This window comes from Artibeus jamaicensis, unplaced genomic scaffold, assembly GCF_021234435.1.
Source record: "Artibeus jamaicensis isolate MK-2021 breed Jamaican fruit bat unplaced genomic scaffold, CSHL_Jam_final contig_465, whole genome shotgun sequence".
NCBI lineage: Eukaryota > Metazoa > Chordata > Mammalia > Chiroptera > Phyllostomidae > Artibeus > Artibeus jamaicensis.
In genome coordinates this window covers 3,042-74,047 of record NW_026521843.1, presented here as the reverse complement: position 1 = coordinate 74,047, position 71,006 = coordinate 3,042, and the positions used below count along the sequence as shown (strand labels likewise).

The 71,006-nt window shown below is 46.5% G+C and overlaps 1 protein-coding gene across 1 annotated transcript; it reads right to left on the bottom strand.

Annotated features, from left to right (window-relative positions):
• Positions 1 to 26,947: 26,947 nt before the first annotated feature.
• Positions 26,948 to 40,868, bottom strand: LOC119053921 (histone-lysine N-methyltransferase PRDM9-like). The gene is made up of 10 exons (XM_053666971.1): positions 40,830 to 40,868; positions 40,321 to 40,474; positions 39,255 to 39,362; positions 38,121 to 38,170; positions 35,948 to 36,104; positions 35,226 to 35,327; positions 34,755 to 35,026; positions 34,280 to 34,347; positions 32,977 to 33,170; positions 26,948 to 31,019 (listed from the first exon to the last, which is right to left on the bottom strand). The coding sequence occupies exons 1-10, from the start codon at positions 40,866 to 40,868 to the stop codon at positions 29,395 to 29,397; spliced, it is 2,769 nt and encodes a 922-aa protein (XP_053522946.1). The 3' UTR covers positions 26,948 to 29,394.
• Positions 40,869 to 71,006: the final 30,138 nt, after the last annotated feature.

The following is a 71,006-nucleotide window of genomic DNA, read 5'->3' as shown; positions in this document are numbered from 1 at the left end:
AGCAGTCACCTGCCTGCACAGGGCACCGTCCCCTGGGGCTGCCTGTCTCACTGCGCTCCAGGGACACCCGCAGGCTCCTCCCTCAGCTCCTGCTGCCTCGGGTCTTCCAGCTCGTGCTGGGCCATGGGGAAAGGTTTGTGTTTGAAAGACAAGGTGTGCACTCACCATCAAAGTGAGAAGGTTCGGGCTGGAGGAAAAGACTGAGAGGCGTTTGCTGTCGGCAGAGGCGCCGCGTGAACAGTGAGTCAGAGCACTGGCACCAGGCAGGGGACCTCGAGGGCTCGCTGGCCTAATGCCTGCACTTCCCAGACCGGGACACTGAGAACCAAAGGAGCAACGTAAGGTGCCTGAGGCTGAGCCTCCACAGCTGGCCCTGGTTGGTGGTGGTGAGCTGCGGCTCCGCTCACTGCCCCGTGCAGCGCTCCCGCTAGTGTGCCTGCACCTCGTTGACACACGCGGCCTCCAGCCCACGGGTGGTGGCCCCTTCACGCCACAGTGGCCTGTTCTATATGCTAATTTCCCGTCCCCACCATCCCCCGGGCTCCAATGGAAGCTTCCAGGTGGCTCGGTGGCCACAAACAGAAAGGCCCCTGGTCTTGTCCCCGATGTGAGGGAATCATGAAGGTGCCCCCTGGGCCGGTGAGCGCTGGGCAGAGGCAGGGGCTGCACAGGGAGGGCTGAGCTGGCAACGAGCCTTGTGCCTGGCAGTGTGGTGTGAGGCCCGCTGCCCAGCTGAAGAGAAGTGCATCCCCCAAGTGAAAGGCCCAGAGCCTGGGTGAGATCAGAAGTTGAGCCGAAAAGTCAAAAGGGAAACATCTTAAAATAAATCCAGGCCTGAATGGTGAGTGGCCCAGAGCTGGGGTCTTCCTGGAAGGGCTGCCACTGCGCCCGCCCTTGTCAGCTGTGCCCAGCTGTTCGTGTGAAACCTGCATGGCCGGCAGAGCAGCCTTGTGGCCAGCGGGGTCCGTGCAGAGTGGCCAGAGGACCCTGGCCTGAGTCCAAGACAGCGGGCAGGACGCTCGGGCCCATGAGGGTGCAGACCAGACGCAGCCGCTCGAGCTCAACTGGACAGGAAGAGACACAATCTGCAGAACCGTGAACCCAGGGGGCGGAGAAGTGGAAGGACCGTCCAGCCCTACAGTCCTGGAAAGGTCCCTTTGTCCCTCTGTGAGAACCTCTGTCCCCTGCAAGGACTGTTCCTCAAGGGAAGTAGCAATTCTTCTAACCAATTCCTGAACCTTTGTCGTGTTGCAAACCTCATTCCACAGTCTGGCTTAACTCAAGCAGCAGGAGCACTTCACAGAGGACGGCCAACGCAAGTCCACTGCCAGCAGCAGACCCAGCCTCCCAAGGTCACAGGACGTCTGTGGAAAGCCAAGGAGCCCTGAGAATGAGAGCCACTCACGTCTGCACCGCCGCAGGGAAGCTGCGGCCGCAATCCACCCAAGGGCAGCCCGAGAGGGCCGAGCCCCTCGACAGGCGAGCACCTTCCCAGATCGGCGGGCCTCGCCCTCGCCTGGTCTCAGCTCTCTCGTAGGAGAGGCTACGGTCTTCCTTCTCCACTTTTGTTCTGACAGCTGCTTTCCTGCAAGAAACTGTGCAGTCCTTTGAAAGCGCCTTTTACCCAGAATCGCAGGGAAACACCCCCACATGTTAACTGGCGTCAGCAACGGCGTTGCTCTGAGGGCACGAAAATGTGCACAGCGACTAACCGTTTGCTGTGAGTCTCCTTTGTGCTTTCCATTCCATTTCTTGCACATGCCGCACCCGGGTGCCTCCCACAGGCTCCCGCTTTGCTGCCATGACGTGGAGTGACGTCATGGTAAAAGGACACATCCTGGCTGACAAGACCGTGGTCGCTGCCAAACAGGAGCTGGCACTGCGCGGAAGGGCCTGGACTCTGCAAGTCTGCGAGCAGCCGCAGTTCCGGCGGCCGCCAGCTCGCGGTGGGACAGGGAGGCCGGCTGGGCGGAAGCACCGGCCTTCGCTCGCTCAGCTGTGGCCCCGCAGACCCCGCAGCCCGAGGTGTCCTGTGGGCACTGCCCTGAATCCAAGCAGCAACTGGGGACTGGTTTACCGGGGCCGGCAACACCAGTTTTGAGGCAAAAACAGTGCCGTTTCCAGGAGTGAAGGACACACAAATCCGTGTAATTGGAGGCCAGGGTGTGAACTGGCCTGAGACCCACTGACGGTCTGAACTGGGACTGACAGGCAAGGCCGAAGCCTGCCATAAACTGGTGCGTGGGCACGCATGCATGCCTGCCGGCATGAACATGTATGTGCACGTGTGTGCGTGTGCATGTGTGCACTGAGGGAAAGTGTGCCCTGAACAGAGATGGAGGGAGACACGGCTACAGACTGGGGTGAGCTGAGAAAGAACCTTCCAGAAAGCAGAGTCCAGCTGCTGAATTTGCTGGGTTTCTCCCGATGGGACGTGGCAGGATCACTCGCTGTCTCAGACCGTAAGCTGGTCTCACTGGGGCCTCGCTAGTAGACGGTCAGGGAGCACTGGGTGCGGACCTCACCTTCCTTTGCTCCCTCCGCCTCCCGTCCCACGTCAGGTGAGGAGAGGCCTGGAGAGAGTGCTACTGGGTAGGCAACGCCCCGCGCGGCCCCAGGGCCTCCGTCCTGGTGGAGCTGCTGAGTCAGGGGGAAGCTCCGGCTCCCCCGCCCGGTGCCCTCACCCCGCCGGGAGGGTGCCCGCTGCCTGGTGCCAAGGGTTTCATGTAGCTTCAGCCTTTTCCTCCTCCGCAGTGTCAGAGAGGGATTATCTCCGGTCGGGGGGGCCTGGCGCGGGTTGCCGCAGATCACCCACTTGGGGCAGGGCTGCAACAAGCCCAGACCAGGTCCCAGTCATTGATGGGACACAGGTCACCTCACTAAGGAATAACACACAACCGGCCACGATGCCGTGGGAGCCGCGTGCGGATGTTGCCAGCCAGGAAACAGAGGCCTTTCAGACCTTGAGGCCTTCGAGATTAAAAAGATCTACCGAGCCCCCCTCAAAGTGAATTCCAAAGGAGTTTCATAGTAAAGTGTGTCATTGTGGTATTTAAAAACAGTATGAATGAGTAAAGATCTGAGTATCTTCCACTGAGGCAGAAGCAAAGGGTCTCCTACGAAGAGTGAAGAGTCCGCTCTGGCTGCTGTGGCTCAGTGGATTGAGCGCTGGCCTGCAAACCAAAGGGTCGCCGGTTCAATTCCCAGTCAGGACACATGCCTGGGTTGCTGGCCAGGTCCCCAGTAGGGTGTATATGAGAGCCAACCAAACAGTGATGTTTCTCTACTTCTCTTTCTCCCTCCCTTCCCCTCTGTCTAAAAATAAATAAATGAAACCTTAAAAAATAAAGAGTGAAGAATACAGCACTGCACAGTCTCCGTCTCGACCAGCCCTGGCGAGTGCGGGCCATTCCACAGCTGACCCCACTGTCCTTGCCCCGCAGCTGCCCTGCGTTGGCCTCAGACCCCTTCTCTGCAGACCCCTCTCCCTACACCAGGAACCACATGGACACGCATGCTCTGAGGTCTGTGAAGAGTTAGAGACATTTCCCTAAAATGCTGCAGGCACGTGGAAGGTGAGCAGCTTCATCCAAGGCCAGGACGGCAGGAGGGTCTCTCGTTGCCGGTTGGTGTCAGAGGAAATGGCTCTTCCTTCTGGGCCACTGAGATCCAGGCCTCCACCGGTGGTTGGGCATCCTCACCTCTGCTCAGGACACCTCATGGCTCAGCTCAACCCCCACAGCCCCAAACGCTCTGCTGTGCATCTGAACCCCACGGTGCAGTGTGGAGCTGTCTTTCAGAGTCTGGCTTCTCGTTATTCTCACAAATACAGCCCTCACTTGCTCCACAGCCACCCCCCGAACGCCCAGTGCGCACTGTTCTCTTCTAAACAAGACTCGCATTTTTACCCTCGGGGCGCCCTTCCCACCTGCCCTCCAGATCAGGTTTCCACCCACCTGCAGGTCGGCGATAGCCTGATCGCACTGTGCCAGCAAACAGCCTCTGAGCTCCGTGCCAAGGGCGCTTCTCCTCGGGGTCCTCCCGGGTCGAGTGGGAGGGGCGGGGCCCTGTGCCAGCTGCTGAGTCAGTGAGGCGCGCGGCCTCTCTCCTGTCCAGGAGCCCGGAGCGCCTTGGCTGTCTGGCGCCAAACCACAGCCCCAGCTGAGTGGGAACCGTCCACATTCTGCCCTTTGCTCCAGAATGGAGAAGAGGGAAATGATGAGGCCCATGCTGGCGCTTGGCGATATTTGCTGGAATGGTCCCACGGTCACGTGCCACCTCTTCCCACCTGCAGTGGCCAAAGAGGGTTGCCTGGCCTCACATTTTCCACGTGAGGGTGTGGAGCAGCAGACTCCGACGAGTCCCTGGAAGTGTTCGCAGAACACCGTGCAAGACTCCGAAGACCTCCATGTTGTTCCCGCTGGCACGGGCCCCAGGCCCCAGACAGCTCCCCTTCCTGCACCTGTTTGGGGTTCCCCACGCAGACCAACAGGCCCAGGGCACTGGCCGGCGCGCAGCGCCCATCAGAGGGGCACAGGAGTGGCCCCCGCACTGGCCTTGGAGCAACGCAGATGCGCACTTGGCTCTGGGTGTGGACCCACCGCAGGAGCTGGAAGAGCTTCCTCCAGCGTGCTTGCCTCAGGCAGTGAGAGGAGAGGCAGGGAGGAGGCCTCTGGGTGGCTTGTGGGCTGTGTGTGTTTTCCTTAGTTTGCGGTCCATTATATTTCGGGTTTATTTTTACGAGGACGTCACCCATTTTCTTTAGGTTTCCAGATTGAAGAAATAGGTTTCTCTTATTTACTTTTAATTCTTCTCTCTTTCTAGTTTTTTACAGAATTGTTATAATTAATAAACAGATATTGATACATTATCATGAACTAAAGTCTGTGTTTTACTCAGGTTCCCGCATTCGAGGCTCAGTCCCAGTGCTGGTCCCTCTGTGTGTTAGAGCCCTCGCCATCTCCAACCAGGGAGGCCGATGCGACCTCTGGGGCTCCTGGGGACGGAGTGGGGGGGGGGGGTCTGAAACGAAACCAGGAGAAGGAAGTGCGGCCTGAGAGGGGGTCTCAGCACTGTGCTGATGAGGGAGACCACTCGCTAGGCTGGGGTGGGGGAGGCTGTTGGCAGTTCTCATGTGTGAGAGGGGGTGGGATCAGATCCCTAATTTTGAAAGATCAGGTGGTCACGGTGTGGAGATTGGATTGGATGAGCCGGCGACAGGAAGCAGAGGGACAGTGAAGGGACTGTTTCTGGGTGGTGCCGGTCTGAGCGGAGGCAGGACCCTGAGTTTGCGGAGGAGCAGGGGTGTGAGGACCGGAGAGAGGCTGCGGTCAGTGCTGCCCTGAGCAGGAAGCCAGGCCGGTGCAGGAGTGAGTGGCCTCGGGGAGCTGGGCTGTGTGGGCACCAGTAGGAGAGTGCACTCTGCCGAAACAACACTATTTGCTAAACTCCTGATTTATTCAGCTCATAGAAGGTGAGAAAGGACACAGAAGGGAAGAGGGAGGGAGAGTGAGGCTGAGCACACGTTGGGCAGGAGCTGAATGCCCCACCTCGCTGAAGCCTCCAGGCTGCCCTGAGAGGGGCCGCAGAGACTGTTCATTTGCATGAAGTCACACAGCTGGTGGGTGGTGGAGCCCAGAGTCAGCTCTGCCCCTGTCTGGGACTCAGGCTCTTCCCCAGTAAGATAACTGCCACCCTAGACGCCATCCTGAGCCTCTAGAAGCCCTTGGCTTCAGAGGAAGGGAACGTGGACAGAACAGATTTTAAACAGTTGGGGCACGGGCAGGAAGTAGAAGCGGGGAAGTGGCTGTGACAGGAATCTGGTGCTGGCTGTGCCCCTGCGAGGGGCCAGACCACCTCCTCCTCCCCACCTGCCTGCTCCCCCGCTGTCTGCCCCGGTCCCACCACAAACACCAGTGGGCGAGTGCGTGGCAGGCTGGGCCATCAGGTCATGTGCAGATTTTCCTCAAATAGAACGAACAACCCAGGTTCAACCCAAAGCTGCGAGGACTGTTCGTTCAGGGCATTGTGTGCGCCTGCTCTTCTGGGCCATCTTGGCCCATGTAGGCCTTGGTCTGGACTTTGGGCTGTTAGCATCGGTCTTCAGTTGAAATGCCTGTAAGAGGCAGATGACAAATGTTGCTGCCTCATCTAGCAAATGGGAGCAAACGGCATGGGATGGACTTGAAGTAGGGATTGTATCAAAGTGAGCTTACAAGCAAGTCTGGCTCCTCCCTCCCGTTTTGTATTCTCATTTTAGTGCAGAGAAGGCGGAGCCCTGATGCCAGGAAAATGTGGCCCTTGCTGCCGCCTCGTGAGAATTTTGAGAATAGTACTTCAGTCAGTGTGACTGGGAAAGGCTACCCTCTGCCGCCCTTTTGTGCGCACCTTCAGAATAGCACCTGAATTTGAGGAATCAGAAAACACTTTTTTATTTTTAAAATATATTGTATTGATTATGCTATTACAGCTGCCCCTTTTCCCCTCCTTTATTCCCCTCTGCCCTGCACACCCCTCCCACTCACGTTCCCCCCCTTTAGTTCATGTCCATGGGTCATACAAATAAGTTTTTTGGCTTCTACATTTCCCATACTATTCTTGCTCTCCCCCCTGTCTATTTTCTATCTGCCATTTATGCTACTTGTTTTCTGTACCTTTCCCCCCCTCTCTTCCCCTCCCACTCCCCTGTTGATAACCTTCCATGTGATCTCCATTTCTGTGATTCTGTTCCTTTCTAGTTGTTTGCTTAGTTTGCTTTTGTTCTTGTTTTAGGTGTGGTTTTTAATAACTGTGAGTTTGCTGTCATTTTACTGTTTATATTTTTATCTCCTTTTTCTTAGATAAATCCTTTTAACGTTTCATATTATAAGAGCTAGGTGATGATGAACTTCTTGAACTTGACCTTATCTGGGAAGCACTTTATCTGCTCTTATGTTCTAAATGAAAGCTTTGCTGAATAGAGCAATCTTGGATGTAGATCCTTGCCTTTCATGACTTGGGAAACTTCTTTTCAGTCCCTTCTTGCCTGTAAGGTCTCTTTTGAGAAATCCGCTGACAGTCTGATGGGAACTTCTTTGTAGGTGACTGTCCCCTTATCTCTTGCTGCTTCTAGGAGTCTCTCCTTCATTTTAATCTTGGCTAATGTAATTATGATGTGCCTAGGTTTGTAGGTGTGTTCCTCCTTGGGTCCAACTTCTTTGGGACTCTCTGAGCTTCCTGGACTTCCTGGAAGTCAATTTCCTGTGCCAGATTGGGGAATTTCTCTTTTTATTATTATTATTATTATTATTATTTATTTATTTATCCTTAGAGGAGAAGGGAAGGAGAGAGGGAGAGAAACATCAATGTGTGGTTGCCTCCCTCATGTGTCCCCTCCTGGGGACCTGGCCTGCAACCCAGGCATGTGCCCTGACTGGGAATCAAACCAGCGACCCTTTGCTTCGCAGGCCCGTGCTCAATCCACTGAGCTACACCAGCCAGGGTGAGGAAGTTCTCCTTTATTATTTGTTCAAATAAGTGTTCCACTTGTGGCTGTTCCTCTTCCCCTTCTGGTACCCTTACAGTTCAGATGTTGGAACATTTAAAGATGTCCTGGAGGCTCCTAAGCCTCTCCTCATTTTTTGAATTCTTGTTTCTTCATTCTTTTCTGTTTGGTTGTTTCTTTCTTCCTTCTGCTCCACACTATTGATTTGAGTCCCGGTTTCTTTCCTATCACTATTGGTTCTCTGTACATTTTCCTCCATTTCACTTAGCATAACCTTCATTTCTTCATCTAATTTGCAGCCAAATTCATCCAATCCTGTGAACATCCCGATCACCAGTGTTTTGAACTGTGCATCTGATAGGTTGCCTATCTCTTTGTGGCTTCATTGTATTTTTTCTGGAGCTTTGATCTGTTCTTTCATTTGGGTCATTTTTTGTCTTGGCGCGCCTGTTACGTATGAGGGGCGGAGCCTTAGGCGTTCACCTGGGCGGGGCAACCCGGGTCTCAGCCCGGTGACTCTGTGTGTGGGGGAGGGGTCCGAGAGGAAACCGTGGTGCTTGCTCCGCTCTCTGCCAGATTTCAGTCCCTTCCCCCTCTTCCCACAAGCAAAGTGGGCCCTTCTGATGCTGATTCCCAGGTGGGTGAGCTTGTGTTACATTCTAGAACCCTGTGGGTCTCTCCAGCGAACTCGCCTGTGAGGCTGGGGGTTTCTCCCTAACCCCCACAGGTGTTTTCAGTCAGAGGTCTTGAGGCTCTGTCTCTCCGTGGTGGAGCCCTGGGTTGCTCGGTCTGTCTCGCTCCCCAGTTGTTCCTCCCGGTTTATCTGCACTGAATGTGGGACCTCCACTTCTCTGGCCACCACCTTGCTGAGAGTCCTCTCCACCTGCTGCAGGTCTCTGCCCCTCCTACTGGTCTGGGTGAATGTGTCTTCTTTAACTCCTTAACTGTCGGACTTCCATACAGTTTGATTTTCTGTCAGTTCTGGTGTTTTTTGTCTTTAAATTGTTGTCCTTCTTTTGGTTGTGCAAGGAGGCACAGTGTGTCAACCTATGCCTCCATCTTGGCTGGAAGCCAGGAAATGCTTGTTCTGAGGCTAGCATACACCTTGGGAATAAAAGTGGAAAAGTTCTGCTACTTCCTGTGTATTTTGACAACAAAACTTAAGAGAAAGTTCGCATAAAACGTTTTTCTCTGCTGCCTATAGTGTTTAGTGGGTAACAACTGGATGTGTATCATAAAATAGTACACTCTTCTGCCATCTGGTGTGCATCTTGGGAATAACACCTGTGTAGTTCTGAGTAAAAGCCCTTCTTAACTGCTGTATCCTGTGCAACTGAATGCGGGAATGAACGACCTCTGCAACCCCCGGAGGCCACCTTCGTGGAAAAAATACCTGAGCCACCAGCAAAGCCCCAGAGTAATGTGGCCACCGCTCAGAGTCCTCCGTGCCCAGATGGGGCCACCCGCACCCATGCAGCCTACGGTCAAGGCCGCACCTGCCTGGCATTCAGCTCGGCCTCCCTGTGACCCTGACACAGTCCTGGAGCCCTTCTCAGACCACAGCCTCTCCCTCCTTGGCCCACCTGGCCCTCTCCTCCCTCCCAGCGGCTGCAAGACCGGTTCTGGTGTATGGAATCTGGCATTTGTGATCCGATGGCAGTTCCTGGCCTCTGGTCTTTGACCTTTGGACCTCATGGTCTGGCTCCAGTGTGCACACACGGCTTTGGGTCTGCGGCTTCGGGCCTGGAGTCCTAGTTTTGGTTTGAGTCCACTCCAGGATCCAGGTTTCAGAGTTAAAGGTCTGTGTCCAGGGTCCTGAGTTAAGCTCAGCTATCTGTCAACAGATGATCATCCTGTCAAATTCAATGCCAATATGAGTCCCCAAGTGTATGGAGTTGAGGCAGGTTAGTTAAAAAGGTAGGAAAATTATTTGGCAAGTGGAATGGGAAAAGTGAGTTTGATAGCTAAATAAGGCCTAGCAATTTACAGCCAGTTAACAAATCTGAGGATCTAATCTTCCCTGAGTAAGGACATTGGAGAGCAAATGATTCAGACATTGCAGACCACATAGGGGAAGACCCACCTCAGTCCCAGCCTTTCTCTGGTGACTTTTCTGAAGGAGAAAGATTACTCTGATTACTCTGTGTGCTTGTTTTGTTGCATCAGTACATCAATGACACCCCTGGAAAGCTGAGTATTCTGTGGAGATGACTCTTCTAAGATCTCCTCTAAGTCCTCAATGTTAGAAAACAGGTAAAACCCTAAAGACAAAGGACTCACTACGCACTGTTCATTGCGCACACATGCACCTTCCCTTCTCTTCTTTGCTGTGTATCTTCACTTTGTTTCTCCTTATCTCCAAAGGTCCCCGAGACTTGCAGCCAGGGGAACAGTTGGCAGTTTGTCCTGGCTGACCCCTGACCCTGTCTCCAAGGACTTTTTTTGTGTCTAAATTTCTGTTTCTCAAGAAGCAGCTCCTCCTGTGCTCACTCTTGTTGCTGTGATTGTGCCTCTTCTCTCTGAAGCCCTTTCTTTGTTTCACTGTCCTTAGATTTAATACACAAACTCTCAAAATTCCCTAGCTTTGTGTTGTGAAATTTTGTGTATTTGTTTACCTGTGGATGGACATTTGAATACTTTCTACCTTTCAGTTGTTGTTAACAGTGCTGTTTTGAATAACCATGTATAAGTTTGTTATAACATCTGTTTTTAATTCCTCAGCTATATATATTTTGAGGTAGAGTTATTGAACACAGTAAAATAATTTTTTTCAGGTATATATCAAACTATTTTGTACCAGATCTGCAATATTTTACATTAACAAAAGAAATGGTTAATCATCCTAATTTTTGTTTGTGGTAATAAACATTTCTCAGTTTTGCTTTCTCATTATGGCCTTTGTAGTGTCTGGGAAGGGGTATCGTGCCATGATTTAGCCATTGAACATCTTCTCTGGTATTTTTTTTACCACTTCTATGAATGTCTTCTCATTAGAAGGGACTATTCAAGTTTTTTTTTTTTAATATAGATGTCTGCCTGGGTGGTGTGGTCCAGTGGCTTGAGTACTGGCCTCTAAACCAAAGGGGTCTCTGTTTCAATTCCTAGTCAGGGCACACGCCTGGGTTGCAGGCAAGATCCCCAGTAGTGGGTTTGTGAAAGGCAACCACACATGATGTTTTTCTCCCTTTCTTTTCCCTCCCTCAGCCCTCTACAAATAGATAAATAAATAAATAAAAGGTTTAAAATAATATAGGTATCTCTCACTGATGTGTCATAAAGTTCTTTGTTGTGGGAAAAAGAGTCTATTTGAAAGTATAATGTGCAACCATTTTCTTCAGTTTCATGGGTGGTCTTCTTACTATGTGAATAGCTTCTCCTCCTCCCCAGAACTTTTTAATCAGAAGGACATCAGACTTACTCATTTACTTTAATCAATTTTGCTTTGGAAGAGTATGCCGTGATAGGTCAGCAGCAGTCTCAGGCATGTCATGTCTAGTGTGCATCATCATTGCATCATCTAATTTGCTTGATTTAATATAAGTTGTTTTTTTACAGAAACCTGCTTTATATTTTTAGACATTAAATGTTTATATTTCAAGGGTTTACAGGTTTAGATAGGGCAACAGACTGTTCCCTGGAGTATGATGTCCAGAGCCAGGCATCTGGAGTCAGGGACAGGCTTCGGACAAGTCCAGTGTCTCGTGTGTGGCATGGTTCAAGGTTAGGATTAGGGTTTGGGGTTGCAGTGGATACCATGACTTGTCTTTTTTTCTTTTTTAAAAGATTTTATTTATTTTTAGACAGAGGGGAAGGGAGAAAAAGGGAGAAGAACATCAGTGTGTGGTTGCCTCTCATGCGCCCTGCACTAGGGAACCTGGCCTGCAACCCAGGCATGTGCCCTGACTGGGAATCGAACCAGTGACCCTTTGCTTCTGGTGTTCAGAAGCAAAGTCTGGTGCTCAGTCAACTGAGCTACACCAGCCAGGGCCCATGACTTGTTTTTAACCTCATTTGAAACCCTTTTTTTTTTGGACTTTATTGTGATAGCTGTTGTATCAGTGTGCATTAAAAAAACTGACCAGAATTGGTGAATATTTGTGTCACCATTTTCATATTGAAGATGGATGAACATAGCAACAGTATTGGCACATTAGGCTTTGTCACGTCAAGAAAGGTGAAAACACAACTGAAATGCGAAAAAAGGTTTGTGGTGTGTGACTGACCAAACGTGTCAGAAGCAGATTTTGAAGTTTCATGCTGGAGACTTCTGTGCAGTTGCCCCCTGGGTCCCATAGACCAGTTGCAGTGCAGAGCCACCCAGTCCAGTCGTTAACTGAGAACAGACCACGTTACAGCACATGGGAGCAGGTGACATACTCAAAATATCCTAAACAAGTGTGGAAAATCATTTGCACCATCTCAGTTACGTTAATTGCTTTGATGTTTGGGTTCCACAGAAGTTAGGCAGGGAGGAGGGGGAACCCTTCTTGACCACGTTTCCAAATGCAATTCTCCACTGAAACATAATGAAAACCTTCCAATTCCAAGACCAATTGGGGAGGAAGAATGAAGTGTTGATAGTTGACACTAGTGTGGAACAGGAGAGATTGGGGGCACATGGAGGGAACCACCACCATCCACTCCAAAGGGCGGTCTGCATCCAAAGGAGGGGATTCTGTCTATGTGGTGGGGTCATTAGGGAGTCCTGTGATGGGAGCTCCTCACAGGATGGGAGCTCCAGGCGGTTCCTTCCAGCAGGTACTGCTCCGCCTCAGGCCAATAGAAAGCACCACCTGAGGGAAAGAGTCCTGAATGTGTCAGCAGGAGACACGTTATCTTCAGACAGGATAAGGCAAGAACACACGTTTCCCTGTGGTGATCAGAATAAAAGGGTTGCAGTCTGGGTGTTCTGATTCATCCGCAGCACTCACCCACCCCGCATCTTTGGATTGCCATTTATTTCAGCCTCTCCAAAATTATCTTTTTTTTTTTTTAAATTTATTTATTTATTTTTATTTTATTGATTATGCCATTACATTTGTTCTGTTCCCCCCTCCGTTCCCCTCCACCCTGCACACCCCTCCCCCATCATTTCCCCCCCTTTAGTTCATGACCACGTGTCTCAAGTTCTTTAGATTCTATATATCTCATACTATTCTGCCCTCCCCCCTGTCTATTTTCTACCTACCATCTATGCTACTTATTTTCTGTACCTTCTCCCCCCTTCTCCCACTCCCCTGTTGCTAACCCTCCACGTGATCTTCGTTTCTATGGTTCACTCCTGATCTAATTGTCCTCTTAAGCAAATTAAGAGGACAAAAGCAAATTTTGTTTTAGGTGTGGTTGTTAATAACTGTGACTTTGCTGTCCTTTCACTGTTCATATTTTTTGTCTTCTTTTTCTTAGGTAAGTCCCTTTAAAATTTTATATAATAAGGGCTTAGTGATGATGAACTCCTTGAATTTGGTCTTATCTGAGAAGCACTTTATCTGTCCATCCATTCTAAATGAAAACTTTGCTGGATAGAGCAATCTTGGTTGTAGGTCTTTGGATTTCATGACTTGGAATACTCCTTTCCAGCCCCTTGTTGCCTGTAAGGTCTCTTTTGAGAAATCTGCTGACAGTCTGATGGGGACTCCTTTGTAGGTGACTGTCCCCTTAGCTCTTGCTGCTTCTAGGATTCTCTCCTTCATTTTAATCTTGGCTAATATAATGATAATGTGCCTTTGTGTTTTCCTTCTTGGGTCCAACTTCTTTGGGACTCTCTGAGCTTCCTGAATTTCCTGGAAGTCTATTTCCTTTGCCAGAATGGGGAAATTCTCTTTTATTATTTGTTCAAATAAGGTTTCCACTCATGGCTGTTCCTCTTCCTCTTCTGGTACCCCTAGAATTCGGATGTTGGAACATTTAAAGATGTCCTGGAGGTTCCTAAGCCTCTCCTCATTTTTTTGAATTCTTGATTCTTCATATTTTTCTGTTTGGTCATTTTTTCCTTCCTTCTGGTTCACTCCCTTGATTTGATTCCCAGTTTCCTTTCCATTACTATTGGTTTCCTGTGTATTTCCCTTCATTTCAATTAGTTTAGCCTTCATATGTTCCTCTAATTTGTGACTAAAATCAACCAGTTCTGTGAGCATCCTGATCACCAGTGTTTTTGAATTGTGCATCTGAAAGTTTGGCTATTTCTTCATCGCTTAGATTTATTGGCTCTGGGGCTCTGAGTTGTTCTTGAGCCATGTTTTTATCTGTTTGTGCCTGTTACATATGAGGAGCAGAGCCTTAGTTGTTTACCAGGGTGGGGCCACCCAGGTCACTGGTTTGTGATGCTGTATGTGGGGGCGGGGTCAGAGAGGACGCAATGGCGCTCTTCTCTGCTTGCCCAGTCCACCTCACCTCTTGCCCCCGCCTGTTTATCTGCACATAAATGCGCGACAGACCGCAGACAGCCAGCCGCGCCTCTTCCCTGTGTCCGCCCATAGCTAGCTGGCACCTGGGATCCGCGCCCTCGGCTGCCTGCACATCGCCTGGTCAGGGATCTTTTTTGCCCAACCCGCTCTGCTGCTGGATTCGCCCCTCTCACCGGTTTAGCTGAGTGTTTCGTTGTTTTCAAACTCTGTATTGTCAATTTTCTGTGTGGTTTGATTGAGTTTATTATTGTTAAAACTTTGTTGTTTTTAGATTTGGTTGTGCGAGGATGCAGTGTTTCCACCTACGCCTCCATCTTGGCGGAAGTCTCCACAATTTTCTTAATGGAGAAAAATTTCTATTCTGTGGAATGGCACCTGGGAGATTTCTCTGCTCCAAAATGTAAAATGTGGTGGGAAGATGGAATGGGGAAGTAGCCTGAAAGATGGCAGAGGGCAGTGGAGCAAAGTGATGAATGTACTGTGTAGTCACGTTGTTGGGGAAAATGAAAAATGTGCCCGTCGTTGCATCTCACAGTAAAAACCAAAGGAACCTGGTGGCCAGGCCCATAGTACAGTCTGTGTTCAGAGTGTGCATCTCTGCTGCCGTCTTGTGGTCATATTGGGGAACGACGCCTTAGTGCAGGTCAGCAGGAAAAGTGGTTGATTCCAGTGGAGTATCAGTGAGTTTTGATGGCAGTGGTATGTATTTCCAGGTGCGTTTGAAAATGTCTAAATGTTAAGGACTGTCCTGGTACTTTGTGACTGGTTTCCAGATTAAGAGTGAAGGGAGGAATAAGTGTGTCTAATGTGACATTTGTTGGAAGTGGCTTTGTAGCATAATAAAGTGAGGTTTTTAAAAGTTCCAAGTGTGCTTGAAAATTGTTTGTAATTGGTTTTGTGTGTTGCAACTTCCTTAAACAATGAGAAAAGTAAAATTTATTCAAAGTTTTCCACCCAGAGGTTAAAAAGAAGCACTATTATTTTATGTACGTGCCCCTCCGGACATGTCTGCGGGCTCGTGTCCTCCACTGTGCCTGGACTTTGTTTACCATTTCAGGTTCCTCTTGCAGGTGCAAAACTTGTGCATTTCCACTTCTGTTTCTTACATGTGCATTTAAAGGTGAAGATTTCCTTCTGAAGTTTTGGTATGTAGTGTTTTTAGAGTCACTCAGCTCAAATTATTTTGTAACTCAGATAGTTGCATTTGAGTTATAACTTCCAAAATGAACTATTTTGGAGGTTATTTATGAGTCTATTTCATAAGTTCCAAACGACAGAACTTCCCAGTCACCCACTTTCAGTGAATTCCAGCTTAAGTGCTATGAGACCAAAACACACACTCTACGTGATCTCAGTGCTGTGATGCTGAGTGAAGCCTGCTTTATACCAGGTTGGCCAGATAGTTTGGCCCCCACTAGCCCAGCCTTCCCCCCCCATATCCTCACCCCCATCACATGGCTCTGGTTCACATACTTGTCTTTAACTTCATTGGAAACCATTTTGTTATACTGTATCACGGAAGATCATGGGAGATCATGTGTGCAGTAGCTTTAAAGTAATATAATTACTTGTACATGAGCAATAAAACCTGACCAACTAGCCAGGAAATATTGTCCTATAAGAACACAATCCCTCCAGCCCCTGAGATCAATGTCTGCTCCAAGTCAGCCCGCTCCCATGTTCTGTGGAGTGTACTATCACTTAATGAATCTGCTCTGTCTGTCTGCTATAAACTCTGTGTTCTGTTCAATTATTTGTCTGCAATCACCAAGAAGCTGGTTACCTGAGCCAATCTTTGATGGGTTGTGGACCAGGTCCCCAGTTGGGAGCACATGAGAGGTAAACAATAGATGGTCCAAACAAAACAAATAAATCAATAAATTTAAAAAACTAAACAAAAACCGCACAATTTCTATGTGGATCTGTATGTATTAATGGACCCTGTATTCTTTTCCATCCGTCTATTCATAAGGCATTAATCCACTGTTGTACTTACTGTAGCTTCATAATACAATACACCTTTTAATTCTTCCTTATTTTAACAGGTGCACTTAAATTGAGCTTGTTTTACTTTAAAATTTTTGCTGAGCCCTGGCCAATGTGGCTCAGTTGGTTGGAGCCTTGTCCTGTTAGGTAGGACAGAGAGCAAACCCAGACAGGGAGGAGGAGGGAGACACGGACTCAGCCGTCCTGAGCTTGATCTGATAATAGTGCCAGGTGTTTGGAACATCCCAAGAAACACCATGGCAGTACAGGAGGAGGGAATTCTACATATTGTAATTCTGTGTATTGTTTCCACTGTCTTGGAAAGAAAGCCTTGGAATTAAACTGTGTGTTAATTCCAAGGTCTGGTTGGTAGGTGGGAGGGTGACCACAGTGCCCAAAGGAGAAGCCCACAAGGCAACTTTGGTTACTTGCCTACCTCTGGTCATCGTCTGTTTCACGAGGGAGTTCCTAATGTTTACAGAAAGAGAGTGTAAATAACTTTGGGTGGCTGACTCAGCTTTAACTGGCTCCTGTCATGTTTCTGTTTTACAACAAAAGGAACAAACGGGGTCTGGGGTGAGATAAAGATTCAGGCTAACAGACCCCCACACATACCTGCATTTGGGTAGTCACTTTCCCCATGGAAGCTGGCACCACCTTTACCCACCAGTTAATATGTCGCTTCTTCACCCCAATCCTGCCAACTACCTAATTCCTCAGGACCAAGGACCTGAGGCTCTTGCCACCCTTACCTTGCTTGACAAGGCCCATTCCCTTCCATGAGTATGTATCACTAGTAAACCCTGCTTGCTCACTAATAGACTGGCTGGTCTGTAATTCTTTACTGCATCAGCAAGGAGGATGGAGTTTCTCCTTGCTGATGCAGTAAAGGTTGTAGTTCAAGCTCTAGTCAGGGCACAGGCCTAGGTTGTGGGTTTGGTCCCCAGTGGGGACCAACATGAGAGGCGGCCCTTCAGTGTTTTCCTCTCACATCGATGTTTCTCTCCCTCTCTCTCTCCCTCCCTTCCCTTCTCTCTGAAATCAGTAAGCATGTCCTAAGAACTAGAACGCCCTAGAACGCATTCAGAAATCAGAAGTATCTTCTAAGTGAAATTGTACCCCTTGTAGGTAATCTAAGGAATTTATAATATGGCAAATGTCCACATTTTCAAAAGGGAAATTTTAGATGGTGCATTCTGGGACCTAAAAGACTAAGGTGATCGATTCTAGTCACATTGTAGAACAGCTATTGAAGAGTGATGTCCTGGCAATGAGAAGAAGCAGTGACCGTCAGACGTGTGGTTCCGTCTCCTAAGGTGTCACACCTTTTTGTCTCCTGACTTTATGTGGGTGTCTTCTCAGCCTAGGACACTCGCCAATCTCTGCAAGATGGTGAGCTTTTGTTGTTGTTGTTGTTCTTTAGGTCTCAAGTCTGTATGCTGTCTGTGCAAAGAGAGAGGCATCGTTTCAGATCTAGGGAGCAAAGTGACGTGCAGTTTCCATTCTTCTGGACTCTTCATTGAGTTCCATGCAGAGCAGGGCTCCTTATTCTCAGCACTGCTAAGCAGGACAGACAGCAAACCAAGTCAGGGAGGGGGAGGGGGACACGTCCCACCCAGGAATTCAGCAGTACCGAGCCAGGTCAGGTGAGATTTTCAGAGATCAGAAGAGAGACCAGCAGCTGGAGGGGAGCCTTTGACATTCTGTGTCCTGTTTTCTCCATCTGGGAAGGGAGGCCTTTGAAACTGTATGTGAATCCCAAGGTTGGGAGAAGGGTGAGGAGGGGAAGCCTTTTGTGTTTGCTGCAAACACAAAAGCCCTGAAACCCCAGGAGGCGGGGCACTCAGACTAGCCGGGGGCAAGTGCACAGGTTCCTGTCGAGTGCATTGCACAGATAAACCTACTACCTCACTTTCACTGTGCTTGTTGTCCCTTGTCTGAATCTATTCTGTTGAGCAGGACAAGAACCAAGGAGGGGAATCCCCCAACTCCCCTAACTTGGGTCCTCCTGGTAACAGTACTGAGGGCCTTTTGGGCCAATAATTCTTTCCCCTGGTGTTTTTTTCTGCATTGTAGGCGCTTATTAGCATCCATTACCTCTATTCACTCCTGGCCAGTAACACCCTCCCTCACCTGTGACCTCATGACAATCTGAAATGTGTGCCTGCTTTACCTAATGTCCTCCTGGGGGCAAAATCACTTGTGCTTGAGAACCACTGACCTTGACCGTTTGTGGAACCTGAGTGATCTGGCTTTGGTGCACAGTATTTTTATCATCATTCAGTTTAAATTATTTCTAACTCTAATTGTGATTTGTTTTGGGGGGTTATTTAGAAGTATACTTTATAATATCTAAATAAAAGAACTTTCTAGTTACTCTCTGTTCCTGATTTCTAGATTATTAGCAATGAGAGCAAGTAACATACCTTCTATAATTTCACTCAATGGAAATTTAGTGGAACTTGCTTTAGAGCACAATATGGTTAATTTTTTTCAATTTGTATTATTTTATTTTTGCTCTTTCCAGTCTGAAGCAGTAACCATAGGCACTTAGAGTTATACAAGTGACATTACAAAGAAAAAAAATACCAAGACACCCAAGCGAGAAGCTTGGCAGAGACAAAGCACAGTCAGGGGTGTTGGCGGGGGCAGGGCTGGGAGCCGGGGGTCAGGGGCTGGGTGCTCCCCACAGGCTCCTGGCTGACGGTCAGCTCCATCCCTTACCAAGACCCAGAGTCCAGTCAGACGAGGAGCACCGACCCTGCCTGCAGGGGCCGAACACCTTGCATCCCCGATCCCAGGTGCTCCGCTGGCAGGGGGAGGTGGCAGCAGCGGCCAAGACTGCAGACCCTCAGGCCCTGCCCGTGGCCCTCAGCCCTGCAGGGCTGGGAGCAGAGCCAGAAGTCAGGCCCGGAGTGTCCTCTGCTGCCAGCCCCCCCACCCCCACCACCTCCCTGTCCCGGCCCCTCTGACTGTGTTTCCGAGGGGAGCAAACTTCTCCGTCCTGAGCCAGGCCTGTGCAGTCTTCAGTGGGGCCCAGCTGGAGTGTCTGACAGCCCCAGGGGAGACCCTGACATGTGCCTGTCACCTGGGAGGCAGTGCTGGCTTTACTGCTGTGGATCATTTAGACGAGAAAGTAGTGTCCAGACGTGCCAGGAACTGGCTCTCGCCCCCTTCCTCCCTGTCTCTGAGACTGGACGAGTGTGATGCTGGAAGTGCAGGGGCCCCTCGCTACCAGGAGGACAAAACACAGGCCCAGGAAGACAGAGCAGAAGGACAGGTGAAGCTGTGTGCCTGGTGCTGCTGCCAGGCTGCCTGGCAGCCGGGCCTCTGGGCCTGGACTGTGTGACGGAGCCACAGTGTAGTCATGCTCTTGAACCACCTTGCTGACATTTCCGGGCATGTGGCTGAAGGTGTTTCTGCCTCACAGATTTGAGACCAGGCAGGTAAAACACGCAGCACACACTGCTCAGTAACCTGGATCCGATGGTTCTTCCTGGTCGGCCAAGACCCTGAGAACTTGGCTTGTCCGGCTGCAGTCTGGACAAGCATTGACCACAGGGAGGCCCACATGCCACGGTGGCTGGACCGTCACAGGATGGATGCCTGTGCCCATCCCTGATGCCGCTGTGATGGGAATTTGTGGTTGGAGTCAGAGCCCCTCTCCTGACCCCAGAGCATCTAGATTTTGTCGTGGACTCTGCCTGCTGCCCTTGTCTCCCTGTTTGGGTCACTGCCCAGGCCAGAGTTGGCTGCCCTTGCCCTGGGACAGAGGGTCAGTCGCTGTGTCCCAGCAAGGCCCAGAGGGTTCTAACAAGCCACCTGGCTGGGGACCATGGGCCTGGGTGACATTGTGGCCCAACACAGTGACGCATGAGCCACCAGCATATACAGTTCATGGGACATGTGCTGGCTTCTGCTGGACACGGTCAAGCTGAAGATGGGAGGGTGGCTGTTGGCGTCAGTGTGAGTCCAGCTGTCACTGTGGAACTTGACTTCTCACCTCAGAGGCCGTCACCTTGAACCCTCGGGCTGTACACAGGTACGTTCTGCAGATAGACAGGTGGTGCTCCACCCTGGGGATCAGAGGCAGGTTGGGCTCGTCCACCCAGCGCCACCCAGAGAGCAGATGAGGAGCCCCCGAGGCACCCACCTGGAAGGACCATCCTCTCCATTAAACAACCAGTTTCTGGGTCGGGTCCTGATCCGGTGAGGTGTTCAAGGCAAGGCTGACAGGCAGCTCAGCTTCTGCCTTGGGCCCCTGGCTCCACAAGGGGCAAAGTTTGGTGATTTGAGACCATCCCCTCCCAGAACTGACCTGAGGAGACTTTACCTGGACTGGGATCTGTTCCATGTGTTCCCAGTCCCAGCACCAGACAATGGGTCCTGGGACCCCTTCAGTTATGTGTTCCACATTTACGGTGACAGGCGATGCTGGAGGTGTTTTCTATTTTCAGCAGAGACAAATGTGGTCTAATTTTGCAAGAGACTATTTCATCCTGCTACGTACAGGGCAGTCTTGTGAGCACATTTCTGATGTACTCTGGTGATTCCTTTGAGCTCAGGGCTCAAAGTCAGCCTGTGGGCACCAGCAGGACCCAGTCTGCAGCAGGTGCCCCTTCTGACTGGGTGGTGCATGTTCTAATTAAGACTGTTCTGACAGCTGGTGTCTGCTCTGATTGGTGGATGTCTGTGCCCACCAGCTGGGACAAATATACATGGACCACACCCCACCCAGTGGCCCCTCCTGCCCCCGACCCCATTGGTCCAGCCCTGAAGTGAGCACAGCGATGATGCCCGTGTGCTGGTTGATGGTGAGCGTGCTGTGCTGAGGCACCGTGGTGAGAGCTGTGGCTGCGTTGTAGGTGTTCTTGTTGTTGGCTGTGCCCATTGCTGTCACTTGCATCCTGGTGGTGCCTACAGGGGAACGTGGAGGGGAGTTGACATCCCAACAGCTGACAACCAGCATGGCAACAAAAGCAGCACAGCAGTCTACAGTGCACCGTGCTCCCGTTTCAGTCCCCTCGCTGTGCAGACGGCAGTACTGCCTGTGAAGCGATACAGCAGTACAGTCCACTGCACCACTGCAGCGATTTCATGGTTGTTTGTTCACTCACTTGGAAAGATTTGGGGCTTCTTCTGACATGGCTGTAGCTGTGGGAACACTGTCCCTCATTAACATGAGACTATCAGGGACCTGAGGGAAGGGCATATGGCTGTCTCAGGTCTCATCCCTCCACCTGTGCCACTGCTCCCAGACATTCATCCCTCTTTCCCTGACAATGTCAGGGGTGCCCTGTCTGCACACTGGCCTCACAAGCCAGAGGGGAGAGCTGGGTGGGTGGGAGTGAGTCCTGGTCACTTAAACCAAGACTTTGGAGTTTGGTCCATGAATGGACCTGAGGTGGCTGTTCCCCTCATGTGTCATCAGGAGACGGTTGGTGCTGGCTGGTGGGCAGGGGTTTGCTGTGGGGACAAAGCTGCCATGATGACAGGAAAGGAAGGAAAGGGGGGAGAAAACAGCAGTGGCTGCCACTGGCAGGTGAGGGGGACAGGAGATCAGCCCATCAGAATGACCTTCTGTGCGGAATTTTCAGTTTTATTTACTTTTCAGCTGCTGCTGTCTACTCTGAGCTCAGAGGCTGGCCTGCCATGTAACCTTCCCGCCCTGCGAGGCCCAGAGCTTGTCCATGATGCACAGAGCTCAGGTCTGCACCTAGCCCTGCCCACCTCCGTTCTCTGAACCTTCATGTGCAGCCCCTGGAATGTGAAAGGGGCTGACAAGTGTGTCACGAATGACTTCACAAGACGAGGGGCCGTCTGAGGTGTTTAGGAAGTGAGGCCATCACCCCTGGTTCTAGGCCCCCCTGAAGCCACCCAGGAGACAGTTGAAATAGCAAGATCGCTTCTCTTCGTCCAGGGTTGTCGTCACCTGCAGCCACCGACTTTCCCTTCTTACAACAAACACCTAAGGAGGTTTGTCAGCCTTGGCCAGATGCTCAGCTGGTTGGAGCATCGTCCTGTAACTGAAAGGTTGAGGGTTCCAGTCCAGTCAGGGCACGTACCTGGGTTGAGGGTTTGATCTCTGGTCGGCATGTGTATGGGAGGCAACCAATCATTGCATCGATGTTTCTCTCTCTCCCCTCCCCTCTCTCTAAAAGCAGTGACAAAAATGTCCTTGGGTGAGGATAAAGAAAAAGAAAAAGAGGTGGGTCAGTGCCCAGGCCAGTGATGCTGTAGGAAATCCGGACTTTCTTGTCCTTGTTCGATTTGATCTGAAGATCACACAGGAACAGAAGCTGCAGAGAATAATCCCCATCAGGCCTAAGTCTTCTCAACGGGACTCCTTGAATGAGACCAGAGCTTGCCCTTGGCCATTCCTGTTCGGTCACAGTTGTTCAACAAATTAGACAGATGCGGTGAGCTAAGGAGCAGGGTTTATTGGGGGGGGGGGGATGGAGAAAGTGGGGCCGACCAAGGGAGGTTGGGACTTGCTCGGTTGTTCTTAGGGCAGGGTTTTTAAGCACAAAAACCCATGAAGGGTAACTGGTTGGGGTGTCAGAGCCTGATTGACTGGAGCTGGTGGCTGGGTGCCCTTTCTGCTGACCATTGTTCTTGGTACATCTTCTCAGCCTCAGGTTAAAGCCGCATCCTGTTATGCCGGACAAGCTGACCCCAGATTCCAATCTTAGCTGAGCATCTGTTGGTTCTGGGTAGGGTCGGCAGGCAGTTTCCCGAATTGCAGTTTTCCTCCTGGTGAATTTCCATTCCTCCTAGGCCTGCCTAGGTCTGTCAATTCCCGACCTACAGTTCTGGGGATGGGCCTCAGTCATCCTCTGGGAAGTAGATGGGGGGGGGGTAGCGCAGTCTCTCCTTTGCCTCTTGAGATTAAGGTGGGCATTGAGGAACATCAGTAGTCCATCTAGTGCCCAGAGAGAGCTTCCTAAAAAGACAACAGGAGAGAGACGACAGCACAAGCCTAAACGTTCAGTAAGCCCAGCGGCTGTCAGCACCACGCTGACCTGTGGGAAGGGCTTGGGCTGTGTCCTGACCTTCCATAACCAACCACAGCATCTGAGACATCTTGGGGGCCCTCATTAGAACACATCACCTGGGCAAAAAGCTATAAAACCAAAGAGAAGTAGGCTAGGGCACAGAGGACAATGCCCGTGGTCCCACCTCAGAGCCACCACTCAGCCGTCATGTTTCTCCTCTGCTCCCCAGAACCCCCACCCCCTCCTTGGCCTCAAGGATTTTGAAACGCCTTCCTCAGGAGAAGAAGGCTGAGAGGAGGATGCTGACATCCTGTGAGGCCTGGAGGTGGAGTGTGCTGTCCCCTTAAATGCAGGACACTGGGCCCTGAATGCACGGCACACACTGCACATTCACGTCTGCACTGAACTAGGCTGACGTGTGCTGCACAGACTCTCCCTGGAAACACCATTCTGGTCCAACAAGGGGGGTTGGTGCAACCTCAGCCCAGCCTGGGATGTGGGGACCCAGTGTAACTGTGAAAACTGAAAGAAGGTGTTGAAGACATTTTGAAGGGAAAGAGCGTGCTGAGGAAGTCAGACGGGGCTCCGTACTGTTTGTAAGGAAAGGTGTGTAGATGTGCCCATGCGTACAGCGAACAGAAAGCTCTAACAGGCTGTGCTAATTGGTGTGCCTTCTGGATTATGGAATAATGGGTGCTTTCATTTTTTGTATTTCCCAAACTCACTTTTTTAAATCAATAACTGTATAGCATCAGAAAAAAAAAATGTTCCCATCAAGTATGAGTCTGCAAAAGAAGATCTTAACATGCAAATTTCAAAATGTTACAGTTTTCTCCAGGTAATGAGATTAATAATTTCTTACTGTAAAAAATTATTTTAAAATATATTTTATTGATTATTCCATTACAGTTGTCCCAGTTCCCCCCTTCATTCCCCTCCAGCCTGCAAACCCCCTCCTACCCACATTCCCCCCTTTAATTTATGTCCATGTGTCATAAGTTCTTTAGCTTCTACATTTCCCACACTCCTCTTGCCCTCCCCCTGTCTATTTTCTCCCCACCGTTTATGCTACTTATTCTCTGTACCTTCTCTGCCCCTCTCCTCCTCACACTCCCCTGTTGCTAACCCTTCATGTGATCTCCGTTTCTCCATCTCTGCTCCTGATCTAGCTGCCCACTCAGTTTGCTTTTGTTTTAGGTATGTTTGTTAATAACTGTGAGTTTGCTGTCTTTTCAATGTTCATATTTTTATCTTATTTTTCTTAGATAAGTCCCTTTAACATTTCATATAATAAGGGTTTGGTGATGATGAACTCCTTGAACTTGACCTTATCTGAGAAGCACTTTATCTGCCCTTCCATTCTAAATGAAAGCTTTGCTGAACAGAGTCATCTTGGATGTAGATCCTTGCCTTTCAAGACTTGGAATACCTCTTTCCAGCCCCTTCTTGCCTGTAAGGTCTCCTTTGAGAAATCAGCTGACAGTCTGATGGGAACTTCTTTGTAGGTGACTGTCCCCTTATCTCTTGCTGCTTCTAGGAGTCTCTCCTTCATTTTAATCTTGGCTAATGTAATGATGATGTGCCTCGTGTGCTTCTCCTTGGGTCCACCTTCTTTGGGACTCTCTGAGCTTCCTGAACTTCCTGGACTTCCTGGAAGTCTATTTCATTTGCCAGATTGGGGAAGTTCTCCTTTATTATTTGTTCAAATAAGTTTTCCACTTGTTGCCATTTCTCTTCCCCTTCTGGTACCCCTACAATTCAGATGTTGGAACATTTAAAGATGTCCTGGAGGTTCCTAAGCCTCTCCTCATTTTTTTGAACTCTTGTTTCTTCATTATTTTCTATTTGGTTGTTTCTTTCTTCCTTCTGGTCCACTCCATTGATTTGAATCCCAGTTTTCTTTCCATCACTATTGGTTCACTGTGCATTTTCCCTCATTTCACTTAGTGTAGCCTTCATTTTTTCATTTAATTTGTGACCAAAGTCAACCAGTTCTGTGAGCATCCTGATCACCAGTGTTTTGAACTGTGCATCTGATAAGTTGGCTATTTCTTGGTCATTTTAAAGTATTGGCTCTGGGGCTTTGATTTGTACTTCTGATTGAGCCATTTTTGGTCTGATTGTGCCTGTTATGTATGAGGGTCAGAGCCTTAGGTGTTCACCCGGGTGGGGCAACCCAGTCTCTGGGTTGTGGCGTGTGTGGGGGCGGTGTCAGAGAAGGAAAAATGGCACTTGCTTAGCTCTCGCTCAGATTTCTGTCTCTTCTGCTGCTACCCACAAGCAAATTGGGCCCTTCTGGTGCTGGTTCACAGGTAGGTGGGCTGGTGTATGTTCTAGGACCCTTTGGGTCTCTCCCAAGAACTCTCCTGTGAGACTGGGAGCCACTCCCAGCACCTCAACCACCACAAATTTTTTCAGTCGGTGCTTTAGGCTTTATTTTCTGTTGCTGGGGCCCTGGGTTGCACGGTCTGTCCCACTGCTGGTTTTTTGCCAGGTTTATCTGTGTATGAATGTGTGTCCACGGTCAGCCAACTGCCTTGTGCGCCTTACTGGGTTTGCTCGTTTACTTCCTGTTCTCATATCTGCCAACCACCGCCTTTTCCTGCTGAGACCCCTCTCTGCCTGCAGCTGACTCTGCCCCTCTTACTGGTCTGGATGAATGGTTCCTTGTTGTCAGACTTCAGTACAGTTCAATTTTCTGTCTGTTCTGGTTGTGTTTTTGTTTCTAAATCTTTGTTGTCCTTAAACTTTGTTGTGCGAGGAAGTCCAGTATTTCCACCTACACCTCTATCTTGGCCGGAAGTAAAAAAAATTTATTTTTTAAAAAGCTTTGTTTAGTAACTTTTAAAAAGTCTGATATTTAAAGTCAGCATCTATGGGTAACATACCTCCCCAAGGGTGGCTCTCAGAGGCTGGGTCAGGAACTTTCCAGGGCAGTTAGGACCGGGGCCAGAACTAGAACAGACAGGGAAGGGTCTGGGTGTCAAGACAAATCTGCCAAATTTCAGAAAGGCTTACCTGACCCCAGCTTAGAGGGCACTGAGCTGTTCTGTGTTCGTGGCTGACCATTCTGGCCAGTGACTCCCTCCACAGCCCAGCTGTAGTCCCCAAGCCAGCCCACAGCCCCCTTACCTGGGTGGCAGACAATAAGAACATAAACCAGGTGGGACTGGCCACAGCTGCGGTGACCACTGTAGTCAGAGTCAAATGTGTGATGGAGGCAGGTAGCCATGCCATCCTGTCACCTCAGCCACTGATGTCCTTTTCACCCAAGGACTATGGACCTACCCTATCCAGGTTGACCCCAGTGTCATAGGGAGGAGTTGGGAAGCCAGCAGGTGCAGCTAGCATGGCCTTGGAGGCGTTCCGGGCGTCATGGGGACAGGACAGTAACCTCAGCTGCCTGTCAAGGGCAAGAGACTCAGAACCCAGCAGATGCCAGGCTGCACTCACTCCTTGGAGCCTCCACTTCAAAACAAGGATGGAGGCTGCCAGACACTGGCAGGTGGGAGGGAGGGGTGTGTAAGCACCCAGCTCCCTGCACAAGGTGGTCTGAGACCATGTGAAGTATCCAAGCAAGGCTGAAACAAAAGGGCCTGTTTATGACAGGCCCTTAGCTTTGAGAGCCGCACAGCATTTTAACAACGCAGATCAGCTCGGTTGTGTGGAGGGACTGTACAAGGGCAGAGGTGACAGCATGTGGACTTGGGGGACACCTTGGAGGCTGGCAGCTACACTAGGAATGTGGTTTGCTGCTGAAGGGGAGGGAGAGGGAACAGACCTGTCTATTCATCTTGAATCGCTAAGCCTTCCGGGAGAGCTCCAGGGTCAGTCCTTGTGCGGGGTCGTGGTGACCATCACCCAGCAGTCTGCGGGTTCCCTTCCCACTGTATTTCAGTGCCAGCCACACTGCCAGCATTACACCAGGACCCTGCCCCTCTCCCATGGCCCATGCTGAAAGCCACAGAATATTGAGTTTACGGTGTTCTCTCTGGGCTGTGCTGGTGGGGGAGAAACAGGGGAGATACAAAATGCAAGAAATAAACCTTCCCTTAAAAAAGCATTAAAGAACATAATAGTGGATATTTTTTATTGAAATCCACATAGTTTACAGAGACACTCTCCACAAGCCTGGCACTGGGAGGACAGAAAGGTCGTCATTCCAGGTCACAGGGCTCACAGGACCAGGATGGGTCATGCTTAGGTCTCCCTCATGCAGAAGAGGGTGTGATGGCGTCCTAATTGTTTGCCATCTCTCTGTATTGAATTCAGCTCTGGTTCTTAGAACAGTGTGACCTCTGGGGCTTGTTAGCACCCTCGCTTATACAGATGTATGTTTACCCTGTTCTCACCCTGAGTCTTGCTGGACTCCTACCCACTGAGTCCATGGGAATTTTGTGCTCCTGGGCCATTGTGGACATAATCTGGGAACGGGTGGCCAGGAATGACCAACATTGTGCATGTCTATTATCCCATCAGACTTCACAAACAAGTTCAAAGATACAATTAAGTAATAATTTCGAGATGGTGTCAGTGGTGCATTAAACTCTGTGGGGCCCAGGTACAAGGACAGTGCATTACAGAAGCTGCCACCTTGTGAGCTTCATGAGTGCCACATGCAGATTGGGTGCACCTGTCACAGGAGAAACTCAGTTCTTGCCAATGCAGTCAAGGATTACAGATCGGCAAGTGTATTTGCATGCAAGTAGGGTTTATTAGTGACACGCTCTCATGCGAGAGGACAGGTCTTACTGAGGTGAGGTTGAAAGGCAAGAGTTTAGGTGGCAAGAGCACCAGGTCCTTTGTCCTGAGGACATATATAGTTGACAGGATGGGAGCAAAGAAGTTACATATAGATTGATGGGTAAAAGTGGTACCAGCTTCCATGAGATATGACTACCAAAATGTAGGTATGTGTGGGGATCTGTTAGCCTGAATCCTTATCTTGCTTCAGACCCTATTTGGTCATCTTGTAAAATAGATACGTGACAGGAGAGTTAAAGTCGAGGCAGTAAACTTTGAGAACCCAAAGTGATCTATGGGCTCTTTCTGTAAACATTAGGGACCCTCACATAAATCAGATACTGGCCAGAGGCAAACAATTAGCCGGTTTTGTTTCATGGGTCCTTTCCGTGAGTGCTGTGGACCCCCTCCCATCTTCTAAGCTTGGGATGAATACAGTTTGAAAGCCTTTCTTTGCGAGATGGTGGAAATGATACCTAGAATTTCAACGAGTTAGCATGGTGTTCCTTGTGATGTTGGACCATCTGGCCATAGACTTGGAGCAGGCTCAGGACTGCTGAGTTAGTGGGTGACAGAGGTCTTCCTCGTCCTCCCTGCCTTGGCTTCCCATCTATCCCACCTAACACCCCAGTGCAGGCAGATGCTGTTTCAGGGTCAGTTCTCATCCAGGGGTGGGTGAGGGTCTTGTTTCACAGCTCACTCTCAGCACCACCTGCCTGTGTTGAGGAGGCTCTGAGGATGCCCAGGCTCAGTGAGAAGGTGGTGATCAGGGGGAGGCACCTCCCCAACCTCAGGCTTCCTTCTCAGGGCAATTCAGTCTGTGTGGGGAAAGCAGTGGGGTCTGCTCAAATTCTGAATTTGGTTACAAACCCCTACCTTTTCCTTATCTTCCTTTGTCCAGCACTAAAGACCTGGAAGACGTGGGCACTGAAGACTGTTCAGCAGGACTTGTGATCTCAGAGAGCCTCTTGCCAGACTCTCTGTGCTGACTCAACTTTGAATGTCAAACAGAAAGGCTGGAATTGCCATTTCCATTGTACAGACTAGGAAGCAGGCAGAGAGAAGTTGAGAATCATGCCTTACATCACACAGCTGGAGAAGACAGAGCTGAGACTCACACCCACTATTAACTGATGTGGAATCTGTGTGCTATGCACCAGGAAATGCTGACCCTGAGGGGCAGCAAGGAGAGTAAGACCAGGTGCCCGGACTGAGCCAGACTCACATCTATGCACAGCATACATCCCTCCCTAATGTTTGCCACTGAGACTCCTGAGGTTGTTGGAAACCGGAAGAGCCAAGAGAAGCCAAGGGAGGAAGGTAGGGAACCTATTAGGAGAAAAGGCCCCACTTCCCAAAAGTCCAGGGTATTCCCTTCCCTAGTGAATCTGTCTCAAATCCCTCTCTCTGGGCAGTGACCTAAGTAGACTGACTAAAGACTTACGCATTTGCAGGAGTTGAATTTCTGTGGCTGAGTGTGAGTTCTCTGTGGCTCTTCTGGAGCTCTCTGCTTTCAGTGATAGGGGGAATTAGGGATGTGGGCTTCATATTTGTATGGAGACAAAACTGTTCAGAATAGGATGTCAAAAAACCATGAATGAGTTTGGTGCTGACATCCCCATATCACTATGGAACTGTTTGTCCATCTCATCTCTTGTCATGAAACTGGAGGGTTTGTTTAACCAGTTACTTCTGCACTAGTTACAATCTTGGGGAGAGTAAGGGGCCGTGGACTTCCTATGGCTATTGAATGTGACTTAATGCTAATGACTCCCTTAGTTCACCTGCAAACATAGGACTTCTCCCCTGTGTGTGTCCTCTGGTGTGTGATGAGAACTGATTTCCGTGTAAAGCCTCGCCCACACTCCTTGCAAACATAGGGCTTCTCCCCTGAGTGTGTCCTCTGGTGTGTGATGAGATTTGAGTGCTGTGTAAAGCCTCTCCCACACTCCCTGCAAACATACACCTTTTCCCCTGAGTGTACTCTCTGGTGTGCGATGAGACCTGACTTGCATGTGAAGCCTTGCCCACACTCCCTGCAAACATAGGGCTTCTCTCCTGAGTGTGTCCTCTGGTGTAGGATGAGAACTGACTTCCGTGTAAAGCCTCTCCCACACTCCCTGCAAACATAGGGCTTCTCTCCTGAGTGTGTCCTCTGGTGTCTTATGAGAACTGACTTCCGTGTAAAGCCTCTCCCACACTCCCTGCAAACATAGGGCTTTTCCCCTGAGTGTGTCCTCTGGTGTGTGATGAGATATGACTTCTGTGTAAAGCCTCGCCCACACTCCCTGCAAACATAGGGCTTCTCCCCTGAGTGTGTCCTCTGGTGTATGATGAGAACTGACTTCCGTGTAAAGCCTCGCCCACACTCCCTGCAAACATAGGGCTTCTCCCCTGAGTGTGTCTTCTGGTGTCTGATGAGATGTGACTTGCAAGCAAAGCCTCTCCCACACTCCCTGCAAACATAGGGCTTCTCCCCTGAGTGTGTCCTCTGGTGTATGATGAGCACTGATCTCTGTGTAAAGCCTCTCCCACACTCCCTGCAAACATAGGGCTTCTCCCCTGAGTGTGTCTTCTGGTGTGTGATGAGACCTGATTTACAGGCAAAGCCTCTCCCGCACTCCCTGCAAACATAGGGCTTCTCCCCTGAGTGTGTCTTCTGGTGTGTGATGAGACCTGACTTACATGCAAAGCCTCGCCCACACTCACCGCAAACATAGGGCTTCTCCCCTGAGTGTGTCCTCTGGTGTCTGACAAGATGCGACTGCTGTGTAAAGCCTCGCCCACACTCACTGCAAACATAGGGCTTCTCCCCTGAGTGTGTCCTCTGATGTGTGACAAGATGTGACTTCCGTGTAAAGCCTCGCCCACACTCACTGCAAACATAGGGCTTCTCTCTGCAGTGTGTCCTCTGGTGTGTGATGAGATGTGACCCATCATTGAAGCCTTGCCAACATCTTCCATACTTGATCGCTACAATTCTTGACATTCCTACTTTCACAAATAACTTGCCTGCGCCCTCTGGACTCTCTTTCTGACCTCCTCCTCCATCACTGGGCTCCTCCTCCATCACTGTCTCATGTTGAGTAGAGCTCCTCATCTGTTTTTTGGAACGTTGGAAAACGGGTCTTGAGATTTTCCTCTGACTGATCCTTTTAAGCAAAGGTTTGGACTTTTCTTTGACCTCTTGACCTTCAGCTGTATCATTCCAGCTGTGTGTACTAGTATGTTGCTGCTGCTGATTCTGATCCCCTGGACAGGGTTCCTCTGCTTGGAGCTGTTTTCGCACAGATATTCCCGGGAGAATCTGAGAGGGATGACGGAGTTTCACGTGTTGGCTGAGGAACTTCTGACTGGAGAAGGCCAGAGAGCAGGAGGGACATGGGTGCACCTCTGGTTTTGGTTCTGCTAAAGAGAAAGGTTTGGTCAGGACAGATGTTAATATCTGGGACATATGATTAGTCTCCTGGTAAGACCTGCCCCATGAATCCTTCTTACTGTGGTGACAACGCAAGCTCTGTCACCACAGCATACGAAGTGTCCACTCGCAGCCTTTTTTCCTTTTTATTTTCATGCAGTGCATCTTCTTCAGAAATCCAGAGAGCCCACAAGGGTCTTTTCTAATATTGCCCAGACCACCGATATTCGAGGAGCATCAGAGACCATTTCACTCCCTGTGCGGATGGAACTGCAGTGACCTGTCCCTTTTATAGGTGTCTTCTAGGTCATGTTAAAGAGGAAAACCACAAGCCCCAACTAGGAATTGGTTTTGTTTTCCAAAACAGTAAAACAAAATGTCCTTTCTGCCCTTGCTCATGTGGCTCAGTGGATTGACTGCCAGCCTGCAAGGTAAGGAGCAGCAGGTTCAATTCTCAGTCAGGGCACATGCCTGGGTTGTGGGCCAGGTCCCCAGTATGGGGCGTGTGAGAGGCAACCACACATCGTTATTTCCCTCCCTCTTCCCCTCCAAAAATGTCCTTGCTCAAGCTTCACACCAAGTATTTATGCTTCATTTCATTCAGTGTTAGCCCTTTTCAAATACACTAAGCAGTCATGTTTCAAAATATTTCTCCAACCACACTTATCCTCACGCCTGACTCCTGTTCCTCTCTGGCCAGTCCACCGTGCTCTCACTTGGAGATGAAGTAATCTGAGGGGATTCCCCGGTGGTGTTTATTTTCTAAAAATTAACACAGCATAATCAGGACACACACCACTCTACAGCTGAGTGCACACTTTCACTTGTGAGATCCCGCGTCTCAACACGGACCACGGCCCTGCATCTCTGGGCTGCTAAGCATCTGTCTGATGCCCATTCTTACCCTCTACGCTGGGAGACCCAAGTGACTCTCAGCCAATTCTAGGTCCCACCTTTTCTTCCCTGCACTAGCTGCTCCCTCGGCCTGGGATCCCTTGACCACAGTTATTTCTGTAAATGTTGTCTCCCAGTAAAGCCCTTCTTGGACCCCTGCCACACCGCACTTGTGCCCTCACGCTGACCCCCAGGCACACTAACCACAGTCAGTTCAAGAGCAGTGATTCTCATCATGTTAATCTGTATTTCCAGGTCCCAGGATGCTATGTGCCACAGACTATGATCTTTCATAATTCACTGAAATGATGAACAAATATGCTCTGCCTGAATGGTGTGGCTCGGTGGGTTGGGTGTTGTCCCACAAACTGAAAGGTTACAAGTTCAATTCCCAGTCAGGGCACATGCCAAAGACAACCAATTATTTCCTTGCACGTTGACTTTTTCTTCTCCCTCCTTTCCACTCTGTAAAAATAAATATATTTTAAAAAAAAGATTTATTTTCAGAAAATGGGGGAGAAAGGGAGAGAAACATCAATCTTTGAGTCCTCTTCTCCTGGGGACCTGGCCCGAAACTCAAGCATGTGCCCTGACTGGGAATCAAACTGATAACACTTTGGTTCACAGGCTGACGCTCAATCCACTGAACCACACCAGCTAGGGCAAATTTTTTTTTAAATAACGAATGCTTATAAACAGAAATATTTTATTTAGAAGTATGGAAGAAAAGTAAGAAACAGGTATCAAAGTGTCAGAAAAACTGCCTTGGTGAGAACTGGTTAGTGCTTGGAAACTTTTCTTTTTTGCCTGTTAGCCTTTCAGCACTATATGAGGTTCTGTATTTTGAGCATGAAATATTTCAAAAATAAAAAGTATAAAAATTTTGCCTAAGAGTCAAAGGCATATAAATGCATCGTGAATTTCTGAAGCATCTGATTTGAAACTTTACTGACTTCAGAGTGGATTTTACTCTACTAAGGAGTTGGATCATGACTAGTTCTACAGAGAATTCTCTCCTCTCTTTCTGTTTTGAAGAACAGTGGTGCCCACCTCTCCCAGCCACGAGCTCTCTCTTCCACTTGCTGCCCCACTTGCTGCCCAGCTCCTGGCCATATTCGTCCCCGAACCAGACCAGCAGCTCACAGCCCGGCCTGACGACCCGGCAGGTTCGGTAGAAAATCTGCCCGTGGTACTGAAAGGCCACCAGGTTCTGCTCTTCATCATCCTGGGCGCAGTTCACATACCTGGGATTGAGGCAGAGGAAGGGAAAGAAAAGCACAGTGATGAATTCTCAGTACCTGTTACATCCATGTCCAGGTGCTCACTGATTCTGAAGGCCCTCAGGCTCTGGTGTTGCCCACGGCCCCTAATGCTCCCGGGGAACCTTCTGTTCCGTGTCTGAGCGTCTGTCAGCATGTCATTGAATTCCTACCTGCAAGTCCTGCTTACAGTGTTTATCTTGCCTATTTTCTAAAACCCAGTTCTAGACTCAACCTCCACCCTGATTGGTCATAATATCCAGTCATTTCTGGCTTCTCCAAACTCTAAATCAAGTTGTTTCACACCATAGAACCTGGTGCTTGATCTAGGGCTCTGCTTCTGAATTAGCTCACTAATTATCCAATACTCAGCCCACATCTATTTTCTTTTGAGAAGCCTTTGTTCAACACCCCCGACACTTTGTTTAGGGTACCATGCACTTGCCTGACCAAGGTTACCATAGAAAATTGGAGGTCTTTCTGTCTTAGTAAAATAAAACAGAACAGTAGTTGATTCACATTCTGGTAACCCTAATAAGACAACTCCTCTCAGGAAACGGGCCCATGACCGTTCCTCTGCAGGCCTCAGAACCTGCCTCTAGTTCGAAGACCAGAATGGTTTGCTGCCCTCACAGGATTAGGCCATCCTTGGTTGGTGCTATCTTGACACTGTGCACTTCTCAGAAATTACAGTTAAATGCTTCTAAAAGCAATTATTTTATGTCTGTCTGTAAGAAGCCCTTCATAAGGACATGGGTTGTGTGATCTGTTTAAGTAATGTATTCCTTCATCTAAACTGGAATATAGTAAGTGCCTGATTAATGTGATAAATTAAAGTGTAATCCAGTGCCCCAGGGGAATCTAGACTCTTCAAGGTCCTTTCCAGTCCCCACATTGTGTCTAGTGGAGAGTTTTATATTTTGAAGACATATGCCATACTTTTTTCCTAAATGTCCCCTGAAATGAAAGAACACTGTATGGAGAAAAAGAGGAAAAAAGGATTAAGGTAGACCATTGAACAAGGCATGAGAAAGATATATGGGCTTGTGGGGGATGAGTGTCCCCTCTGGCAGCCAGAGACCTGTTGACCTCACCTCATCCAGTTGGCCCAGGATTTGTCCTTTCCATCCACATACTCATAACAGTTTCTCCCTTTGGCGATCTGTGTTTCAGAAAAGAAGTTAAAGACCTTTTATTTTTTTGGTTGGAAGGTAATAGAATTATTTTACTCCACAGTCATCAAAGCTCATTCAGCCTTCATGGGGATTCAACTGCCAGCTGTGACCACATGATATTTTTCTTCCTCATCACCTACACAGCCGAGTCTACCTGTTCAATCACAGCAGGAGCCCCACAAGGGAGGAGCCACTCCTTGGTGTCCACACCACTTTGCTCCCACTTACTTTCTGATCCTTAAACAGGAGCTCTGTGTCCATGTGAAGTCCTGTCAGTATACAGAGCTGACCACATTGTCCCCTCCATGTCTAGCACATAAGAGGTGAGGTCCCTCCAAGCCTCAGAAGGAATGTGGGAAGCCAGGGGACAGAGGGAAAGGTAAAGACTTCTCACCAGCCAGGAGTATCTGCTCTTGGCTGCCTCTTCATCTTCTGTGATGTGTCCTTCATAAGGGCCAAAGTGCAGACCCACTGGCAAATCAGCTGCCTCATTCCACACTCCAAGCCCAGCCTCAGGGATGCCCGATGGCCCGATTCTCAACCCAGGGGGCAGGGTGAGGGCTGAGCGATGGGGATGCCCCTTGTCCACTGCACTGTCCTTTGCAAACGCAGGGGGTCCATGCACAGCACAGCTGTCGATGAAGAAGTTCTGACACTTCTCACAATCTGGAGGCAAGAGCAACACAGGTTAGGGAGGGTATAGCGCCTGTTCCTGGACACAAAGACCTTCAGAGGGAGTCCAGCACTGACATCACTGAGACTCAGTCCTGTACTCCAGGTCCCTAGAGGAAGGGAATGATCTGGGGACCAAAGGACTAGATGGAATTATTGTATCATAACATGCTTCTTAGTGAGGGTCACTTACAAAGGTAGTCATCATCCTGGGGGTCGGTGACCTCTTGGTGCACACAGTCCTTTCTTTCTCGTAGGCTGTACATCTCCACGTCCATCTTCTTTCTCCTGAGTTCTGAGTTGGAGAAGGCCAGGTGAGCGAGGCTAGTGTGGTGTGGAGTGTTAGTTCTCACTTTGTCAGATAACACACAATCTCCTCCCATCAAATTATTACCTGTCCTTTTGCATACTCTGGTATGTTACTCATTTAACTATTGGTTCAGAAGAGTAAGACTCCACACTAACTACAGATGACTGATTCAATTTTAGTTTCTAGATCTTCCCATTACCAGGTTTAACTTGTCAACCTTTAATCACTCATAAAATATTTACTGAGTGCACTTTATGTTAAGCATTGAGTAAAGGCCTGCGCACAGGACACCAATAAGGTGTGGCTGTTATTATCACAGATGGACTTATTGGACAAGTTGCATGTGTCAATTGTTTTAAATTTAATTTAATTTAATGTTTTGAAACAATATGAGTAAACTATCCTTATCTTCACTTTACACATTAGCCTTCAGGAGCTCAGAGAATTTATAGGATTTGCCCAAAGCTCCATTGCTAACTTTAATCTCAGCTTAGCCCGGGTTAAACCCAGGCCCATCCAAAGTCTGCCCCACATACTTAGCTCATACTTATCAGCCCTTCTATAGAACTTAGAGGAATTAACATTTCCAAATTATTTTCTCTTACCTGATTTTCGTCTAGTGTGCTTTCCAAAGGCACATGCTTCTCCAGGAGAGGACACTGGTTTCTGGGCCTGCTCTGACTCAATTGCTGTCATCAAATTCGCTGTTCCTGACAGTTCCTTCAGATGACATTCATAGCTTACTGGCACCTTGAATGTTGCCTTCAACATAAGAGTCAGATATTATCAGATAACATGTATTTAATTTTTTAAGGCCGATGATACACTTTACATGCATGTCTTTAAAACTTCAACCCTTGGAAATACCTAGGGAGTATGACTATTAAAGGAGGTAGGGCCAATGTGGGTAATGAATCCAAGATTAGGACCCATGCCTTAAGGCTCTTTTCTTTCAACTGTCTGTATAATATTGAGCGAAGGATATTGGGAAGGGAATAAAGAAATAATTGGCAGAAGCATATCTAGACAATAAATAAAATGATAAAATTTGCAATACCTTAGGAAGAACATTTGTACTTCGATGAGCTGGTTCCCACCAATTCTGTTTGAATAAGGCTGTATCGGTAGCTAGTTGTCTTCAGTGTCCTGATCTATAACACGCTAATTTTCAATGTTACAGTGAACGTGCAATTAAATAATGCTCACCAAAATGTTCTGTGAATTGTGTAATACAGTATGAATGTGAGATTACAGTCCTGCTATCAATTTACCCCTCACCTGTCTTCATATTTCACATCTCACAGAAATTACTTTCAGTGTTCACTGATCATCTTCTAATTTGGAATTGTGAAAACATTCTAATTCAGAAAACATTTGGGGACCCTCAGGGCCCTAATCTGCGCCTGTGACCTCTGAGAAGACCTTCAGATATGGACTAGCCTCTCAAAGAGCTTACAGCATAGACGTAGGTGGGCTGAACAAATGATTCTAAACAGGATGAGAGTGGCCTCATTGGAACACAAAGAAGCTGTTACTTTACCTTACAAGAAACAGCATTTGAAATCAGTTCCAGGTAGATGCGTTTCTCTTGAAGAGTGTGTAACCTATATGAAGTCTTTAAGTCATTTTATTTTTTGTTTCTCAATCATCAAACCTGAAGCTCCTCAGGGGTGGGAGATGCTCTTTATTAGAGTGGGAGGCTGTGATCCTGGACACTTTACATTCTTCTTCATCTGGGACCATCCACTGTACCAACTGCCTACACATCGTACGCTTTCCTTACTCAGAGGGTCTTAGTGCATCTCTCACTTCAGCATAGCAAAGAACTTTGGTTAAAACTGTCAGTCAGATGAATGATGTAATGCCATATGGATAATACAATGTAAACTTTAGAAAACTATGAAAGTTTATTTTTCTAAATTTTAAAAAACATTTTGTTTATTTTCTTGAGCAAGAGGAAGTAAGAGAGAAAGCGAGGGAGAAACATCAATGTGAGAGAGAAACCTTGATCACTTGCCTCTGGCATGTTCCCCAACCGGGAACCTGGCCCACAACCCAGGCATGCGCCCTGACCAGGAATCAACTGGCGATCACTTGCTTTGTAGGATGATACCCAACTGAGTCACGGTGGATAGGATTAAACTATGAAAGTTTAAATGAGTTTGTAAGTGGTTTACAGAAGCAAATGTGGGTTAGACTGCACTACCACTGATACTGTGAACTTAGACATATGGTCAAACATTTCTATCTCTCTGAAAGCTCACTTTCCTCATCATGAATGGTGACAGTTATAGTACGTACCTCATCAGCTCGTTGTGATTTGAGTTTATTCACACAGAATTCTGAAGTCTGAAATATTGTGAGAATGTAACAAATGGTAGCTACTATTGTTGCTGTAGTCGTTAACTATTAAGATGATGTTGAGCCCTGGCTGGTTGGCTCAGTGGATTGAGCGCTGGCCTGCAGACTGAAAGGTCACCAGTTCCATTCCTGGTCAGGGCACATGCCTGGGTTGGGGACCAGGTCCCCTCCTTGGGGGCGTGTGAGGGTGTCTCGCACATGCTCCTCTCCTCACTTTCTCCCTCCTTTCCCATCTCTCTAAAAAAATCAATCAATAAATCAACCTTTTAAAAAAGATGATATTATCAGACATTGTGTTAAGAAAACTAGGAAAGGAAGGCAGCAGTTCCTAGGATACTTTCTGCATTTTCCTACTCTTACCTGCATTTCTATGCCTGAGGAAAATTTTTTTGTCAACAGGATTTGGGAAATACTCACCTTTTTATGTTTACTCTGTTCCCTTCTGAAGGCCACCCAAGAAGGTTTCACTGAAAGATGATGAGAAATCAGTGTTTTCATTGATAAATGTTTCCAAAATCTTGAGATTCTTATTAAGGACACAGACTTCTGAATGAGAGTAGTCCAAGAACAATCCAAGGATGACTGGGAAATGTTTTTGAAGCATTAATGTTTTGAAGCAAAATGTTTACAACCATTAAGGGCTATGCTTCTATTGAGGCCATCAACTAATTTCATTAGAATGATAAAAAAGTAGACAAAGTGTCATCTACAGTGCACCCTATGTTCATAAAGCATCTTTTACATTTACTAAAAAATACATTGGCCTCTCCTGACAAAAATATAATAAAAGTAACTGCACAGAAACTCCATGTCTTCAACATAACCCTTTCTACATCTTGTTTTCTTCATTCAAACTGGCCTTGTCTGGACTAAGGGCACCACGACCACCTCGCCTCCTTTCTCTGGTATCCTCCCCCCTGTGCACATACTGGCCATCCACGTCCCCTTCCTTATCATTAGACTCTGGTTGGCATCCACAGTCTGATGACCACAGCAACAGAATTCCAGTCAAGTTAAAGATCACATCTTGACTTCAGCTGTGTTTCAACCCCAGATCCATGAAAGTGGAGTGACTCTACCAACCGAACGAACACTCATGATACTGGACAGAACAGCACCATGGCCGACATCAGGAAATGATACAGTGATCAACCACTCCCGACCCTGGCCCTCCCCCAGCTCCTCTAATCACCATTTTTATACTGTTCCCCGCCCGTCTCTGTGCAGGCCATCCTGCAGCCGGGTGTGGGGACACTCCTCACCAGCCAGACCTGCCTCCCTCTCTTGTGACAACTATTCTGAATTAGTTATTTCTTATTCACTTGTATGTTCTTACACATTTACCGCTTATTAACATATCTATAAATATATGTGATTATGTTGCACACTTGAAAGTTTACAGGAATAGCCCCTCACTGTACCACACACTGTTCTGCATCCTGCGTGTTCGCAGGACAAGCAAACCCTGCTGCCTGGTTATGTCCTGAGATGCAGCCTGACCTAAACCAGGTCCGTGTCAGGAGGGCAGCTCAGGCTCCTCCTGCCCCTCACCTCGCTGCCTTGGAGTCCATTCTTCATCAGAGTCCTCAGGGTCCTCCTCCTGCAGCTTGGTGGCCTGCCTGCGGCGACACATGAAAGTTGGTCGAGGGGCCCTGAGACCTGGAAAGAGACAAAACCTTTGTCCTAAAAGCACAGACCTTGGAGGAGGAACAAGCACCAGGAAGCCCGTGGGACTGGCTCAGTGCGGATGGGAGAGTAAAAGTTGCTGTGAGCGCGGCACCATCAGCGCCAGCCCTGCTGTGATGCTGTGACCAAAGGAGCGTATTCCCCCATTTGTGTCCAGGCAGCACGGAGCTGCAGGTGGAGCCACCTGAGCCGCAGCCAGCCCAGCGCCCGTGCGCTCCCCAGGCTGAGGAGCACGTCTTAGTGCCACTTCATGTCCCTGTACCGGCCTTTCTCCCCGTTGGCTGGGGCACCCAGAGAGGGGGACGCTGGGGCCCTGCGCGGGGAGGGGCTGGATAGGGCGGGGACGCGCTGCCCCGGCGCCCTTGTTCCCGCCCTTCCCCCCGCGCGCCGCTACAGCCCCGGCTCCAGAGGCCGCCGCCCGAGCGTCTGAGGGGCCCCTCATCCCGCCGGCCCGTGGGGGCGCAGGGCACGCGCTTTTCCCGGGGAGGGGCTCGGAGGTGCACCCGGGGATCGGGAGAGGCCCGCACGAGACGCAGGCGCGGTGCCCGGCAGACCGCCGTCTCTCAGGCCGACAGGCTCGGGGTCCCTGCGGACTCGGAATGCCCGGGGCTCAGACCCCCGCGGCTGAGGAGATTTGGGGCCTCCCATCGAGGGGCTTCAGGGTCCCACCAGAGCTAGATTCCAGGACGACGGCATTTAGCGGCTGAGTTGGGGGAGATTTGGTGTTTCTGGGCGAGTCACGGGTAGGGTGCCCTGAGCTGAGGGGAACTGGGGTTTCTTTGGGGGGTGTCTAAGCGTTGGGGGCTAAGAGATGTGGCGGCCTCCGGGTTAGCGGACGTGGACCCCCCGGGATGAGGGCATCTGGGATCTCTCAGGCTGGACTTTGAAGGTCTCGGGCTAAGGGATCCACATGGCAGGGCTCCCCGTTTACCGGTCAGTCTCTTGGGGTCCTTGCCGCGCTGCGCACCTCGGACCGGCGTCCTCTCGGAGCTCCTGTGCTTCCCGCCGTCAGGGGGAGTGGGGGCGCCAGCGCCTGGATAGCCGCGTGGGGGCAGTCCGCCAATCAGTGCTACGATCACTGGGCCCTACCCGCCAATGGGCGGTCAGAAAAAGCTAAAAGGGCGGGGCAGAGGGTCAAAGCCCCCCCCCCCGGTTCCGGACTGACCGGCGGAAGACCCGCCCTGCCCCGCGGGGATTGGCTGCTCTGGGTGTCCGGAGCAGGCTGAAAGTAGGACTAGATTGGCGGTTGCCGTAGCTCATTTGCCTTGGGATGGTGAGGGACCCGCCCCTCGCAGGAGCTGGACGCCCCGAGCCTGGGCCGGATCTTAGGGTGCACGTGGCCCTCCTGCCCCCTGACAAAGTGTCGTAGTTTCATCAGACTGTAGTGGGGATCCCCAACTTTCATCTAGGCCCGTTCGTGCCCTCCCTTGTCTAACCCACTTTCAGCAAACGCTGCATAAGCAATGAGGACGCGGTCATGACTTCACTGCATTACATGGAAACTTAAGTCAGTAAATTCTGACCATGTAAGTCACAGACACAAAATAAGCCCCAGAGGACTTAAACATTTAAATACAACAAATGACATAGTAAGTATACTGCGAGGATTTCACGTCTCAAACAAGTGGCGATATGAGTAATAGGTATGTTTAAGTAACTGGAGGAAAACATTTCAGGAATAGGAAGACAAGATAAAACCAAACAAAACTAAATAAATTTAGAAATACTGGAAAAACATACAATTATTTAGCATAAAAATAGCACATCAAATTTGAGGGCAGGGGTCCACAGAGCAGGGTCTCTGTTTTGCTGCTACTGGCTTTCACGGGATAAAGTGGGAAGAGTGTTTCTGGCCCCTACCTCGTTTTGAGCACGTAAATATAACTTCATTTCCATGGACTGGAAATGAGCCAGCTAACTATAATTATTACTGTGAAACTACATAAAGGGAAACCTCACTAAAGAGGAGCTGGGGGCCAGTGGGGGTGCTCCACATAGCACCACCCAGGGTCAATTACAGGAAAAATTGTTGCAAGCCCCAACATGCTCCCAAGGAGAAACTGACTCCCCAGCAGCTCAGCCAGAGAGAAACCATGGTCACCCTGGACTGAGGATTTTCTGCACTGCACTTTCATTTGAAATGATCCCTCCCAACTTCCTCCTTTCTCCCTGTAAAATAACGTTCCTCTCCTTTACTTGTAGAGTATGCTTACAACTTTTGCCACAGCTTGTTTGCTCTAAATTGCATTTTTTACTGTTCCTGAATAAACCCCTTATTTGTTGTTAAAAATAGCCTACTGCTATATTTTTAAGGACTCCATAATTTGGTGGCCTGTATAGGGATCCAGAGGACTTTCAAAATCTCTGAAGCTGATGAGCAAGCAGGTGCAGTGTCCTTGATCCGAAATACTCAGGGAAGGGTGCTTTGGTGCAGACTCTCCAGTGACCAACTTGAGAATAGCCATCCAGAAATAACATCCTCATACCCTCTGACCCAGAAATTCCACTTTTCAAAAATTTCTCCTAGTAGCCCTGACATGGTAGCTCAGTAGGTTAGAGTGTCCTGCCTATATGCCAAGGTGGTCAGTTCATTCTCCAGTCAGGGGACATTCAAGAAGCAACCAATGAATGAATACATAAGCGGAACAGCTCTCTCTCTTTCAAATTAATAAATGAAATTAAAAGAAAAGCACAAAAAAATTTTCCCTGGTTATGCTTCCCTGTGTATGCAATTAAGTATGTTTAATATATTTTATCTAACACTTATATAATAATGGATATAATTTTTAAATATTCAGTAGAAAAGAATTTGTTTAATTATGGTTTGCTGAGACTGAAACATTATAGAATGTTAAAAATTGGTGAGGATATATGATATTTCATTAAAGAAACAGAACCTAGTAAGGTGGTTCTAATAGATTTTAACAGAATAGTTTCTAATCAATGTTGTTATGTGAGAAAAGTATCCTGCAAAACAAATTGTGTTAAAAAAAAAAAAACCCAGGCAGAAGACATGTGCTGAAAGGAGACACAGGGACTAGTAGTAGCCACAGGGATCAGGGTCTGGGCAACGTGCAGGGGAAAACTTGCTTTTCCTTCATGTCATTTGGAATGTTGTGTCATTGTCGTGTCAGTTCTTTTCTCTTTTACTTAAAAGAAACCTATCTATGCATATTTTTGTAGATAAAAGAATGAATAAGATCAGTAGTTGGTTATATATGTATGCATTTAAAAATGACTCAACAAAAATGCTGCACATCTTCATTACATCCAGCGGCCTGTGCTGCCTTCATTATCTGAATAGCACCTTGACCACCCAAAGTGTCCAATTTACAATTAAAACTATTTCAGCAGGGACATTTCCGTAGTGTAAAATATACTGTCACACAGTTACTGTTTGAGAGATGCAAACCATTTATTATCAAAACAATGAATTTTATATTTAAGTACTGGATCCAAAGTCATTTACAGAAACACAGTTAAGAATATTGCAAACCCTGACTAGTGTGGTTCAGCTTCTGTGTCTGGCATCTGGCAACTAGGGTTCATTGTCCAGCTTCCACTCTGGAGTCTGGCTGTGGAGTCTTGGTTATGGATCTGGGTCCCGTCTCTGAGGTCTGTGGCCTTGGTTTGACTCTATTTGGCTATGGGTCTCAGATCTGGGGTCTCTTTGGGTACGGCTTTGGGGTCTCTAGGTTTGTGTGTGGGGTCCCTGTACATATCTATAAATTTATAGTCGTTGGCTCCAAGTAAATATCAAAAGGTATTCCAAGGCTGGGGTGTGGTGAAGAAGGAAACTTTAGTGCAAATATCTCAATTTTAATACAGAATGGCCATGGGTACAGAATGGTTGTTAAGAAGCTCAGTATTGTCACAGGTAAATTATGAAGCAGCATGCGGTGTATCAAACTCAGTACTGCTGCTTCTTAGTCATGAAGCATCAGGGCTGTGAGGAGGCCCTGAACTGGGGCAGCCCTGGGGCAAACTCCCTCTCCTGCTGAGCTGTTTAGGGCTTCTCTGGTCATCTACATGACTTCTGGTCTAGACCTTCATTTCCTCTTTGCTGGGCTGTATTTGCATATGAAGAAGTGAAAATTGGAAAAGAAGACCCTCTGAACAAGCAGATCAGGCTGGGCAATCAAAGAAAAGGCCTCTGGTATTGCTCACCACACAGATTAGATTATTATTATTTTTAAATTATGCAGTGTTTTCCTGTAGTACTTTTTAAGCCCAAACTGAAATGACCTTTTTTGTTGTTGTTGCTGCTTACTTAAATTATATAGAAAAATAAATATAATTGAAAATCCTACTCAAATAGGTAATAGCTGCTATTATATTAAGTGTGTATGTTCTAAACAAGGTGTGTGTGTGGGGTGGGATGGGCGGAGGAGGACAAAGGGGAAAAATTGGGAAACTGTAACAGAATGACAATAAAAATCATTAAAAAAAAGTATATGCCCTTCCAGACATCACTAGTTGCATATTTCCATTCTTCCACTTTCTCTGGATTTAATTTGTTATTCGGGTTGGTAATATGATGCAAAATTTGTGAATTTTCAGGCCTTCTCCCTATTTTGTGGATTTATCAATACCTTTTCCCAGAGTGTTTTTATGTACAATTTTTATTTTCATTCAGTTTCATTTATGTTTTAACTGCAATTATAATTTAATTTGTGGGTTATTTAGAAGTGTATTTTATAATTTTTAAATATAAGGACTTTCTAGTTATCTTTTATTACTGATTGCTAGATTAGATGCAATGAGAGCAAGAAACATACTTTATATAATTTCAATCATTTGATACATTTTTTTGAAACTTGTTCCACAGTAGAATATAGTCAATCAAAAAAAAAAAAAGCTCCAAGCTCGGTTCTGTGCTGCCATCTCTTGTTTACTTTGGGAATAACACCTTAGTGCTGGTTAACAAGAAAAATGGTTGCTTCTGGTGGAATGTCAATGACTGTTAATGGCAATGGTATTTAGAAATGTATTTTTAAATGCCTCAGGTACGGACTGTCCAGTTACCTTGTGACTGGCTTCCTGATTATGGCAAAAGAAGCAATGAATGTGTTTTATGTGCCATTTGTTGGAATCTGCTGTATAGTGTCATAGAGTCAGGTTGTTAGAAGTTCCAAGTGTGCTTGATAATCATTTGTAATTTGCTTTGTTTGCTGCGGCTCCCTTAAACAATGAAGAAAATAAAATCTATTTAAAATAAATTTTAACCCAAAGAATTAAAACAATAAAACAGCTATCATTTTATATGTAAAAATCCAATGAACCGTTTAACCAAGCAAGTAATACGTATCCCAAGTGTATATCTCTGCTGTCATCTTGTGGGAATTTTTGGGAATAACATCTTAGTACAGGTCAGCAGGAAAATTGGTTGATTATAGTGGAATATCAATGACTTGATTTTTTTTTAAAGACTGTTTCGAGGTACAAGTCTCAGGTCCCAATGTCAGTGACCAGTTCATTGGGATCACTTTTTATGAGCACATCATCTAGACCAAACACTGGATTTGGGAGCGCACCATTAGTTCTTTCCTTTAATTGTATCTTTAAATTACTCTGTGTATACAGATATTTATTTCTGCATATTATTTACCACACAATTTACTAAGTTGTATTATTTATAATAACTTTAAGTTGATATTCATGAGTTGTAAAGGTAAATAAGATATCATGCAATAATAAAATTATGTTAGTTTAGCTGTACAAAGCATGAAAAAAACAGTTAAAGCTTGTAATAAAACATGAAGACAAGAAGAGTTAAAAATGTGTTAGTTATAAGTTGATTAATAATTAAATAAAATAGGACTTCCGCCAAGATGGAGGCGTAGGTGGAAACATTGTGCCTTCTCGCACAACCAAATTTAAAAACAACAAAGTTTTATCAACAAAAATGCAGCCAAACCACAGAAAACTGAACTATACTGAAGTTCGACAACAATCAACCACTCAGCCAAACAGGTAAGCGGGGGCAGAGCCCCTGCGGGTCGGGCAGGAAAGATCCACCAGACCGACCTAGGCACGCAACCCAGGTGCGCAGACTGCCAAAGACGAATCCCAGGTGTGGAGTGGCAACGAGCGGACCCACTGAGGGCGCAGGGCAGCAGGCTGATCTTGGTCACACATTCACGTGCAGATAAAGCAGGTGAAGGAGCTGGTGCTGAGATGGATCGCACAGTCCCAGCCGCGGGAAGCAGCAGAGGGGACTGCTATGGTCCCTGTCTGACCCCACATACAGCATCACAAGCCAGCTGTGGTTTCCAGGGTGCTTGGAAAGCATCTGTAATTTGTAGTTTTGGGGTGTAGTGAAGTATTTATGCACATTGAATGCAATTTGCATCTCATGTTATTTTTTTTTAATTTTTACTATTTTTTGCAAGCTTTACAGGTTTTGAAACAGAACCTGAATGACAGGTTGGTTAAACCTCCTATTCTGATTAATACCTTGTGTATTTTTCCATGTAGCTCTGTTCTATATAATTTTGAGTTTATATTATTAAGTAAATAAAAATTTGGAAGTAACTGGTAAATTGAACTTACTAGTATGAAGTACACCTCTTTATTTGTAGTGTTTTTGTTTGCCTTGAAGTCTGCTATATGTTATATCATTTTCACTTGGTTAATGCTCATATGTTGTTTTTCCCCTTCTTTTACTTTAGCTCTCTTGGTATGTTTTAGATGGCTCTCAGTGTTTTATATTAGCTATGAGTGGCCATTGAAATCAATTAAAGAATTGATTTTGGTGGAGGATGTGATGTAGGGGCCCAACAGTTTTTCCATTCAGTTGTTCAAACCTCTTTTATTATATTACAAACATTTTCTGACAGATTTAAGAAGATATCTTCATCATAGAAAATTTGATTTTGCATTTATTATTGGACTTTGTATTCTGTCCCGCCAATTAGTCTATTCTACTATTTTACTTAATGTAGGTTTATAACATAATACATAGTTATGTTTGGTTGGGCTAGGTTGTATTTATTAATTTGCTTTTGCAGAATTCTCTTCATTCCTGATTTTAAGAAGTGAACTGAAAATGAGTTTGTTTTAGTTTTAACATGTTGATATTTTAAACTGTATCACATTCAATGTATAAGCAACTTTGGGAAGTTGAAATACTTACGTTTTTTAATAGAAGAACATGATGTTACTTTCCAGTTGTTCAAGTGACTTTCATTGGGCATCATTTTAATATTTTGTTTACATATCATGCACATTCTCGAGGTTAAAGTTAGATAGTTTATCTGTTTTGTTGCTATTGTTTCTTTTCGATTCTATCTTTAATTTAGTGTTTCTATATACATATAAAGGATACTATTTCTGTGTGTTATTTCCCCTCACTGTAATAAATTCTATTATTTGTAATCATCACATTGCTTTTCATGATTCATCAAGGTGAATAAGCTATCGTACATGAATAAAATTGTGAATACAGGTCTTCCACCAAGATGGAGGCATAGGTGGAAACATTGTGCCTTCTCGCACAACCAAGTTTAAAAACAACAAAGTTTTATCAACAAAAATGCAGCCAAACCACAGAAAATTGAACTATACTGAAGTCTGACAACAACGAACCACTCAGCCAGACTGGTAAGAGGGGCGAAGCCTGCAGCAGAGGGGGGTCAGGTAGGAAAGATCCACTGGACCGACCCGGGTGCGTAAACCAGGTGTACAGGCAGCTGTGGGCAGATCCCAGGTATGGAGTAGCAGCGGGCAGAGCCACTGAGGGCGCAAGGTGGCAGGCTGACCACGGTCACACATTTGTGTGCAGATAAGGTCACACATTCGGGTACAGATAAACCGGCGAAGGAGTGAGCAGTGAGACAGACTGTGCAGGCCCCAGCAGTGGGAAGCAGCAGAGGGGAACGCTACTGCCACCCTTTGACCCCGCGCCCACACACAGCATCACAACCCAGCCACCTGGGTAGCCTCGCCCTGGTGAACACCTAAGGCTCCTCTCCTCATACGTAACAGGTGCGAACAGAGCAAAACATTATGGCTGAAGAAGAACTCAAAGCCCCAGAGCCCATAACTCTAAACAACCAAGAAATAGCCAAACTTTCAGATGCACAGTTCAAAACACTGGTGATCAGGATGCTCACAGAACTGGTTGATTTTAGTCACAAATTAGAGGAACAAATGAAGGCTAAACTAATTGAAATGAAGGGAAATGCACAGGAAACCAGTAGTAAAGGAAAGGAAACTGGGACTCAAATCAAGGGAGTGGACCAGAAGGAAGAAAAAAATGACCAAACAGAAAAATATGAAGAAACAAGAATTCAAAAAAATGAGGAGAGGCTTAGGAACCTCCAGGACATCTTTAAATGTTCCAACATCTGAATTGTAGGGGTACCAGAAGGGGAAAAGGCACAGCCACCAGTGGAAAACTTATTTGAACAAATAATAAAGGAGAACTTCCCCAATCTGGCAAAGGAAATAGACTTCTAGGAAATTCAGGAAGCTCAGAGAGTCCCAAAGAAGTTGGACCCAAAAAGGAACACATCAAGGCACATCATAATTATATTAGCTAAGATTAAAATGAAGGAGAGACTCCTAGAAGCAGCAAGAGATAAAGGGACAGTCACCTACAAAGAAGTTCCCATCAGACTGTCAGCAGATTTCTCAAAAGAGACCTAACAGGCAAGAAGGGGCTGGAAAGAGGTATTCCAAGTCACAAAATCCAAAGACCTATATCCAAGATTGCTCTATCCAGCAAAGCTTTCATTTAGGATGGAAGGACAGATAAAGTGCTTCTCAGACAAGGTCAAGTTCAAGGAGTTCATCATTACCAAGCCCTTATTATATGAAATGTTAAAGGGACTTATCTAAGAAAAAGAAGATAAAAATATGAACAGTGAAAGGACAGCAAACTCACAGTTATTAACGACTACACCTAAAACAAAAGCAAACTAAGAGGATAGCTAGATCAGGAGCAGAACCATAGAAATGAAGATCACATGGAGGGTTAGCATCAGGGGAGTGGGAGGAAGAGAAAGAGGGAGAAGATACAGAGAATAAGTAGCATAGATGGTAGGTAGAAAATAGACTGGGGGAGGGCAAGAATAGCATGGGAAATGTAGAATCTAAAGAATTTGAAACACGTGGTCATAAACTTAAGGGGGGGAATGGTGGAGGAGGGGTGTGCAAGGTGGAGGGGAATTAAGGGGGGAAATAGAACAACTGTAATGGTATAATCAATAAAATATATTTGTAAAAAAAGAATAAAATTGTGTTCCTTTAGTTATGTAAAACATGTAAAAATAGACAATGCTTGAAAGAAAATATGAAGAAATGAGGTAATGTGAGGAGGTAGAAAAAATTTTTTCAGTGGTAAGTTCATTAATGGTAAAATAAAAGAGGAACAGGATTCTTACTTTTAAGTGAGTTCAGGGTTTGGAGCCCTGGTTTTGTAGAAAGCACAAGTGTTTTGTAAGTGAAATGGCGCCCCCTCTAGGTTATCCGAGGAACTCACGATATGGCAGATGTGCCCATTTTCCATAAGGGAGATTTTAGATGGTGAACTTTGGAATGTACAAAGGAAGAGTATTTACTTTCAGTGACGTTACAGAACAGTTATTAAGGAGTGACATGTGAGCAATGACCAGAAAGCTGTCATCCTCACTCACCTGCGGAGCTTCACCACCGTGACTCAGTCTCCCCAGGTGTGCGGTCCCTTCCGCCCACTGCGCTTGGGCAGGTGCCCGCTTGGCCTGGACGCTTCCACCGCGGCTCGGCCACAGGCCGGGACAGTGAGCTCCAGAAGGCACTCTCACCAGTGTGTGCCCTGTGTTACGCACGAGACACCTGTGCCCGGGCCTGACACCAGCAAATGCGTCTTCACAGGCACTTACCGAGTGAACGCACTCCCTTCCCGGGCGAGACTGCCCTGTGGTCCGTGCGCTCCGGGTCCGTGTGGGGCCGCACCTGTCTGTCGCTGAGCCCGGCCTCCCTGCGGACCTGATGTTCCCGCTGGTCCGCGGGTCCCGGAGCCCTTCTCAGGCCCAGCCTGTCCCCCTCCACCTGCCCGTCCCCTCTCTTCCCTCTCAGCGGCCGCAGGACCGGGAGAGCTGGGTGCGGAGGATCCCCCGTGGGCAAAGGGGAGTCGGCCGGATCCCGCGGGGGTGAAGGTCTCGGGATGGAGAGCGAAGGGGGGCGCAGGTGATGCGGGTCCCGGAACTTCGAGAACTTTGAGAGGCCGGGTGACCAGAACGCTGCCCAGTGAGGGACCAAGGGGTCGGGGAGGGGTGTTAGGATCACCGGGGTGCTGGCGGGGCTGCGATCCTGGTGGGTCGGGGTCAGGGTTCGTGGGGCGAAGCTGGGGTGAGAAGGGAAGGGTGGGGAGTGTCTGAGAGGAGGACTGGACCCTGCTGGGATGCGGCGGGTACTAAGGGGCCTGACCAGAGCCGACTGGAAGAGGTTTGAACCGGTTGCATTGGGGGCGGGACGGGGAAGGGCCTGCGCAGAAATCGGGTGCAACTGAGAGAACGGAGGTTTGGGGACTGGGACCTGCGCGTGGGCGGAGGTGCCGGAGACCGTGAGGGACCGCAGGACGGTTTGGGAGAAGGGCGATGGGGACGGAAACGGGACAGTGGACCGCGCGCTCGTACAGGTTTGGGGGCCCTCTCCCCCGTGGGCGGGAAGGGAGAGCACAGGGGAGCGGTCTCACCAGGAACAGCGCTGCACTCCCTGCCCGAGGCCTTTCACGGGCGGGCGGGGCGCAGCGCGGGTCCGGGGTTCGGGAGCCGGAGCCGGCTAAGTGTTCACGTGGATGCGCTCTCCAGGGCCCCTTAGATCCCCCTCTCTTCCCTGAAAGACGAAAACCCGGGAGAACCGGCGTCCGGGAAGAGCGGTGAAGGGGTGAAGGTCTTCTCCCGTTTTCCGTGGTGCCTGAACAGGGGGAGGGTCTCTGGACCCCACGTGCGGACGCGGAGGCTCCGGACCCCTGAGCCAGGGCATCTTTGGAATAGCATCTGAGTTGAGGCCAGAAAGAAATGCTTTTTGTCGCCACCTTGTGGACATCTTTGGAACAGCACCTTTTTGAAGCATCTGCTCCTATCCTTTTGCAAGGTCACTTCGAAGCACCATGGCACCTCACACCATCACGGCCTCAGTACATCTTGTGTGGAAACGTTTCCATTCTGTGTTTTATGCTCCTCTGCATGTGGGTTCCTGACTCTGTCATGTGAGTGAGGTTCCCATGCCTATGCACATCTCAAATTTGGTTGTTTCATTTGGTAATCTGTGTCATACCTGTTGGATTATCAGACCAGCCCACAGATTCTTGAGGTTAGAGGAAGGGTTGTCTCTCCACCACATAAGCGAACAGTCAGATATTTAATAGGAGGTGGATGTGGGGAGTACATGTTTGTAACCATTTACTTAAGTAAGATGTAATAATTTAACAGAAGTAATTTATTCTCAAAACTGAATGGTTATCTCAATGAAATATGGAGTAATGTACTAATTTAGCTTGTTGATATAAAATTTCTATGTGAAGTTTCAGAGGCGGTAATGAAGAGGACCAACATTTTGCCTTTGGCACATTGATTTTAAACTGGCTGTTAGAAAAAGGGAGACTGGGAATTACTGAGGATTGTCATCTCATTTATTCCTGAGAAATGTAGTTGCCAAAACTGGGTTTAGGAAGAGAGCTTCAGCACAGCCCTAGACAGTACTACTCCTAGCAAGAGCTTGTTGACCCTCTTACCTTACTCCTTGTGTCTTAAAGTTTTTGGAAGATAGAAAACCTCATCACAAGTGGTGAATGTGTGTGGCCCTTTTCCCACTGAAGATGCTGAACATAAGCAACATTTCAGTCCCACTGGCTTTGTCCCTTCAAGAAAGGTACAAGCACAACTGCAAGGCAACAAAAGGTTTGTGGTGTATGTATGGACACATTGCTGTGATTGATGGAACGTGTCAGAAGTGGAATGCAAAGTTTCATGCCAGATATTTCTTGAGCGCAGTTGCATGAGTCAGTAGACCAGGTGCAGTGGAGAGACATGGAGGGGAGACATTCATTGAGGACACACCACGTTATGGCATGCAGGAGACGGGTGGCATACTCAGAGGGTCAAAATCGAGTATGAAGAATTATTTGCACCAGCACAATGACATTAAATAGCTTTGACATTGGATTCCGCAGCAGTTAAGTGGGGTTCTGGAGATCTGTTTTGACTACATTTCCACAAGCAGTTCTCCACTGAAACCTAAGGAAAACATTCTGCTTCCAAGACAAATTTTGATGAACTGTTGATGTGTTAGAATAATGTGGAATGGGAGAATTGAGGGAAAGAAAGGAACCACCACCAGCAGCCCCTGCAAAGACTGGTCTTCATCCAAAGGAGGTGATGTTGTGTGTGTGGCGGATTCCCGAGGGTGTTGTGCAGTGGGAGCTCCTTGCAGAAACCCAGCGGGTTCCTTCCATCAGAGCAACTGAAAGCCGCCAGTGGGAAAGCGTTCAGAATTTGTCAGTAGAACACACAGAAGGCACAAGGCCATTTAGTTCAGTTTTTCCAAATTTGTCTTAATGGAGAGAAATTTCCATTCCCTGGAAGACTGCAGAAGGCACCTGGAAGAGTTCTCTGCTCTGAAAGAGAAGAATGTTGTGGGATTGATGGAATGGTGAAGTTGCCTGAAAAGTAGCAGGAACAAAGTGGTGACTATGTTGTCCAGTCGTTGTTCAGTCAGGTTGCTGGGGTAAAATGAAAAGCATGCCTGTCATGGCATCTGATGGTAAAAAGTGAACTAACTTTTCAGCCAAGCCAGTAGTTAGATGTGTTCCAAGTGTCGGTCTCTGCTGCCATCTCCTGGCCATTTTGTGGAATGACGCCTGAGTACAGGTCAGCAGTAAAAGTGGTTGATTCCAGTGGAATATCAATGAATTTAATGGCAGTGGTATTTCCAAAACCATTAAAAATTTTCTAAATATCAGCACTGTCCAATTACCTTGTGACTGGCTTGCAGGTTAAGGGCAAAGGGAGCAATGAATGTGTTTCATGTGATGTTTCTTGGAACTGGCTTTGTAGCATAATAAAGTCAGGCTTTGACGAGTTGCAGGCATGGTTGGAAATCTTTTGTAATTTGATTTGTCTCTTCCAGCTTCCTTAAACAGTGATAAAAGTAAAGTTTATTCAGTATTCTCTACCATGGTTTAAAATAAAAGTAAAATACATAAAGAAAATGAAAGTGTTATCGTTTTGTGCATGTGGGTTTAGGGACATGTCTTGGGGCGCTCTTTCTTTCTTTATTTTTTTTCTGGATGTCTTTTATTATTTTAGTTTCCTCATGGGTACGAAAACTGGTACATTTCCAGTTTCTGTTTCTGACATGCGTATTTCTGGGTGAAAATTTCTTTCTCAAGTTTTGGCACGTAGTGTGTTGAGCATATTTCAGTTAAAGTTATTTTGTATAGCAAAGGGTGGTTCACTTTAGAGATTATTTAGGTGTCTGTTTCATGAATACCAAACAACAGAACTTTCTGGTCACCCACCTTCAGCGAATTCTAGCTTCAGTGCTATGAGAGCAAAAAATACACTGTGTATGATTTCAGTGCTGCAGTGCTTGTTGACGCCTGCTTTAACACCAGGTTGGCTAAAAAGTCAGTTCAGTCCCTCACCACCCCCATCTTTGCTCTCCCATCATGTGGACTCTGGTTCACGTATTTGTCTTTAACTTTATTTGAAACACTTTGGTTACACTGTATCATGACAGATGTCCTATCAGCATGCATTAAAAAAAACTCATCAGAAGTGTTGAGTGTGTGGCCATTTTCATATTGAAGATGGATGAATAGAAGTAATATTTTCAGTATATTACACTGTGGCATATCAAGAGGGTTGAATGTCAGTTGAATGGAATACCAGATTTGTGCCATGTAGGAGAAGGTGGTGTGATGGCTTGAATATGTCAGAAGTGGTTTGTGAAGTTTCTCGTTGGAGATTTCTTGTGTGAGGGTTCCCCACACGTCGGATGGACCAGTCATAGTCAATAGCCATCCAGTCCAGACGTTCATCAAGGAGAGACCACATTATGCCATGCGGGAGACAGGTGACATACTCAAAAAACCCTAAGGAAGCATCAAAAATCATTTCCACCAGTATGGTTACATTAATCGCTTTGATGTTTGGGTTCACAGAAGTTAAGGGGGGAGGAGGAAGGATCCCTGCCTAACCACATTTTCACAGCAGATTGTCTGTTGATATACGAGGAAAACATTGCATTTCCAAGACATTGTGGACAGGGGGATGAATTGTTGATATTTGACGCTAATGTGGAATGGGAGAGATGGTGGGCATGTGAAGGGAACCACCAGCAGCCACTCCAAAGTGTGGTCTGCACCCAAAGAAGGTGATTCTGTGGACATGGTGGGATCACTAGGGAGTCTTGCTGTACTAGGAGCTCCTCGCCGTATACCAGGTGGTTACTTCCAAAGTACTGCTCCCCATTGGACCAATGGAACTCACTGCCCCAGGGAAAGAGTCCCGAATTTGTCAGCAGAAGATGTGTAATTAGTCGTTCATCAGGAAAAGGCAAGAGACCACGTTTCTCTTTGGTGACCAGGGGAAAACGGTTCCAGCCTGGCGCGGTTGTCCTGATTCATCCACATACACATAAAACGTTGTATCCTCGGACTGCCAAGTATTTCAGCAGCCTTTCCTAAATTCTCTTAGTGGATTTCCAGTCCGTGGAAGACTGCAAAAAGCACCTGGAAGAGTTCTGTGCTCCGAAAGATAATATTGTTGTGGGCAGATGGAATGGTGAATTGGGCCGAATGATAGCAGAGGACAGTGGAAGTAAATGATGAAACCGCTGACCAGTCACATTGTTGATGAAAATGAAAAAAATGTGCCTGTCATTGCATCTTACTGGAAAACCGGAAGGAACCTTGTGGTCAAGCCCCAAGGTGCAGTGTATGTTCCAAGTGTCGGTCTTTGCTGCCATCTTGTGGCTATGTTGGGGAATGACATGTTTAGGTCTGCAGAAAGAGTGGTTGGTTCCAGTGAAATATTAATGACTTTTGATGGTAGTGGCATTTACGAGTGCATTTGAAAACATCTGAATGTCAGGACTATACAGTTCCATTGTGACTAGTCTCCAGAGTAATGGCCAAGGGAGGAATAAGTGTGTTTTATGGGACATTTCTTGGAAGTGGCTTTGTAGCATAATAGAGGCAGGTGTTTCCAAGTGCCAAGTTATGCTTGAAAGTCGTTTGTAATTTGCTTTGTCTGTTGCAGCTTCCTAAAACAATGTGGAGGTAAAATTTATATATAATGCTGCTACAAGAGACACAAAACAGCAAAGTGAAACACCAGCGACATCATCGTATGTATGTGCCCTTTGGGACATGTCTGCGGGTTCGTTTCTTCCCTTTCCCTGGACTTTGTCTACTATTTTAGGTTCCTGGTATGGGTGCAAAACATGTGCATTTCCAGCTTCTGTTTCTAAGCTGTGCATTTAAGGGTGAAGATTTCTTTCTCAAGTTTTGTTACGGAGCATCTTTACCATCACTCAGGTCCAGTTACTTTGTAATTCTGATGGCATTTTATTTCAGCGATTCTGCAGAAATTTATTTCAGAAGTCCCAAATAACAGAACTTTCTAGTCATCCATTCTCAGTGAGTGCTAGCTTAAGTGCTATGAGTGCAAAAAAAAAACATATTGTATAGGATTTTGAGGCTGCGATGCTGGTTGAACCTGGCTTTAAATGGGGCTGGTAAAAATGTCAGTTCAGCCCCCCACCCTCTCCTACCGCCATACCCCACCCCATCACCTGGCTCTGGTCTCACATACTTGCCTTTACGTCATTCAGAACTGTTTTGTGAGAATGCATTGTGACAGCTGTCATACCAGCTTGCATTAAAGAAATCTCATCACAACTGGAGAATGTGTGTGTGGCCATTTTCACTCTGAAGATGGAAGAACATAAGCAACCTTTTCAGCCCCTTACGCTTTGTCATTTCAAGAAAGGTCCAAGTGCAAGTGTAAGGCAAAGAAAGATTTTTGGGGGTGTTTGGAGACATTGCTGTGAGTGATGGAACATGTCAGAAGTGTATTTTCAAGTGTCATTCCGGAGATTTCTGGAGTGCATTTGCCCCACGGGTCCAGCAGACCAGTTGAAGTGGAGAGCCATCCAGGGCACATGTTTACTGAAGACAGATCGTGGTGTGGCTCACTGGAGACAGGCAACATACTCAAAGTATCCTAATCAAGCACTGAAAATCATTTGCACCAGCACAGTTAGATTAGTCGCCTTGACGTTTGGGTTCCATAGAAATTAGGTGGGTACAAGAAGGGGACCCATCTTGAACACATATCCACATGTGGTTCTCTACTGAAATGTAAGGAAAACATTTTGTTTCCAGAATAAATTGTGAGGGAGAATGAATTGTTGATATGTTAGAATACTGTGGGATGGGAGAGATTGAGGGTCAGCAAAGGAACCAACACCAGGCCCCTCCATAAGGTGGTCTTCATCCTAGAGAGGTGAGGTTGTCCTTGTGGTGGTTTCTGGAGGGGGTCCTGCAGAAGGAGTTCCTTGTAGAAAGCCGGCAGGTGACTTGTAACAAGCCCTGCTCCAGGTCAGAACAACTAAAAGCACCGCCTGAGGGAATGAGTCTGGAATTTGTCAGCAGAAGCTTCATGATAAGGTGAGAATGCATGTTTCTCTTTGGTGACCAGTGAAAAAAGGTTCCAGCCTGGCTGCACAGTCCTGATTCATGCACAGTGCTCACCAGGCCTTGCACCTTTGCATGGCCAATTACTTTGGTCTGTCTGAATTTCTCTTATTGGATAGAAATTTCTATCCCTGGAAGACTGCGGAAGACAGCTGGGAGAGCTCTCTGCTCCAAAAGATAACAAAGTTCGGGGACCATGGAATGGTGAAATTACCTGAAAGGTGGCAGAAGGCAGTGGAACAAAATGGTGATGACCTTGTGCAGTCCCCGTGTTTGAGGGAAAATGAAAAGTGTGCCTGTCATCGCATCTCACAGTAAAAAGTGAAGGAACCTTTCAGCTGAACCTTTTGTGGGACATAAGTACCAAGTGTCGGTCTGTGCTGTTATCTTGTGGCTATTTTTGGGAATGACACCTCAGTGCAGTTCAGCAGGAAAAGTGGTTAATTGTAGTGGAATATCAATGGCCTTTGACGGCAGTGGTATTTCCAAGTGCATTCCAAAGCGTCTAAATGTCCGCCTGGTCCAGTTACCTTGTGAGTGGTGTGCAGGTTAATTTGCTTTGTCTGTGGTAGCTTCCTTAAGTAAGGGGAAAATAAAATTTATTCAAAATCCTCCATCCAGAAATAGAATACAATAGAATAAAATAAAACAGAATAAGGTAAAATAACATTGGTATAATTTCATGTCCGTGCCCTTCTGGACATGTCTAGAGGTACATTCACTTTAGTGTATGTGAGCTTCATTTACTCTTTTTGCTTCCTAAAATGGGTGCAAGTCTTGTACAATTGGAAGTTTTGTGACTAACCTGTGTGTTTAAATGTACAGGTTTTGTTCTCAAGTTTCGGTATGTAGTATCTTTAGCATCATTCAGATGAAATTATTTTGCAACTCACATGGTGATTCATTTTGGAAGTTCTGTAGGAGTCTATTTCAGAAGTACGAAGCAGGAAAATCACCCATTTCCAGTGAATTGTAGCTTAAGTGCTGCCTGAGCAAAAAACATACTGTAAATGATTTTGATGGTGTGGTGCTGGTTAGAGCTTTGTTTATACTGGGTTGGCCCAAAAGTCTGTTTGGCCCCCTCCACCCTCGCTGCCCCCTCCCGTCCTGTGACTCTGGTTCGCTAACTTGTCTAACTTTACTCAAAAGCGTTGGGTTAGACTGTACCGTGACAGATGTCATACAAACGTGCAATGAAAGGAAAAACTCATCAAAACCACTGTGATTTTGTGGCCATTTTCATACTGAAGATGGATGAACATAAGGAACACTTTTGGCACATTAGGCTTTGTCATGTCAAGAAAGGTGAAAACACAACTGGAATGCAAAATAAAGATTGGTAGTGTGGATGGAGAAGGAGCTGTAGGTGATGAAATGTGTCAGAAGTGGTTTGTGAAGTTTGACACCCAAGATTACCCACACAAAGTTGCCCCATGGGTCTGGCAGACCATTTGCAGTTCAGAGCCATCGAGTCCAAATGTTAACTGAGGACAGAACACATTATGCCATGTGGAAGAAAGGTTACATATTTAAAGTATCCAAATTGATCATTCAAAATCATTTGCACCTGCATGACTATGTGAACTGCTTTGATGCCTGGGTTCCACAGAAGTTAATCAGGATGGGGTGGGCGCATAACTTTCTTCACCTCATTTGTACTTGCGGTTCTGTACAAAAACATAAGAAAATTATTCTGCTTGCAGTCAAATTGTGAGGGGGTATGAATCGTTGAAATTTAAGAATAATGTGGAATGGGAGAGATTGTAGGCAAATGAAGGAACCACCAGCAGCATCGCCTCCAAAGGGCGGTCTTCATCCAAAGGAGGTGATGTTTCCTATGTGGTGATACCAGAGGGCGTCCTGTAGGGGGAGCTCTTTGGGGAAATTCGCAGCACCTGCTGCCCCATCAGACCAACTGCAAGCACCATCTGTGGGAAAGAGTCGAAGCAGAAGATGGGAAAGGTTCGGGATGAGGTGGGAGCGCACGTTTCTCTTTGGTGACCAGGGAAAAGGGGTTCCAGCCTGGCCGCACAGTCGTGATTCATCCACAATACTTACCAGACTTTACACCTTTGCATGGCCATTTAGTTTGGTATTCTGGATTTCTCTCAGTGGAGAGAAATTTCCATTCCCTGGAAGACTGCAGAAGGCACTTGGAAGAGCTCTCTGCTCCTAAAGGTAACAGTGCTGTGGGACGATGGAATGGGAAGGTGCCTGGAAGGTGGCAGGGGGCAGGGGAACTGAGTGGCAATGATGTTGTGCAGTCACATTTGGGGGGGAATAAAAAGCGTGCCAGTCATTGCATCTTACAGTAAAAAGTGAAGGAATCTGCCCTGGCTGGTGGGAGATGAAGAAGTAGTAGGGTGCTGGTGGGGGAAATGAGAGGAACCATACATTGATATTTCTCTCCTTCTTTCCCTTCCCTTACATAATTTTTGTGAAGGAACCTTTCAGCCAAGTCATTAATGGGATATGCGTTGCCTCTGTCTCTGCTGCCATCTCGTGGCCATTTTTGGGAATGACACTTCAGTGCAGGTCAGCAGGAAAAGGGGTTGATTCCAGGGGGAATATCATTGATTTTTCATAGCAGTGTAATTTAGAAGCGCAGTGGAAGACGTCCAAATGTCAGGACCGTGCACTTACTTTGTGACTGGTGTCCAGATATCGGCCAAGGGAGCTATAAGCGAGTTTTATGTGACATTTTTTGGAACTGGCTTTGTAGAGTAATAGAGGCAGGTTTTTGCAAGTGGCAAGTTTGCTTGCAAGTCGTTTGTAATTTGCTTTTTCCCTTGTAGCTTCCTGAAGTAATATGGAGGTCAAATTTATTACAAATTCTCCATCAAGAGGTAAAAAAAAAAAAGTAAAGTAAAATACAAGTGCTCTCATTTCATGTCCGTGCCCCTCAGGACATGTCTGTGGGCTCTTTTCCTCCAGTTTGCCTGGACCTCATTTATTATTTTAAATTCCTCATACGGATGCAAAACTTGTGCATTTTCCAGCTTGTGTTCCTAAGCTGTGCATTCAAGGGTGAAGATTTCTTTCTCAAGTTTTAGTATGGAACATCTTTACTATCAGTCGTGTTTAGTTATTTTGTTATTTTTATTTGTTTTTGGAGCTTTTTATTGATTATGCTATTACAGTTTTCTCAATTTTCCCCCCTTGACCCCCCTCTTCCCTGCACCCCAACCCTCCAGCTTCCCCACCCCCCCTTAGTTCATGTCTGTGGGTTGTACATATAAGTTCCTTGAGTTCTTTGTTTCCTATCCCATTTTTTATCTCTCCCCATCTATTTTCTGCCTACCAATTAAGCTTTTTCTTCCCTCTACCTTCCCCCCATTCCTCCCTCCCCCCCCCACTGAAATCCCTCCATGTGATGTCCATTTCTCTGATTCTGTTCCTGTTCTAGTTGTTTGCTTAGTTTTTGTTTTCTTTTTGGGTTGTTTTTCTTTTCTTTTTGGTTCATTTGTCGATAGTTGTGAGTTTGTTGTCATTTTACAGTTCATAGTGTTTGATCTTCTTCAATTTCTTAGGTAAGTCCCTTTAACATTTTATATAATAAGAGCTTAGTGATGATCAACTCCTTTAACTTGACCTTATTTGGGAAGCACTTTACCTGCCCTTCCATTCTAAATGATAGCTTTGCTGGATAGAGTCACCTTGGATGTGGGTCCTTTCCTTTCATGACTTGGAATATATCTTTCCAGCCCCTTCTTGCCTGCAAGGTTTCTTTTGAGAAATCAGCTGGTAGCCTTATGGGAATTTTTTTGTAGGTAACTCTCACCTTTCCTCTTGCTGCTTTTAAGATTCTCTCTTTATCTTTAATCTTGGGTAACTTAATGATGATGTGTCTTGGTGTGATCATCTTTGAGAGTCTCTGGGCTTCCTGGAAGTCTATTTGCTTCACCAGATTGGGGAAGTTGTCCTTCATTATTTGTTGAAATAAGTTTTCAATTTCTTGCTCTTGTTCTTCTCCTTCTGGCACCCCTATCATTTGAATACTGGAACATTTGAAGTTGTCCCAGAGGTTCCTAAGCTTCTCATTTTTTTTTTTGAATTCTTGTTTCTTCATTGTGTTGAGGTTAGATGTTTATTTCTTCCTTTTGTTCCAAATAGTTAATTTGAGTCCTGATTTATTTCCTTTCACTGTTGGTTCCCTGAATATTTTGCATTATTTCACTTTGGGTAGTCTTCATTTGTTCTTTCATTTTGAGACCAAGCTCAGTCAGTTCTGTGAGCATTTTGATTACCAAGGCTTTGAACTCTCCAAGAGATGGGTTGGCTATCTCATTGCTTAGCTCTCTATTCTGGAGTTTTGCTTTGTTCTTTCATTTGGGCCATATTTTTTTGTTTGGGCGCACTGGTCCGGTTGGTCTGGTTGACTGTATCCTTAGTTCTTTGATTGTCAGAGTGCCATGCAGTTTAATTTTTGGGTACTTCTGTTTTTTTATTGGGCACTTCTATTTTTTAGACTGGTTGTTATCCTCCTTTTGGTTGTGAGGAAGTGAAGATTTTCTAGCTATGCCTCCATCTTGGCCAGAACCTCAAAGAATCTGATTTTTTTTTTTGAAACTTGCTCCATAGTACAATATGGTCAATGAAAACAAAGAAAAACAAACCAGTTCCAAGCTTGGTTGTCTTCTGCCATCTCTTGTTCATTTTGGAAATAACACTTTAGTGCCGGTCAATAAGAAAAGTGGTTGGTTCTGGTGGAATGTCAATGACTGTTGATGGCAATGGTATTTAGAAGGGTATTTAAAAATGTCTAAATGTAAGGACTGTCCAGTTACCTTGTGACTGGTTTTCAGATTAGGGCGAAGGAAGCAATCAATGTGTTTTATGTGCCATTTGTTGGAACTAGGTTTGTAGTGTAATAGAGTCAGGTTTTTAGAAGATCCAAGTGTGCTTGAAAACTTTAGAAGATCCAAGTGTGAAAAGCACATTTGTAATGTTTTTTGTTTGTTGCAGCTTCCTTAAACAATGAAGAAAGTAACATCTATTTAAAATGAATTTTAACCCAAGAGGTTAAAAAATAAAATGCTATCATTTTATATGTAAAAATCAAACAAACTGTTAGGCTAAGCCACTAACGTGTCCCAAGTGTGCATCTCTGCTGCCATCTTGTGGGAATTTTGGGGAATAACACCTTAGTACAGGTCAGCAGGAAAAGTGGTTGATTATAGTGGAATATCAGTGACTGTTGATTTTTTTAAAAGACTGTTTCGAGGTACAAATCTCAGCCAATGTCAGTGACCAGTTCTTTGGAACCACTTTTTATGAGCACATCATCTGGACCAGATACTGGATTTCAAGGTTCACCATTGGTTCTTTTCTTTGAATATATCTTTAAATTATTCTTTGTATATATAAAAGATATTTACTTCTGCATGTTATTTACCACACAATTTACTAAGTTGTATTATTTATTTAACTTTAGGTTTATATTCATGAGTTTTCAAGGTCGATAAGATATCATGCAATAATAAAATTACGTTAGTTTAGCTGTATAAAGCATGAAAAATAGAACTTGGAATAAAACATGAAGATATGAAGAGTTAAAATGCATTAGTTATAAGTTCATTAATAATTAAATAAAATAGTAACACGCTTCCTAGCATCGTAAATGAGTTCAGAACCTGGAGCAATGCTGTTCTAGAAGTCAGAAGTATTTTGTAAGTAAAATTGTGCCCCTGGTAGGTTACCTGAGGAACTCACAATATGGCCACATTTTGAGAACAAATGATGGTGAATTCTGGAATGTAAAAGAGTAAGATTGTAGATTCTAAGTACTTTTAAGAAACGATTATTGCAGAGTGATTTCTGGGCAGTGAAAAGGGACATTGACCCTCGGTGCTGTGGTTTATCACACTGTGGTTCAGTGTCTTAAGGTGTCATATCTTCCCTGGCTTCTGAGCTTTTGTGGGTATCTTCTTAGCCAAACACATTCCTCCCCAGTCTTTGCAAGATGGCTGACACTTTTATTTATTTATTTTTGTTGTTTTTCTTTAGTTGTCAGCCTCCAGGTTGCCTGTCCAGAGAGAGGCGTGATTTCAGATCTAGGGTGCAAAGTCACATGCTGTTTGTATTCTAATGGACTCTCCATCCTGCTCCATAGAGAGTAGGGTTTCTCATTGCTATGGATAATATTTTCTCCTGGGGGGATTTTTCTCCACATTGTAGGTGCTTATTAGTAATCCTTCCTTCTGTTCAGTGCATGCCAGTAACTCCCACCTTAACCCCACCCCAAGGACAGTGTGAAAGGTCTCCATACAATGTGCCAAATGTCCCCTTGGGGGAAAAGTCCATCTGAGGTGGAAAACCACTGAGCTTGAAGCTGTGATCATGTTTGGAACCTGAGTGATCTATACTGGGTAAGAAGTGTTTTTACTATCATTCCATGCAAATTATTTTCTAACCCCAAATGTGATTTATTTTGGGATGGTTATTTAGGAGTGTATTTCATAATTTGTAAATAAAAATATTTTCTATTTATGTGTTGTTACTGATTTCTTGATTAATGGCAGTGAGAGGAATAAACATATACAAGTTTATAGATACACATATATGTGCATATACATTATATATACATATACACATATAAATACGTAAATATATATAAATATATATAAATTTCAGTCTTTTTAAAGTTTGTTGGAACTTGCTTTTTATCACAATATGGTCAGTTTTTTTTTAAATTTTTTTATTGATTATGCTGTTACAGTTGTTCTATTCCCCCTTTATTCCTCTCCACCCTACCCCCCATCCCCACCATCACCTCCCCCTTTAGTTTATGACCATGTGCCTCAAGTCCTTTAGATTCTATATTTCCCATGCTATTCTTGCCCCCCCCATCTATTTTCTATCTACTGTCTATGCTACTTATTTTCTGTACCTTCTCCCCTCTTCTCCTCCTCCCACTCCCCTGTTGCTAACCCTCCTTGAGATCTTCATTTCTATGTTTCCACTCCTGATCTAGCTGTCCTTTTAGTTTGCTTTAGTTTTAGGTGTGGTTGTTAATAACCATGAGTTTGTTGTCCTTTCACTGTTCATGTTTTTTTTTTTAACTTCGTTTTCTTAGATAAGTCCCTTTAACATTTCATATAATAAGGGCTTGGTGATGATGAACTCCTTGAATTTGATCTTATCTGAGAAGCACCTTATCTGTCCTTCCATTTTAAATGAAAGTTTTGCTGGATAGAGCAATCTTGGTTGTAGGTCTTTAGATTTCATGACTTGGAATACCTCTTTCCAGCCCCTTCTTGCCTGTAAGGTCTGTTTTGAGAAATCCGCTGACAGTCTGATGGGGACTCCTTTGTAGGTGACTGTCCCCTTAGCTCTTGCTGCTTCTAGGATTCTCTCCTTCATTTTAATCTTGGCTAATGTAATTACGATGTGCCTTGGTGTGTTCCTTCTTGGGTCCAACTTCTTTGGGACTCTCTGAGCTTCCTGGATTTCCTGGAAGTCTATTTCCTTTGCCAGCTTGGGGAAATTCTCCTTTATTATTTGTTCAAATAAGTTTTCTTTCTTTTTTTTTTTTTAAATTTTATTTGGTTACTTTTCAAGTACATTTTTTTTCTCTCCCCCCCCCCCCCCCGCCCGGTCTCCCCCCTCCCTCCCATTCCCCCCCCCCCAGTCCTCATCTCTGTGTCATTCATACTTGTTCCTCAAAATCCCTCCCCCTTTTTCCCCTTAAGTTCCCTTCCCTCTCCCCTCTGGTCGCTGCCCACTTGTTCTCTATTTCAGCGTCTTTGTTTTTATTCTGTTTGCTTGTTTGTTTTATTCTTTAGCTTCCTGTCAAAGGTGAGATCATATGGTATTTGTCCTTCAATGCCTGGCCTATTTCACTCAGCATAATGCTTTCCAGTTCCAACCATGTTGTTACAGAAGGTAGTAGCTCCTTCTTTCTCTCTGCTGCATAAAATTCCATGGTGTATATGTACCACAATTTTTGGATCCATTCATTTACTGATGGGCACCTAGGTTGCTTCCAACTCTTGGCTATTGTAAATTGTGCTGCTATGAACATTGTGGTGCATAGGTTCTTTGAAATTGATGTTTTAGGATTCTTGGGGTATAATCCTAGCAGTGGAATTGCTGGGTCAAAAGGCAGGTCAATTTTTATTTTTCTGAGAAAATTCCATACTGTTTTCCATAATGGTTGTACCAGTCTACAATCCCACCAACAGTGAACTAAGGTCCCCTTTTCCCCACACCCTCTCCAACATTTGTTGTTTGTTGCTTTGTCTATTATAGCCATCCTGACTGGTGTAAAGTGGTATCTCATTGTGGTTTTAATTTGCATCTCTCTGATAGCTAAATATTTGTTCAAATAAGTTTTCCACTGGTGGCTGTGCCTTTTCCCCTTCTGGTACCCCTATAATTCGGATGTTGAAGCGTTTAAAGATGTCCTGGAGGTTCCTAAGACTCTCCTCATTTCTTTGAATTCTTGCTTCTTGACTCTTTTCTGTTTGGCCATTATTTGCTTTCTTCTGGTCCACTCCATTGATTTGAGTCCCAGTTTCCTTTTCATCACTATTGGTGTCCTGTGCAATTCCATTCATTTCAATTAGTTTCGCCTTCATATATTTGACTAATTTGTCGGTATAATCAACCAGTTCTGTGAGGATCCTGATCACCAATGTTTTAAACTGTGAGTCTGTGAGTTTTGCTATTTCTTCATCGCTTAGATTTATTGGCTCTGGGGCTCTGAGATCCTCCTGTGCCATTCTTGGTCTGTTCGGGCCCTTTAAATGTGAGAAGCGGCGCCTTGGATTCCCAGGTCGCTGGGTTGTGACGCTGTATGTGGGGGCGTGGCCAGAGTGGGGAAATGGCGACCCCCTCTGCCGCTTCTCACAGCTGGGTGCGGAGGAGCAGTGCCTTAGGTGGTTCACCTGGGCCGGGCCACTCAGAGTCGCTCGGTTATGACACTGTATGTGGAGGTGGGGTCAGAGCAGGGAAATGGCGGAGCCCTCCACTGCTGCTTGCCGTGGGGACCTGCCGGCCCGGTCCAACCGCCCACTCCCTCGCCTGTCCACCCTCGCACAAATGCGCGACCTCAGTCAACACGCAGCCCCGGGCCGGCTGTCTCCCCCTCGGTCGCTCGCCTGGTTGCTCGCTGGGTCGCTCACTAGGTCTGACCCTGCGCCTGGATTCCGCGGGCCTGAGTGTGTCTGGCCGAGTCCTCCTGTGCAACCCTGCTCCGCCAGCCGCTGGTTTCGCCCCTTACCGGTCAGGCTGAAGAATTTGTTGTTAACGGACTTCCGAAAAGTTCAATTTTCCGTGTTCTGGCTGTGTTTTCTGTTGCTAATATTTAGTTTTCTCTAATCTTGGTTGTGTGAGAAGGCACAGCACATCCACCTATGCCTCCATCTTGGCGGAAGTCCAATATGGTCAGTTTTTAAAAAAATTCCCAGGCAGCTTGGAAAGCATTTGTAATTTGCAGTTTTGGGTTGTAGTGAAGTAATTATGCACACTGAATGCCATTTTTTCTCATGTTATTTTAAAAATATTTGTACTATGTTTTGTGGGTTTTATTGATTCTGAAACAGAACTTGAATGATAGAGGTTGGATAATTCTCCTTTTATGATTTTAATTTATATATTTTTCCATGCATATATTTTTGAGCTTATGTTAGTCAGTGAATAAAAATTTGGAAGTAACTGGTACATTGAACTTACTGATAAGAAGTACTCATCTTTATTTGTAGTAGTGGTTCATTTTTTTGCCTTCATGTCTACTGTATGTTGTATTTTTTCATTTGGTTCATGTTTCTATAGTATATTTTTTTAATTCTTTCTATTTAGATCTCTTGGTATGTTTTAGATGGCTCTGAGTGTTTTATGTTAGTTATGAGTGGCTATTGAAATCAATTAAAGAATTGAGTTTGGTGGAGGATGTAATGTAGGGGGCCCAACATTTTTCTCATTCAGTTGTTCCAACCCCTTTTATTACATCTCAAATATATTCCCACAGATCTAAGGATAGATCTTTATCATAGAAAATGACCACACCCCCTCACATCATCACCGCCTCATTTATGCTCTTCTCTGTGTGGGATTTCTGACTCTGTCCTCTGAGTGAGGTTTCCTGGCTGTGTATGTCTGACAGTTGGCAATTTTTAGTTGCTAATTTGTGTCATACTTGTTGAATTATTAGAGCAGCCCAAAGATTCTTGAGGTTCCAGAAAAGGTTGTTTCCCCACCACATAAGCAAACAGTCGGGTATTTAATATGGGGTGAATTTGGGGAGTACATGCATGTCACCATTTACTTAAGTAAGACTTAACAATTTAAAGTAACTGATTCTCAAAACTGAATGATTATGCCAGTGAAATATAGAACAATGTACTAATGTAGGTGGCGGATATACAACTTCTGTGTAAAGTATCAGGGGCGGTCATGAGAGGGCCAGCATTTTGCACTCGGCACGTTGATGTTAAACTGGCTGTTCAGAAAGGGAAGACTGAGAAATGCCTTAGGATTGTCATCTTGGTTCTTCCTAAGAGGTTTAGGTGCCACAATTTGGTTTAGGAAGAGAGCTTCAGCCCAATCACCTCAGCTTCAGAGAGTAAGACTCCTATCCTCATAAGAGCTTGTTGACCCTCTTCCTGTACTCGTTGCATCTGAAAGTTGTGGGAGTTGCCCAACAGAAATTGATATGGGAAACTTTGAAAAACCTCTGTTTAACCTTTATTTGCCCAGGCCCCAGGCACCCTAGGGAGAATGATGGGGCTGTCTAGGATAAGTAAACAACAGTGCATTAGCTAGGACTGAGATTAACACCCCTGCTGTTAAAAACTGACCTTCGAATTTGGCCTTTGTCCTCTGCTTCTGCCCCATAGCTAGAACTAACTTCCGCATTCCGCTTCTGTATTCCGCTTTGCTACGTAGACAAGAAGACCCTGTAAACTATAAAAACCCCAAGAATCCTTTGTTCGGGGCTCAGAATTTGGAGATGACTCCTCTGGGCCCGTGCACGTTAAATAAACCTCGTACTCCAGAAACCCTCGGTGTCTGGTCCCTTCATCTTCCTGCAACAAGGAGACAGCATCCACCCCTCCTCCCCCAGAAGAAAGTCTGTGTGTTGAACACCTTCACACACACTCGCTTGTGTGTGTGTGTGTGTGTGTGTGTGTGTGTGTGTGTGAATGGCAGTTACCAGGCTCTCCTGTCACGTTTGGAAGACTTAACTTTATTTAAATTTTCTGCTACCACAATACTTGATTCCTCCTGGGTTAGTCAGCAGCCCACTTTCCTTTCAGATACGACTTATTTTGTTGCATAATTTTCCAAAATACAGCAATGCTCATTAATATGAATTCCATTTTATTCTATTATAACGCTTTGGAAAACCATCGCATGAAAAGACCACCCATGCCAATCACAGTTAAGGTGCAGTTCAATGCACTCCTCACAACCCACCCCCTTGCCTCCCTCCTGAATACAGAATGAAGAGCAGCGATTTGCATGCGTAAATTACTTCTCTGCAGAGAAGCCAGATGACATGGAGTTGAGAGTATTAAAAATTCATGGGGAAGGTATCAAATATCTACATATCTCGCTGATAGGGGCCGGGTGGGGTTGGCCTGTAATCTAAAAAGATTTCCATTTTCATTGGATTTGGCATGCCTAAGAGATAGACAAACCATGGATTGGAATGAGAAAATGTCGTTATGCTGAGTGAAATAAGCCAGTCAGAGGGAGACAAACACCCCACGATTCCACTTATGTGTTCGCTCTGATGGACGAGCTGAACTAACAAACCAAGTAGAAACAGAGGCCGGGATGGAGAGAGCCGGCTGACGGCTGTCAGACGGGAGGGGGCTTGGGGGGCTGGGCGGAAAGGGCGAAGGGGCTGAGCAAGGAAAAAAACTCGCAGACTTGGAGAGCAACATGGTGATTTTACCACAGGGGAGGGGGTGGGAGAGGTGAGGGAGTGTTCGGGGCAGCTCAGTGGTGACAGAAGGAAACTTGACTTTGGGGGTTCACATACAGTACAGTGTTACAGATGACGTGCTACAGAATTGTACACCTGAAACCTGCACAACTTTATTAACCAACATCACCCCAACAAACTCAATAAGGTTCCATAAAGATGCACTTAGAAAATTGAGCTGTATTATTTCTTTTATACCAGTATTAAATTCAGGAAAAAATCACGAATGGAATGACAGTGTATCTTCTATGACTAATTTGAAACTTTACATATGGTTACAACTGTTGTTAAATTATCCATGGCTAATTGCCCTTAAACTGAAATAGACAATTAAGCATGTTCTGGAATATTAACTAGTTTATATTTTAGGTATTTGCCTAATTAGACATTTGCAAAACTATTCATTTGCTTTGGTTAATTTTTCTATGGCATTCTATTGTGAATTTTTTAAACTATCGTTTTCTTTGATGTTTATGTTTTTGAAGTTATCTCCATAAGGATGTAGATATTGTAAAACATAATCCACTATAATTGTAATCATTGCCATAGACTTACTTTCTCAGCCTGTAAAGAAAATTATGGCACAATACAGAAATAGGAATTTCAGCTTCTTGGGGTACATGGGGAATTTTGATGCATGTACACACCCACACACATATATTTTTAAAGGGGAGAGTATAATTTTACTTGTCACACAGAAATAGCAATATATAATTTAAACTAATTTAAGCTTTACAATTTTACTTATAGTAAAACTTAAAAGAAAAATATCCATTGGTGTCCGGGTCGTTTTACTCTCAGAATGTTTATGTTCCTGAGGTTTAGCAAAAGTGTACAAAAACACATTAAAACATGGTGGCAATGCAGTGTGATAAGCATGGAACAATAAGCATTTGTCTCAGTGAGTTGGGACTTTTATTTTTTTAACGAGTAAACATATCATAAATGAAGTTTTGGGGGTGGTCGCTGTGTCCCTCTTTGGCATTCTGCTCGGCAGGATCTTCTCCATCGCATCTTAAAGATCATGACGCGCAGGTGCAGTTTTTGTTCGTCACACCTTGGGGACCGGGAGGTGAGGTCTGAGCTTCAGGGAAGGGCCGTTCCACTCCAGAGAGAGAGCTTGTGGTTCCGGGCCACCGGCAGGGGGCTCCCGCTGCAGAAAGCTTCAGCCTCAAGGTGTAGAAAACTCTACGCCTTGCTACAGTATCCTCGGGAGTGCAGTGAGAACCGGCTCGCTGCCAGACAGCAGAAAAGCAACGTGTTGCCAACAGAGACATACCCGCGGAGCAAGACTAAGGCAGGCTCTCGGAACACGAAAGGAAGGATGCCAGGAGGAACCTCGGAGCGCCGGGAAGAAGAGCGAGCACGGGGAGACCTGGTGTGAGGGCTTTGATACATGAGCACACACCACAGACTCCCTCCCACCGAGGCTTACAATCCCGTCTGGTGACTGAGCTAGAAAAGATGCCACCACCGCCTGTGGCACAGACGACGGGGTTTGAACGCGGGGGAGACGTGAAACCCAGGACTCCCACTTGGTGCAAGGCGAGCGGGGCCTGGGACTAGACCAAAGGCTGAACTTGGGATGTGACAGGATGTCTGTCTGGGCTAGCCCAAGGGATGATCAGGAAACCCGGCGTTTGCTGGCAGAACCAGCTCCCGTGTTGAAGCAGAACCAGAACCAGATCCAGAACCAGGACCAGAACCAGATGAGAGCAATGGCCCTTCTTTCCAGGGGGTCTCTGCTGGGCCCAGGACTTGGCCTTTGAAGCAGCGGCTTTTAAACTTGAACGATGCCTTCCAGAAGAACGTGCGGTGGCAGCCCCTGAAAGTGCTGTTCCCGATGAACAAATTATCTCAATAGAGACAAGTTGGCAAGACTGAGTTTGGGAGTTTCGGAAGATGAGGGGCCCCACCCTGCGGATCCGCACAGTTCTGCCCCCAGTCCAGACGGTCCTGAGTGGGGAAGGCAGAGAAGGACTCTGCCCACAGAGAACAGCTGAAGCGGCGCCCTCAGTTCTGCAGCAGACCAGGCAGGGGTGTGGGGGGGGGGCGGGGTGACGAGGCTCCAGCCACAGGAGGGACTCCTTAGCCAGGCCCTCACCGCACACCTGAGGACGCAAGTTCAATCAGAAGCAAACAGGTGAAAACAAAGAAAACCGACATCGAAGCTGTAATCCAGCGGGCACACTGGATTTCAGGGCACCCTGTGGGGTGCGCAGGGTCTCCCCCATTTCCCCTTTGTATGGCTCCTCGTTGCCGAGTTCACGCAGGCAGGCACTGTGCCAGGGCGCTAAGGCAGCCTCAGGGCAGCAGGGGATCAATAAGTGGGGTGACGTCCATCAAACGCCTCTCAGCCTGCGTCTGACCCGCCTGAAAAGTGTCCCACTTTGGAGGTGAGCCGCAGGTCTATGCTGTAGCAAACTGTCCCTTTGCTCTGGGTCTGTGATAAATGCAAGTTCATCTTGGTAATTAAAATTAAACTGTGGGTTCATTCAAGATTCCTTTCTTCCTGTATATCCCCAGCGCCCTTGGAAATACTCTTCACCTAAGGACTGATTTCTATATATTCTATATAGAAAAAATAGAGAGAGAGAGAGAATCCCCAAACTAAAATTTTGTGTGTTTTGAGAGTTTAAATTCTTCATTCCTAACAAAACAAATACGTATATTAGCAAGAGCTTTTCAGTCGATGAAACTATTTGGATGCTTCCCTTTGTGGCTCTGTGTGCGTGGAGTTCAAAGTCAAACTAGCAACACTGTAAAATCACAGCAAAATGCACCCGAATGGGAGGCTTGCAATGCGGGGTAATAAATGTGAACTCACTCTCTGAAAATGTCTGATTTAGGTTTTTTTAATTGTGTTATTTCTCAAGGGCAGTTTTGCGTTGTTGTTCTTTGGGTCTCCGACGATATTAGTGCTGGATTTGTATGAGTGACGTGTTTTGTGAATAAGACCCAGCCTGGGGCTACATCATGAAGCCAGCAGGGTGTCTAT

Excerpts from the sequence above, each read along its gene's own strand:
- LOC119053921 (XM_053666971.1), bottom strand. The coding sequence starts at position 40,868 with ATGACCGCGTCCTCATTGCTTATGCAGCGTTTGCTGAAA. Across the intron at positions 35,027-35,225 it reads CCAGGATGATGACTACCTTT|ATTGTGAGAAGTGTCAGAAC; the intron begins GTAAGTGACCCT and ends TCTTGCCTCCAG. Across the intron at positions 31,020-32,976 it reads AGAGCTCGTGGCTGGGAGAG|AACCAAAACCAGAGGTGCAC; the intron begins GTGGGCACCACT and ends TCTCTTTAGCAG.